A 55049-nucleotide genomic window follows, 5' to 3' on the forward strand; every position below is an offset into this window, starting at 1 on the left:
ATGTACGCGCCGTGCCAAGTTGCAAATGCCGTCTCAGGGTCCTATTGTGTCTGACCTGTGTGACCGTCCGATACTAGTTCTGTCTGATGTAGAAATTTCCACTGGTGGATATGGAGCTGGTCTGATATGCGTGATTTAGGTTGGAGACTTCATAAGATGGCAGGAGAGCCGAACTTGTGGTTCAGCTGTGTTCATCCAACTCAGGTTCAACCTTTACTTTGAGGCCAGGAGCCATTCTTTCTCTTCTCTGTTGGTCTTTTGACGACCTTTTTATTCGCCAGATTTTATTATACACCGCAGCTGGACTGTACTACGTTTCTCTTGAACTTTCTCTGCCACGTGGTTGTATCGATAATCCGCGACTCTTAGGCTATCAAAATGAAGTTCCTCACCTCTATCCTGCTTCTCATTTCATCCTCCTCGGTCCTGGCAATTCCCACAGGGATGCCACTAATCAGGACCAACGGGAACACATCACCATCTACCTGCACAGGAGGAGGCGGTGGTATAACAAACAACGCCGGCCAAGGCTCGTCAAACTCCACAACAGGTGGCGGCAATGGTGGAGGAGCCTCAGGGAACATCAACCCAAGCCTGGTCCCAGACTTTGGCGTGGCTCAGAATGCCAATGCCAACGCGAGGCAGCAAGGGTCGTGCGACGGCTTCAATGCGGCCAGTCAGTCGGTCGTCAACATCCCGTGCTCATGCCCGCCATCCCGGGCGGCGTTTCTCGCCGCGCTGGATAAGAACGTTGCCGCAGGCAGCGTGCAGGGCGACAAGGTCGAGTTCAACAACGACGCCAGCGACCAGAGCGCCGCGACCAACAAGCAGCGGGCGACAGCTATGCTGGTCACACTGCAGAACCTGAATGGTGCTGGTGTCGGCTGCCCTGCCGCGAGTGCGCCTAACTTTGCGGTCATGCAGAAGACCGGGGTGCTCGCGTCGAAGGCATTTGTGCAGTAGACTACATTCATTGCTGAGGAGTTCAAATCTCATCAAATTGGAGACGAGATTATGAAGGGTTTCTTTGGAGTCTGGGGCTGTGGATTAGAAAATCTGAGACCTCGGGAGTTCAGATGTCGGGCGTCTGTGTATGGCTTGGGCACCAAGATCTTTTTCAACTGTTTATATATACCAAGGTCAATTAAATAAGACCGTCTATGAGAACAAACATTTGGTCTTGTTGCATTCATCTGCAGGTAGGTAGATGGTCATAGGGGTCCTCATGTCTTCCCAAGGGTTGCCCATTTTTCGCTGTACAGGTGTGTGGGCCGCGCCACTCTAAGGCCCTTATTTTTACCCCCCCCCACCTTCCCCCCCCAAAAAGACTCTTTCCGGCAGTCCAGGTTTTCAAGGCCTCGGAATGGGCCAGGCACTTGGTCGTTGATATGATCTTGACGCGCTCTTTCCTTAAGAGTTAAGGCTAACCCGGTGTTGACATGACGCTCGAGACCAGCGAGCCTCGCTCCTCCCCAGAGTCAAGCAAGAGGCCCGCTATCTTGGTTCAAATTCAGTAAGCCCCATGCTTCCCTACGGCACCTACCTACCTAGCTACCTAGGTACCTACCTAGGTACTTAGGTAGGTTCATACGTAGGTAGGTAGGTTCATACGTAGGTAGGTGGGTGATTTTCAGAAGTCCCTTTAATCTTTTCATCCAGACCAACAACTTTCATCATTGTTCTCCGCATCGTTGCAGTAAAGATACATCCCACAGAACACATCAATTGGAATTCTGACGCATAATATTTTCGGCACTTCGAAGCTATCAACACTACCGACATCATGGATTCAAGTTCTGGGACTTTCACGTGCATTTGTGGACGGTCCTTCGCGGCTCACACCTCGCTTCGTCAACATTGTCAAGATAAAAAGACCGCGCCGGACCACAAGGCGGTCCTTGATATCCAGCGGGTCCCATGTAAAGTGTCCAGTGTCAGATCCCCAATACTGAGTTTCAGTCCCGTCTTCTTGCTCCCAGACTGTGAATTGACGGCTTTCGTTTCACCTACATGGTATTGACCACGTCAAAAAAGCAGGACCTTCTACAAATCCTCCACGCCAAAGACAAATGGATGGCTGATGGTACTGGAGATTTTATCAACATCGTCGATACGAGGAGCGCATCGCTCAGGCTATCGGGTTCAGATCAATTCATCTCGTTCGTCAATGGATGTGACCTGATATGCAGCTACAACTGGTTGACGAAGGAGTCAAGAATCCTTGCTCCAGGTTTAGATCCCCAATCTAGCAAGCAATTGACTAATCGAGACTGATGAGGGTACATAGGTGAACCGCCTGCCCTCAAAGGTACTTCAGGTACTGAGCCGCCTTTCCTGCAACTTACGAATCCGGAATTTCCTGCGACGCTCAAGGAAGACCGAGGTTTTTATATCGTTGATTAGAACGCGGCCAAAAATCCCGGTCACTCTTTCGAAGCTGTATTTGAAGCTGCAGATCGTATGCAACAGACGTTGGCAGTCCCTTTCCATGGGACTCAAGTAGACGTCCTTGTTGACGGAAAGAGCTTGTCCTGTTTATATCAGTTCTGCACTGGATGCCCCAGCAGCACGTTCCGTCTCGATTTGCATCTCGTCGAAAACACCTTGATCATCGAGAATTCGTTGAAGTCGCCTTCCGTGTTTCGGGGTGCCGGCCGTGCGACCTCAAACTGGACCAAGAGTTTCCAAAAAGCCGTGGCAGAGATGCCTCAGGCTTATCAGCACACCTCGTGTCATCACCGTGTCATCCAGTACGGCTTTTGGGGACTGAAACTGGTCGTCCGTCATGAAGTCGAAGGCGCTCTAGTTGACCCGACATCCAGCGGTGCGGGGACGAGACGTAAAAGTGTTGTAAAGTTTCGGATCGGCTCGCCCGATTTGGGGATACTAAGACTGGGTCAGTACTACGACATGTGGTTTGCGCGGACACGATACATAGTCGTGGCCCAACATGAGCAGGGGACTTTCGACCGACCTCGTGTCCTGGATATGCAAGATGAGATCCTCGAGTGGGAGAACAACTACAAAAACATGCTGCTTCGAACAGCCGTGCTGCTTCGACAGCTTCGGGACATCGTGCGCGGGACAACAAACAAGGCCTGTGTGGTGATCTGTCTGAGACCTGGCTACCGCGCCAAATTGCTGATTCACGAGGCTACCTCTGGGAGCCAGCCACTACCGGACACCATGGTTAAGAAGTTTTGGCACAAACAAAAAAGTTGAAGCTGTCTCTGTATTGTTACACGTCTTATAGGATAAGTCCGTGGGAAGATAGGACACAGCGACGGGTGCGTGTTTGTCCACCACTGGCGGAAAAGCTTGGCAAGTTGGAACAGGACGGTGCGCCGCCATGTCATAGTTCTGTTTTGACTGAAAGACATGTCACAAGCGACAGAGATTGATGTAGCGATTCAGAAGAAGGCTCTTGTCACATCGGTTAAGCCACTATGTGAGATGTTTCAGCTCATCCTATCCGTGCCTTTGTTTCTACTGAGTGCCGATGTTGGCTTGTAGGGAGCATCTCAACTGGGATGGCTCTCCTTTGGCAATCGAAAGCTGCCACATTTCAAACGTTCATAATCTATACAAGATTAGGGGGACGAGTTACATACAAAGTCCCAACCTCTAGATCGTACTTGCGACGTTTCATGGTCCAACAGCAAGGCGTCCTTCTGCATCAAACCTTGCACTTTCATTCACTACAGCAGCAGTTCTGCGTTCTTCGGTATATACTATCAACCGCAGCCCGGAACCGAGATTGCATTCATTCCAATTGTACCAAATGTGGGAGTAATTTAAGAACGGTGAAAGGAACGAGACGAGTCGCAGCAATGGAGAGTAGATAACATCCTGTACACATCTGAGGTAATCAATCAAAATCCTTGTGAGGTTATCGCGGCTAGTACCGGGTCAACCCCAACGAACCAGGCGCGCCTAAGAGTTCACAGGGAGATTTTTGTCCCACCCTGGTCCCTGTAAAAGCTGCCCATCAAAGGCGTTGACGACCTGCGGGTAGGGATGTGCCTTACTACTGGATTGAGGTGGGATGATTTCAGTGCGGAGAAAGATGGCGAGAGGAGTGCAGAGCGGCAGTCTGGCTGTCTGGATCGTCATCCACGGCTTGGATGGTGAGACCAAGAAGATGTGGGGTGACGTGTGTTGGGCTTCCCCATAGACAAGCAACCGCCAAGGCGTCCCCATGAAATAGGCCACCGTCTTTCTCCGCAGGGCGCCGCAGCGTTAATAATTAGGGCGCGATCAAGTGCAAGATAGCGGCCGGATATGCTTGGCTGGATTCGGCTAGAATGGACCCTTGCTACCTACGGAGTAAATATTTTTGAGTCAGATTTTGACCCGGGTCGGCCGGCCTTGTTATCAGTTCCGAGTCGCAACTTTCTCTACCTATTACTAAGGTACTCACTCACTCAGTGTACCAGGAACTGCACTGGAGGCGCACCTTGAATTTTCTTCTTATAACATATCTGCTCACCGCTACTACCTCAAGTGCTCGAACAAGTGCTCAAGACGACGCTGCTGCAGGAGCCTGCCACGATGGACGAGACCACTCCGTTGCTGCCAGACGCAGCGACTGCCCCCATTCCCAGAGACGACCAATTACACAGAGTGCCGAGCAAGCACGACTTTGTCGATTTTGATCCGAATGGCGACGATGAAAATCCGCTGGACTGGCCTCAGAGTTACAAATGGATGATTGTGACATTACTGGCATTAATGGCCTTCACAGTGTAAGGAAGAAGAAATTTCATCCACCGAAATTTGCCACATTCCGGCACGTGCTGATACACCAAAACAGAACCTTCACGTGTATCGGCGTGGTGCCAATAGCGCAAACCATCGTGGACGATCTCGAACACGGACACGCCTCCAGTTCTGCGAGCGTGCTGCTCGTGACGATCTGGGAACTTGGTGAGGCCGCCGGCCCCTTATTCATCGCTCCACTCTCTGAGCTTTATGGGCGTTACCCGGTCATCAACATCGCCAACACGCTCTTCACGGCATTCACGGTGCTCGCTGCGCTCAGCCCGACCACAGGCATCTTGATCTTCGCACGAGCTCTCACTGGCGTCGCAGTCGCCACCAACGTCCTCAGCCCGGCTATTGTCGGCGATATCTTCGTCTCCGAAAAGCGTGGCGGAGCCATGAGCCTGATCCAGCTCGCGCCGCTTATAGGGGGAGCCGCTGGGCCAGCCATCGCCGGTGCTGTGGCTCAGACACTGGGCTGGAGGAAGACGCTCTGGATGAGCGCTGTCCTTGCGGGCGCCTGCGAGGTGGCCTTTCTGATTTGTTTCCGCGAAACGTACAGGGTGGAGATCCTGAAGCGGAAGGCTGCCCGGCTCAGGAGAGAGACCGGCAACTCTGCGCTCAGGTCTGAGTTCGATGCTGAGGAGGGCGGGCACAGCTGGAAGCTCATCGGGGAATCTGTATTGCGCCCTTTCGTTGTGCTCAAGAGCAGCTTTGCCCTGCAAATTCTGGCACTATTCGGCTCGTTCACTTTCACCTACTTCTACATCATGTCGACAAGTCTGCCGCCAATTTTGCAGCAGTATTACGACTTCACACCAGCAGCCACAGGCTCTGCTTTTCTCGCATTTTCGATTGGATCCACCGCATCTGTTCTGATGTGCAATGTGTATCTTGACAAGGTCTACATCAAATTGCGCAACATGCATCAAGGAGTTGGACAGCCAGAATATCGCTTGCCATTCATTATCCTGGGTAGCATTCTCTTCCCCATTCCTGTTCTCATGTATGGCTGGGCGACTCAATTGCATTTGCACGTTTCGGTCCTGCTCGGCGCCGTGGTGCTGCTGGGAAGCTTCCTGATGCTTTCATTCCTGCCACTGATGGCATACGTCGTTGATGCGTTTGGAGTCTACTCAGCCTCTGCAGTATCTGCTGTCATTGTCACGAGATGTCTCATGGGGACTTTCGTGCCGCTGGCTACCGAGCCTCTCGTGTCGAAGTTTGGGTACGGCTGGGGCTTCACTATCTTCGCAGCGATAAGTGCTGCTACGATTCCGATTCCTTTGGCGATGTTCAGATATGGATACAAGTGGCGTCAACAATCCAAGTACACGAGAGATTGAACCCAAGATGATAATGGCTGTCACAGACAACAGAATGTCATGCCATTCAGGGCATGCAAGATGGGATTCGAAGTGCGGAGACTATGATGATGAGGCCTCAAAAGCCATTTGCTTTTTTGTGGGTGCATAGCCAGCCCTTTGGGTTTCAAAAGTGTTTATAGTTTTTAGCATATATAATTAGAGCGTGCTTTTCTGAAGTATTATAATGGCTTCAACAAGATGAGTTCTTCAACCAGCAGTCCTTGGGTTTGACTCAGCTCACACGGTAGAGTCCTGATACTCGATACACCTCACGCACCAGGCCGTTCGGCAGTATCATCCACATGCTTGCCACAGTTCATCGAATATTTTTGCAACGATGACCAGTTCGAGCCTTTACCATGCCACGAACTGAAATCCACACAGGCGGGCTACTCCGAAATTCTGGCAAGAGTCAATCAGAGTGATGCAGGTCAAATGCCGAGACACCTTTGCAGTAGCTGCCCAAGTGGTTTCGTCTAGCTGATTTCGCTCTTAACTATTTTGTATGTGACTGAAGTTGTGTGCGGCGCCTTCATAGGAACATACAATTTAGATGCTGATAGGGCTGTAAAAGAATGTGATCGCCGTTGCAATAGACTTTGGAGAAAAGAAAAAAAAGGCACACACCAGAAGAGAAGAAGGTTTTGATAATATTCTGGTTTCGTTACTATTCCATACACATCGGAAGCCATACACGGTGCCTCCATACAGTGGTAAACGCTCAAAGTTCCAGTTTGAAAGTTATGCCTTCAAGGTCTCATTCCTTTCCAAAATCTCGACAAACAATTGTATCTTCTTAGTCTTCGTCGCCGGCCCCTTGATGTTCATTAGCCTGAACAAAAAAGGAAACCGCTTCGTGCGCCCAAGGGTTTCCCAAAAAGCTTTTGCCCGGACATTCGCATCGAGTGCCGCCTGGAACTCCTCGTCAGGCTCCGCGGTCTTCATTCGATACGCAGCATCCCACCTCCCATCTGCTTTCGCCCGGTTGACCTCGGCCAGCCCACCCTCACGCATCCGGCCCTCGCCCATCAACCTCTCTACAACCTCCCGATTCACCTGCGACCAGCGGCTACGTGCCCGTCGCGGCGTGAAGCATCTCTCCTGGTAGTCGTCGTCGTGGCCCCGTGCAGTGCTGTCCACCCAGCCGAAGCAGAGGGCTGCGTCTCTTGCGGCGGTGTATTCGATTCCCGGAGCGGAGGACTTGGACTTGCGGAGGAGGAGGCGGACGCCATCATCGGGCGGGTCGTTGGCGAGGAAGTCTTCCCATTCCTTGAGTGTAAATGGCCCGACCAGGACCTTGTCCGCAAGGGCTACCATGCCGCGAGTTTGGAAAGGGCTGAGAGCACGAAGCCGTTCCCCCCTTGGCCACGCGGGGCAGCGCGGCACGCCGTAGCTAGGGTTGCTGTGTTTGCGAGTAGGTTTTAAAAGAGCCCTTGACAGCCAGATAAACATTTGAGTCAGCTCAGACCAAGCTGACGGGATCGATCTTGTGCAGGAGTGACTTGTAAGTGGGTGCAGATGCCTGAAGGGTACCGCAGTCTGCCCTTGTCTTGGATTGACGTCGGGACCGTACTACTGCTAGTAGCACTTAGAAGTAGCACCGGTCCGTTCAATGCTTGCAGCGGGGTTTCAACCCTCGAGGATCAGCTCGACGTTGAAGAAGAAAAAGTAGCCTCAACGTGTGTATACCCAGCTTTTTATTACGGAGACATTCTTCCACGATGTTATCACATAATACAAATAGTTCATTAAAATATCGTGCTGTGGTCATGGACGGGTCGGGGATTGCATTGCTTTAGCTAGGTAGATGCCACCAGTTCGGTGTCGAAACTAGCACTGACGTGCCAAGAAGACAGAATCACACGAGCGTTAATTACCAAAGCTTTTGAAGTTTGATATCATTCCTCCTACATGGTTGAACCAAGCATGAATAACAAGCCAAGGCACTAAGAGGCCAAGCACTTGCTTTACGGCCTCCATCGGAAGCCGGGATGCTTCCAGTCCAGATCCGACGTCTCTTCCGGAGAGTAGCCCGCCAGCTCTTCCTCAATGCTCCGGCTCTCCCGCTTCTTGTTGTCACGCTTCATCCAGAATAGGGTCAAGGTTGCGGTGATCAGGATGGTGCTTCCAGTAGCGAGGTTGAGCCCGTTTCCAATGTGGTAGTTGGGTGCATCCCAGCTCAGGAAGGACCAGGTGGCGACGAGTCCGCCGATATTGCCAAACATGACTGTTGTGAGGAAACATCAGTGGGTTGCTCAAACAGGGCGAATGTGCTTAAACGAGCCAGAGCGGCCGACGAATGGGAGACTTACCATTTGTTCCAATGGCCGCGCTTCGTGCCGTGTCACTCACGACGTTGGCGCTGACTTGCGCATTGGTGAGGGAACCGAGCATGAAGGCGGATGCAGTGATGATGAAAGTGGCGCCGTAGCGGACCTGGGGGTTTTCACTGGCAAGGAACATGATGTAGCCGACCATGATGAAGGGAGCCGCGCCCATGATGAAGACTTGGCGCCTGTCAATCTTGGAGCTGATGAGCGGCAGAAGCAGCGTGAAGAAGGCGCCCACGATATAAGGGGGCACAGTGTAAAGCTGCTGTTTGATGACGGTCTCCTTGGGGTAAATGGTCCTGACGATTGTTGGGAGGAAGAAAGCCAGGCCTTGGACAGTGACGTTGTTGAGCAAGAAGATAAAGGAAGTCGAAAGAGTAATTGGATTGAAGATTCCACGGAAGATCTTCGTTTTGTCGATCTTGTCAAGGACTTGTGTTTGCCCAACACGCTCAGACTTGACGCGGGCGATAGCTAATTCCTTCTCCTCTTGGCTGAGCCAGCGAGCGGTCTCAGGCCTATCGGTGAGAGTAAAGAAGGAGATGAGCGCGAGGCCGACTGTAATGATACCCTCGATTCCGAAAATCATTCGCCATGTGTGAAGACTGCCAAAGCCTGGCAGCTTCAGGATCGCCGACGCGAGGAGGCCACCAAATGCACCTGCTAGAGGTGCCATAACAATGTCTGGGTAGTTCACAAGTCAGTAAGAAGTCCCCTTCGGTGATCCCTAGGAGTGTCTGGGTTCGTACACATTGCCAGGCGGAAAGCAAGCTCGCTCCGTCGGTACCATCGAGACATATAATAGGCAATGCCGGGTAGCATTCCAGCCTCAAAAACCCCAAGGACGAAACGCACGCCAGAGGCCTGTGCCTCGGTGTGGACGAATGCAGTGCCGATTGATGATATGCCGAAGCCCAGGGAGGTCAGGGGAATGAACCAGCCGGGACCCATCCATTTGCAAAGGATGTTTGCTGGGATCTCAAAGATAATGTAGCTGATGTAGAAGATGGAGAGAAGTGCGTTATAACCGTTGCCCACAAGTTTCAAGTCCTTTTCGAGTCCTGCAAGACGGGCGTTTCCTAATCTCATATTAGTGCTTCCACCACATATATGAAGCTTCTTCAGATGGTACAACGACGACATACCGATGTTGGCACGATCGATGAAGCAGAAAAGATACAACAAAGCCACAGTCGGGACGATCATCAGGTCAATCTTGCGGCGAAGCTTGGTCTCAGCCGCTGGGTCCAACTGGACTAGGGATTGGCCATATCTGCGGAACAGGAAATCAGTAAATGACGCGTGGTGAATAGAGACAGCCAGCGTACTTGTCTGTAGCATATTGACCCTGCCCAGCAGCAGTCCCAACCCCCGTCCCCGTGTCCTGATGAACATAGGACACACCTTCGTCCTTGTCAGAGCTCACCATGGCGTTGTTGTCGGAAGTGCTACCGGTGCTTTGAGATGCACGTGTGGCGGTAAGAGGATGCTCGGAAACAAGGAGCCACCAGCAAGATTAAGAGGACAGACAACGTTTTAAGGGTACCGTCCTCGAACGAAGAAACTCTCGAAGGGATGGAGGAGCAGTGCAAGAGCCGGAAACCTAAATAGGTGGAGAGGCGTGGGGCAAACGGCCCTTTTCTGCATCACAGGGCAAAGCTGGGAGTCAACCTCTGTGCATGGATGTTGACGGGGGCCTCGTCGGATGTCGCACCACTGCGACCCATCTGTCTATCTCAGGGTGCAGGGCAATCCAACAGCAAGGGCAGCTGGGTTTCTGCCACGCGTTGTCTAGCCCCTTTTACGGCGGTTGTGGCCTATCAGTTGCATCCTTGGCATCGCCGTCCATGACGGTGTGGGAAGGCCTGGAAGGCAGACCGTGGCAGCTACGTGGGCCCTTTTCCGTACAGGCGGTAGTCTAGTTCCCACCAGGTGACAGCTTTGGGATGGTCCCCGGTCCCACTGGGCGTCCTATGCCTATTGTGTTGACGGCATTTGATTGCGGTTATCCACCGTGGACGCCATAGTGCCTTGCTCTCCAGGCTTCCCCGCATTCCTCCCCGGATTTCCCGCCCCAGAATTTTGGAGACTTTTCGGACAAGCCAAGATCTCTAGTGCCCATCTCTGTCTCCGGTTCACGATAGGATCCACGCAAAGATGATGTTGGCATGTTGGCATGTTGGCATGTCTCTCTAGGAAGGTGAGTGTTGCCCGCATATCATCGACTATACTTAAACACCTGGGCACGCCCGCATCATGCAAGATAGCGAACGGCCACCAAAAAAGATCATCTGCGGGTTGCAACGCCATGACTTGGCCTGGCACTTTTTAAAACCCACTCTGCATGTACCCAAGTACAGGGGTGACAGATCATAATGAGGAAGTTTCCTTACCCACCCGCCATAACACTTGCAAATAATTTGCCTTATTTGGCCCCTCCTCTGCAGTGCATGTGCAGGCTGCCAGGCTGGAGTGTGACTCTCAAGAGACGCCAGTTTTGTGGATAATTGCTTAGCACAAGCTTGCGTCTACGGGAGCCGAGACCACTCCCGAAACTCAGCTCCCAAGCAACAAGACCTGTGCCACAGCTGGTCGTCTATCTTGGCATGCAACCATCAAAGCCAGTAGTGCCTGCTCAGAGGCTGGCCCTGGCGCACCCCGGCAAACCCGAGGCTTTACCAATCCATGGGTGACCTTTCCCTCGGTCCAGTGTTCTATTTGACTTCATGCCATCATGACAGGGCTGAAATTAGCCGCCGTGTCGTTCAAATCACAAAACTTCAGCTGCATTCACATAGTAGTAGTCTGAATCTGTTCGTATTCCTGGCGCGTCACCCTCAAACAGGTAGCTACTGATCAACTATTGTGTTGTTTTAGTACGATGGAATGTGGTGCATTTAGATGGGGAAGACATGCGGCAAAGACCTACTCAAGTGCTGCATGTGTATGGAGCGCGTTCAACATTGTTGAGAACATAAGGCGAGCCGATTTTAATTAAAAACAGCTACCTGAAAACTTACGAAACCAGTGAAATGCTTCGCGAGGAACATACATTTGATCACGTCTTTTGAGATATGGGTTGCCATAAGCGATGATTGCTAGCTAGTGTTGGTGCACTGGTCCTCCAATGCTACGCAAACCAACTGCGTGTTGTATGCCCGGTCTCATCCAACCGATGACCCGGCCGAGGCCGGGCCCGAGGCTATTCGGCACGTCGGCTTATTTCTTAGGTATTACATGTAGAGACCACGACTTACCCGCAACATCGCTGCCTCCCTGCGTGCACCTCCCTGCGTGCAGTATGCAGACGGATCAGGAATGTGCTTTTGACATGATCGACAGGAGCTTCAGGATGGCACCACATTTAGCAAATGCAGTCTTTTTGGCCGACCAACTCGCCACCTTAATGGCTGTTGATAACAAGGAGACCATGAACTGCCAGTTGACGTGTAAAGTTTCGTGCAGTCTGAAGGCAATCTTGAACATGAGAATTAGACTCTAATTATGAGTACCCTGCATTGATGGACAGGAGCTAGCATCCTTGTTGAGGCGGGGCCGAATCACCTTCAAATATCACCATTACACTGCACTAATGGATTCCATTCTCCTGATACGCGTATGCCACATCTTGGTGGTATGGGGACACGACGGCCCTGTGGCTTGCAGATGCTCATGTCACATGCTCGGGGGTCAATTGTCACCTTCTGGTTGTGGTTGAAATCGAACATCATGATCGGTAGAGGTATGCAGGAATGCCTAAATACTTAGCCCTGGCTCAACGTTCAACCTGAACTTGACGGCCGGTTGTCCTTCTCACAGTTGTATTCGTAACATCGTTGCACCAATGCCGCGTCATCATCCGAATCCCTTCCGCGCTCACCACCTGAGCACGGCCTCCGAGTCAGTCGTACATGTATTCAGATGTCAAGAAATCAGATGACGGGAGAGGCAGGCTCATAGATATAGCACACAACCTTTCCGCGAAGGTCAGCCATAGATATAGGGCAGTACAACTCAGATTATCTACATTGGTCTCTGCGAAAATGGGGTTTGAAGTATGTTCTAATCGCAGCCGACTGGCCACTCTCACGCCAGCCCAAACAGTGGCACCTGGTACCTGCTTGAATCGGTCAAAGCACACATTACAGCTTTGACCTATCTGCCGAGTAATCACTGACTCAGATCAAGTGGAGTATCCCACAGACGTAGAAGATCTCTTCCAGCTGGCGATACGGATGGCCTTTAGCTGGTCCAGAGAAATAGCCACGATTCTGTAATTTTCAAATAACCTAGTAGTCATTACCCCTGATAGTTACGTGCCCAGAGACATTTTTACTATAATTTTGTGGATCGAAATACCACAAATTGCCCCGGGTGTGCAAAGAGCTTGACTGCATTCCTGTTTCACATGTCCTCTCGAATGCATTCATTTTGCGGCTGTCAGGCAAAATGCTTCCTTAATTGACTCAGAAGGGAATGGATCTATTGAAGGGAGGAGGAGGAAGAGAATCAAGTGGAGATTCTCGATTCAATGAGATAAGTGACATCGAAGCAAATTTGAGTTGTGACATGTTCATTGTTCCGGCGCCAGTCAGTCGGTAGGAAGTACCTACTTTCGTATTTATGTACATATAGTTTTGACCCTCGCAAGAAAAAAGATGAAACAAGAATAACACAGGAACGGAAAGCGTATCAGAGAGAATATCAGCCAGCATAAATATTTTATTTTGAAGATTAAAGTACACCATTGCGAATAATGACAGCCGAGACAAAGTAGGTACCTAGGTCAGCAGTCTTACATGTACAAGGGCTGCTGCCTGCCGCGGAAAACCAACACACCTGGGCAGAGTACAATTTCGACGACCTGTAAACGCTGCATCATGATCTGGGCCATCTCTCGACCTCCGGGAGCCTACATCGCTTCACGAGAAATCGGGAACAGCCACATGCCATGGTCTTGGAGTTGGATGGGGTAGACCACCTGCGCCGGGGCCCAATGTCACCATCCCGTCGGACCCGAAGCCCGTTGCTACGCTCGCTGCTATGCAGCACCCTGCTCTTCAGCGCCCAACCGTCGATGTGCGATTCCATTGATCGGGAGAGGGAAGCTGCTGCAACACCGACGACGGTCCCGGACTTTGTTACCCGTTATGGTAAGTTTATGTCTACGTCCATGCCATCCGGTGCCCAACAGCATGACTCGAGCCAGCCTCAAAGCCCATGCTGACCATTTTGATAGCACCACTCGTCTGGCTGCACTCAGACGACCCATTCAGGCCGTCAGACCTGCTCCAACATGTGCGCCACACTTCGCCCATGGTCAATGGCACGCCCGTGGATGGGCTGCCTGAGATGGACCTGGACAACTTGGCCCTGCTCAATGATAGGGGGCTCGACGGATTCCCGGTCGCGCTGACGGCTGATCCCGAAGATGTCACGGAGTTGCCGCCATGGATTCAAGGGGAAGCGCCTGACGAGTCGGGCACGCTTCGAAACGCGACTGCCTGTGTTGTGGTCGTCGTGGAGTCTGAAGGAGACCCAAACGACGTGGCCGCGTTCTACTTCTACTTCTACTCCTATAACCGCGGCGCCAATATTACTCGGGTGCTGGAACCAATAAGAGGCATGATAGAGAAAGAAACCGAATCCGGCACCTACTTTGGTGACCACGTTGGAGACTGGTAATCGCTGTTTTTCTTTCCATTCTGACTCGGTACCGGAAACCGTTGACTTGCTGATAGTCTACATCAAGGGAGCATAACATGATTCGGTTTCGGGATGGGAAACCCACTGGCATCTACTTCAGCCAGCACTCTGATGGGGCTGCATATCAATGGGACGATGTTGCTCTGTCAAAAGAAGACGACCGGGTGAGTTCGACGGGGACGTATTCAGTGGAGACCAGGACAATGACTCTGACATCACGGTCTAGCCACTTGTCTACAGTGCATGGGGCTCCCATGCGAACTATATTTCAGAAGGGTAGGTGACAATCCATTGTTACTGACCTGAATGATTCGGGCTGACCCCTCCTATTCCAGAACTCATGTCCACGATGCGGTGATACAGGACTATTGTGATGCAGGCCAGCGATGGGACCCCGTCTCCTCGGCATACTTCTATCGCTTTGATGCCGTCACTTCCGAGCTGGCCCAGGTCTTCCCACCTGGAGCACCACAAGGATCGAACTTCACGTCAGCAATCTACTTCTCCGGGCTCTGGGGCGACACCATGTACCCGGACAGCGACCCTCGCCAAAAGATCATCCGCCGCTTCGGCCTGAGACGCTACGTCTCCGGCCCGACTGGCCCGATGTCGAAGCAGCTCGTGAGAAAGGCCCTGTTTCCCGATCACCGGGAGCCGAAGTCCTGGCTGCAGTGGGGCGTCGGCCTCGTCATGGCTCTCTATCCATGCTGTCTGCGTGGTTGGAGAATTTGGGTATCAGGCGCAATGCTTATTGCTGTCTTGGTCTCGATCGTGGTCGGCATCATAGTCGCTGTAAGGCGGTACAGGTCAAGGAAGAAGGGCTACGAAAAGGTCAATACTGGCGCAGATGTACCGCTGAATGACCTGCGCTATCGAGACGAAGCCACCGTGCATGGTCGAACTTCTCAGGAGGACCACGATAAGCTGTCATAGGGCGTAAACCTCGTGCTTGGTAGATTCAAGATGGCTTTTGATGATTGAAGGCATGATGCTAGATTGCTTGATTTTCCGGGAGTAAGGAGCTTGGGAGAAATGTGAGTCTGGCCCGGGTTATATAGTTATAGAGTACTACTGAGGTGATAGAAGGCGATGCTGTCTAAGATAGATACGCGCATCATGGTTAGTCAAGCTGAGCCACTGATGGCAGGATGGGCACCGTGGTGTGGTCCTTCGTGGAGTCGATTTGAGGGACATATATCGAGTCCCATCAAGTCCATTTCGAGCCCATACAAGGACTACCTGCTGAATATGAGAAGCGTAGTCCTGGAGTAAGCGGACTCGAACATTATACGACTGCTTCTAGGTAATCAAAACCTTGTGCGTCTCTCAGAATTTAGTGGCAACCTTGGAAGCCCTTGTGAGTGTGTGAAAAGCCCCCGCCCGGAGCCGGGGAACTAGGGACTGGTAATACAGCTTGTCGCCAGTCCTTTCGTCCTCTTCTAGCGTACGTGAAACAATTCAAGTTGGCCTATGTGGGTTTTGGTACGCCTCTAGCTCTTGGCTTACAATACGAGGCTCGTACCATTTCAAATCAGCTTGAGGCTAATGTGACCATGCCAGCTTGATCCAGGTTGTCCAAATGCGATTATAGAGATTGAAGACACCACTGATATTATGAATTCGAGTTGAAAGCAGGCCGCTGAGTGTTCATCGTGGATCGCAGGTGACTTATGAAATTATGGACGACCCTAGTGCCCAACGCAATCGTCATTGTAGAGACTCTGCTTGGTACCTAGGTAGCCTCAGTACTGCCTTCCACAGTACGCAGTTATGAAGACGTCAACATTACAGTACCTAGGCACTCTTATCGGCACCTTGACCTCCAGGACAGAAGGCAACCCTTGGTAAGTCGTGGATCGGGTGTATTACTTAATAAGTAGCCTGTGGATGAGCCCCTGGGAGGATACCCAGGCGCATGGTACCCTTCGTTGCACATCAGGATCGAGGGGCTGCCATTCTGGGAGACACGCGATCTCCGTCCTACAGCTTAAATATCTTCTGCAGCTCAAATAAAGCCTCCCTTGCCCAAAAGCTCCAACTGAGACGTGGTGTGCAATTTGAAGAGTTAAGCGAAAAACCATTTCGCCGTGCTTAGAGATTGCATTTGACGCTTTTGATGAGAAAGAAGCCAGCAAATTGATAATTTCCGTTCTGGTCGTGTGGAGACAGCTCAAGTGCTTCAAATTTGCGTAAAGCTGAGGTTCGGAATGACGAGGTGATTCATGGAGGCTGGGGACCTACCTGCCCGTTGAGGTTAGAGAATGCCTGAGGGCGAGGATCTTCGGCAAATGGCACGCCTTAATCACACCGGCACCGATGTCGTGCTTATCAAACGGCCCACAGCTCCGGTGTCCAAGCTCTACCACGTCAACTCTATTTCCATCCCCCTCCCTAACAACCATCTGCAGACTGCAGGTCAGTGAAAAAGCCCGAGGTATCGGGCATCGGTTGTGAGCCTGGAACATTCAATCCACGGAAGGAAACATGGATGCGGAAAAGAACGGGTTGCCGCCGTACAGCGCTGTCGCTGGTTCGCCGGAGCAGCCATGGCTCCAGCAGGGCCGACGGCATGTGCGACGCTCGCGTGCAGTGCGGCTGATGGCGCTGTCATTCCTGGCCTTCATCGTGTACGCCCAGTGGAGGCAGATTCCGGCTTCTCCAAACGGCGACAGCCAGGGCGTGTCGCTCAATGGCCTGTCCATATCGAAGCTTCAGGCCGACCTTGCTGTCTGCTCGAAGCTGCGCACGAAACCCAGCGACCCAATCGGCCTGGGCCGTGAGCGTAACGCCAGATATATTGATGGCCACAAGCCCACGCTCATACGCAACGCCAAAGTCTGGGTTGGTGAACCAGTCGAGGGCACGTCTCCCGAGGCCGCACGGGCTGGACAAGGCTGGGAGTGGATCGATGCCGACGTCTTCTTGGAACATGGCCTCATCAAGGAGGTCGGAAAGGATATTGCTCTTGCAAACCTGCCCAAGGATACCATCACCTGGGATGCAAAGGGACGACAGCTCACTGCCGGTGTTATCGATATGCACAGCCATTCTGGAGTCGACTCCCTACCAGAACTGAGAGGAAACAGCGATGTCAATGAGATGTCTTCGGATATTACGCCCTACGTCCGCTCAATCGATGGGATTCAGCCTACGGACCACCAAATCCAAGTCATCAAGTCCGGCGGCGTGACAACTAGCCTGGTCCTCCCTGGATCCGGAAATAACATCGGCGGCGAGGCATATGTGATCAAGCATGCAGTAGGCAAGCCCGACGGCCGCGAGGAGATCAGCGCCGAGGACATGCTCGCAGACCCAGACAGGAATTGGAGATACATGAAGATGGCCTGCGGCGAGAATGCCAAGCGCGTCTATGGAAAGGTTGGGGAAAGGGGTCCGGTCAGCAGGCTGGGTGAGTCCTGGGAGTTCCGACACGCCTTCGAGCAGGCGGCGAAGGTCAACCGTGAGCAGGACGACTGGTGCAACGCTGCGGATGCCCTGGGCGTGGAGAACATGCACTCCTACCTCCCACAGGATCTGAAGTGGGAATCCCTGGCGGCTGCGTTGAGGGGACAGGTGCACATCAACACCCACTGCTACACCATTCCAGACCTGGAGGCAATGGTGGATCACACAAATGAGTTTCAGTTCCCCGTGCGAGCTTTCCATCACGCGCATCAGACGTTCCTCGTGCCCGAGGTGAGATTTCCCTAGCTGGTAAATTGCTACTATTTGAGCACTTGGAGCTGACGCCAGAGCAGATTCTCAAACGCACGTGGGGAGGCCGACCTCCTGCGTCAGCCATCTTCGCCACCAATATGTACTACAAGGCGGAGGCTTACATCGGATCCGAGTACGCTGGGAAAGTTCTGTACGAGGAAGGTCTCACGCCGGTCTATGTCAGCGACAACCCGGTCTTGAATGCCCAGCACGTCATCTTCGAGGCGGCCAAAGGCTACAAATTCGGTCTGCCTTACCATGCTGCCCTGGCTGGTGTAACGAGTGAGCCTGCCGATCTTCTCGGTCTCGGGAAGAGGCTTGGAAAGATCAAGCCTGGGTACGACGCCGACGTTGTGGTCTGGGACAGCGATCCGTTGAGTGTCGGAGCGACTCCTGTCCAGGTCTGGATTGACGGGACTAGCCAGTGGGACGACCCAGTCGAGCTGAAGAAGCCCGTTACTGCGCCTCTCGTGCCCGACTCGGCCCTCAACAAGACGAACGAGGAGACGGCGCAGCTCAAAGATGTCCTCTTCACCGGTGTATCCAAGGTGCTTCTCTCTGGCTACGACAAGGTTGCCAGCTCTGAAGAGACATTCACCGTCGCCGTATCTGGAGGTAAGATCACCTGCTTCGGGCCTTGCGAAGCCGAACTGCACTCCGCCACCACCGCAGGCACCAAGGTGATCCACCTCAAGAACGGCTACCTGACCGATAGCTTCATCGCGTTCGGGTCAACAATCGGCCTCAACGAGATCGATGCCGAGTCGAGCACGGACGACGGTGACAACTCGGACGTATTCAGCCGCGCCGCGGACGGGCTGGCCCTCGACAACAAGAAGCTCAAGGTCGCGCACGAGTTCGGCGTCACGCGGGCCATCACGGCGCCCAAGTTCGCAGGCGGGTCCAACGTTGCGCGGCAGGGCGTGAGCGTGGGCTTTTCCACGGGCGCCAGGACCGCCCTGGACGAGGGCGCCGTGTGGGCCGACGACGTTGCGGTGCACTACACGCTCAGCCTGGCCGCCAAGAGGGGCAAGACTCCGTCCATCTCAAGCGCCGTCGGGGCGTTCCGCCGTAAGCTACTTGATGCCCTCAACTCCACCGAAGAGGCCAAGGACTCGTACTCGGAGGAGGCGTACCTGAAGAAGGTTGTCGCGGGCGACCTGCCACTCGTGGTCACCGTCCACAGCGCGGACGCCATCGCGTCAATCCTGAAGGTGAAGCAGGTGGTCGAGAAGGAGGGCGCCAAGCTCCGGCTGTCCATCATCGGCGGCGCTGAGTCCTGGATTCTCGCCCACGATCTGGCTGCCGCCGGCGTCGGCGTCGTGCTTGCTCCTGCGGATAGCTACGCCAGCGAGTGGGACCAGCGCCGTGCGCTCTCTGGCGCGCCCTTGACTAACGGTACGGCCATTGACAAGCTGATTGATGCTGGCGTGGTCACTGCCATTGGGCTGGAGGAGGACTGGATCATCCGTGATCTTGCTCTGTTGGCAGGCCGGGCTTATAGGAATGGCGAAGGGCGGCTTAGTGAGAAGGATGCCCTGGCACTCATTTCAACGAATGTGTATAAGATGCTGGGTATCGAGGTGCCAAAGGCGAAGCAGGGCCATTTCATAGTGTCTGAAGGCAGTCCACTCGAAATAGGATCCAGGGTCAAGGCTGTTGGTGGTGGGCTTGGGAGGGTCTCTGTGTTTGAGTAGTGTGGCGGTGACCGGGCAAGAATAGTGTGCGCTTTTGATCATCACAAGAGAATTTGAAATCCATATTATCTGATCGTCGACTCCCGTGGTGAACTTCCCCCGTGGAAGCGTTTAGTCTACCTAGGTGAGCAGCGCGAAATACCTGGTGCTCAGCAAGGCACATTCCGAGCATATTGATGTCCGCGAGACTTGCCAATTGGCCGTTCTGCTCTGAGTACTGAGGTAAACCAAGTCGCCATGACTGGCCAGGCAGCGCTTTAAGACCGCACGTGATGGTCCTATGTGCTCTCTACAGTAATGGATAGCGTCAGATATGCTCAGACGACCCGGAGGGTCGGTGTTGGCACTTGTCCGATTCACTGTCTCAGAAAAACGAAGCAGAGCCCCCCCCTAGTAAAAGTACCCCTATCAAAAATTTTAAAGGTTTATTAAAAAAGTAGTCTTTTTTATATAACTTTCTTAATATTTAACTTTAAAATATATAAAAAATATATTTATAATTCTTATAAATATCTTTATTAGGTTGAATTTTTAAAATAATTTTTATATAAAGTTTATATATTATTAGGATTATAGACTAATTACTTATAAGACTACCTAATAGGTCCGTGCATCTTCTTATCTTATTAACTTAAGTAGTCTCTATACCTCTTATAATAAAAGTAGAGTAATAAATATTCTAAAAATATAGCTATATAGAAATTTTAGTAAGGATTATAAATATTTTTTTTTATATTTTTAAGTTAAGTATTAAGAAAGTTATATAAAAAGACTACTTTTTTAATAAACCTTTAAAAATTTTGACAGGGGTAATTTTACAGGGGGGGGCTCTGCTTCGTTTTTCTGAGACAGCAGTCCGACGGCGTTGCAGCGAGCCAATCGCTCTCGGTCGGGCAGTTTCAACTCGGTCCCGAACCATCGGATTCGGATACACGTCTGAACGAAACCAACCAGAATCGTTCGCGACGGAGCTTTGTCAGTCTGCTTAAGAGCGAGGGCCCGAACGGCTTGACCAACAGTATCCAGAGAACCATGTTTGATAATCCAGCTGCCTGCACTTTAAAGAAATCGGTCCTGCAACACAACCAGCGCCCTGGAAAACTTTGGTCCTTAATGAACACAATTTTATTCTTTTCTTCGAAAAACTCTCGAGACTTTCTGCCCCACAGTCCCGCGTCGAACATCTAGCAAAATGGGTTCAATATGCCCGATGCAAAACGGAGGTGGCTTCCGCGGCCCCCCTATCCCTTTGGTTGTCGTCCCTGTGGTCTATCAGTTGATGCGATCGAACCCAGATCTGAAAGTCACCAAGTACGTGAAGGATCTGATGTGCAAAGGTGGCCCAGTCAGTGTTGCCGAGAATGCTCATTATATAATCCAATGTATGCATATTCCGTCCTCTTAACGCATGAATGTGAGGCGGTTCCATAGCTGTTCTCAAACAACTAACCTATACTAGATATGCTCTCCAAGCTCCCGTCCAATGTCATCTACTGGTTCGGCACCAAGGTGCTGCAGCTGAAGCCTGAGATCGCCATGCAGACGACGGAATTCCTGAAGTCAAGGACAGAACTAGGGCCTCCAACAGAGCACAGCCTGGCACAGAGCGATATTGAAAGACTTGCAACTTCAGAGGCTCTAACCATCCCGTCAGACGTAGAGCGACGTCTTGCAAAGCTCGAGATGGACTACCAGATGCTGCAGGAGCAGCACACGGACTCACTCAAGCTGTTGGCCTACAAGACGGAGGAGGTTATAGAACTGCCAAGAGAGCTTCCGCCACCAACGCCAGCCGAGTCACCAGCCCCCTTCCCCCCTGGTCCAAAGGAGCCGGGCCAGCTAGAAGCACCTGTCGAGCTGCCTTGGTCTTGTAGGCCAGCTGCAGGCGACCTTGAGACTCAGGCACTACTGCAAGAGATTGGGCTCCGGCTTGGGAGGGTTGTCCTGGAATGGGCTGGCGATATGATGAAGCAGAGCCTGATGTCTGGCGGGTCTACGAAGTTCCCGAGCGACTCCAAGCTGGGGGGAGCACGTGAAGATCTTGGCAGCCGACTCGCAAACTCGCTTACGACCTGAGCATATTGGGTGATTCTCTGGAAGACACGGAAATCCCGAAACATTGCTGATCCGAGGCGATGATTTCCGCCCGGTGACAGCAGACAGCAGAGAGAGCTGAGCTTCTTGCCTGAGTGATCGACGACGCGACAGCAAGCGACAATTTCACAGATCAACCAATTATGCTTGGAGCAACAAAAAAAACCAAGCCGATGCAGACGAAGGTTGTAACACAGCTGATGGAAATGTCAAGTCAGATCAAGTCTACTGTTGAGAGAGAGGACGAAAACGACCCTGGGGCCGACATAGCACCGGAGGCGGGCCGCCGAAGTAGCCTAGGGTAGACGGCCGGCCGGCCGCTCGAGGGTGGAACAAGCCGCACTCTGGATAATGGGAGCAGCATCGGAATGGGCTGAATGGCTGAATGGATGGGGCGGCCAATATAACTTAAACCCTGAATCAAATGGCACCCGCTCGTGCAACCTGCACCCAGGCTGCCAGGTGGGATCGGCCAAGGACGAACCAGTCATTCTCAGGATCCGAGAGGGGACAGGGAGGGGTCTAAAAATAGACAGCCCTTGCTCAGATGGGAGGGGGAGAGGGGATCCTCTAGTTCGGACCGAGCCTATATTGCCGGGCCGCCCGGGGCGAATCGATACGAAGAGATGGACGATCAGATGAACGGGACTGGCTGGCAGCTGGGGGTGTGGGATGGATAGAGGTTATTGTGTTGTGTTATATTGTATCACCACCTTTTTTCTCTTTCTTTCTTCTTGTTCAAATCTTTCAAATTATCTGTTTACGACAGGAACATGCGGTGACAGAAAGAGGATGGGCAAAGTGATACGTAGGATTTGTTGGTTGGCCTAGACGTAATGTGTGCCGGGGTGACGACATGTCAGTGGCTCTGGAGGTAACCTTGTACACGCACACTTCTCCATTCGGGTGTGCTGCCGACGGGATCGTTTGCTGCAATCTCTCAAGCCAGCCAAGCGCGCCCCAACCATGGGAGAATTGGAGGGGGATGGGGGACGGGGAACGCGATCCCAAAGTCATTGTAACGGATATCTATGTCTCTTTGGTCTCTTGATACCAGTGTCAGGCCTGTTGCACTGCAGCCGCAGGGAATCAGGAGGCCCTAAAATAGGGTGGCAACCACTGGGCGGACCAGTCTACTGCGGCACTAGTGCACGCGTACTTTAGCTAGGTACCTAGGTACTTGCTTAAGTACTTAAGCACGCAGCAGGCAGGATCGAGGAACCGGAGGAGGAGGAGGAGGAGGATCATGGTAGAGGGCAACTCGCACCCCACCCACACCACAGGTACCTAGGTACCTGCCCACCCAGCTTGGGGCAGGAGGGCAACAGAACGGCTGGCTCCTTCTGGCTCACATGGCATTGGCACCGGGGCAGGGGTTGGGTTGGGCAGCTCCAACGGCCCCCAACCCAACAAGGCAAGAAGGGTGCTAACGGTCACCGGCTAACGGTGCTTACATGTCATGCCCCCCAGCCTGCAGCAGTCTTCCCGCCTGCAGGCCCCGTCACATAAGATGGCAAGCTCACTTTCTGGAGCCCTGGCCGCAAAAATAAAGATGACGATGTCTCGGCCCTGATCCTCTCGCCAAAGACTGACTGTGCGCAAAACAACCTGACGACCTGACAACCCGCCGCCGCCGCTGGAGCAGCCCGCGATGCCGCCAGACGAGACCATGTCTTCCTCGACACGTCCTCCAGGCCCGACTGCCTCTCCAGGATTCCAGACTACCCGCAAAAGGGAATCCTTCGCCTCCCCCTGGCCCACCCCACCAATGAGGCGTTGCATGCGGGCCCAGCGCAGGCTCGAGGACTGCCATGTGGCCCAGTCCTCGCAACAAAATATCTCCCGCCGGTCCGCCGACCTGCGCTTCGCCCTCTACGCCCCGGACTCGCCCCGGCCCATGTCCTCCTCCAGCCGGCACTCTGATGACCCAGGACGTGCCAATCGTGATCGTGATGGTGACGGCGACGGCGACGGTCCCCCACACGCTCCCCCAGACCGCCACCGCCCTCCCCCGACCAGAGACAGACAGCGACACCGCCTGACCATGGAACGCAGGCCCACCTCCATCATCGGATCTGCCTGTCTGGCCCTCGAGTCCACCGTTGCCAAGACTGTCGCCGACGTCACAAACTTTGTCCGCCACTGCCGCCCCGCCAGGGCCGACCTCACCCCCATCACCAGGGAGCTGTCCGAGCTCCAGATGGTCCTGGAGCTGCTCAACGACTTCGGACAGTATGGCCAGTACGCCCAGCACCGAGGGCACGGGGGGCTCAGGCAGCAGGATGCCATCCCCCCAGAGCTACAGGCTCACCTCCGGCCCATCCTCAGCAACTGCATCACCATAGTTCTTCGCATCGACGGCGTGCTTCGCCGTCATGACCAGAGTGAGGCTGATGGTGCCGCCAAGTGGACCGCACAGGGCAAGGCCGAGATGGCAGAGCTGCGGCCCTCGCTGGAAACTCATCGTGGCGCGTTGGGCCATATCTCTGATCTCATATCCATATCCATATCTATCTCGAGACGGTCCAGGGATGGCGACTCCAGGAGCCCGCAGGGACCAGAGCTTCAGGTCGAGGATGTAATCGAGGACCTCCAGGAGGTGAGGTCCTCCATACTAGTCAGCGACAGCAACGCAACCCTGGCCCGGCAGCACTTCGCCCTGCAGATTCACCTTGGTCAGATAATCGCCTATGCGCAGACCCTCGGCGAACCAGATGCGTGGGACGAGGCGGTAAAGAGAATCGATGGCGCCGAGGAGGACAGACAGACGGCGCCCTCAGAACCAACCTCGGAGCCAGCATCTCCGGTCTTGTCCATAAGAGAGAGGCCATCACGCGATCGCCTCGTCGAGAGCCTGCGCCCGAGACCTAAATCATACTCACCAGCACTGTCCAGCGCGACCATCGGCGCAGCGAGGTCAACCAACCACACCACCACACTTAGCATTCCTAACAGGAATGCATTCATAGTATCGCCGCTTACCACAGGGGGGCTTTCTATCAACACCTTTGGGGGCTCAAATCGAGAACAGGGCTCCATATCACCAATGACATACAAAGCACCATCCAATCAGGACACCATGACGAGCGCTTCGAGCCCTGCCAAGGGAGAGCCGGAACCCATCTCGCCAATGAGTTTCGGAAAACCCACATCGGTGGAGGAACCAGAAGAAGCACTCGCATCCATAGAAACGCCGCCGACCGATCCGGGAGTGTTCGACATAGAACACAAGGCCATTCCCTCTGAGTTGCTTAGGTCAGGGGTGAATGAGAACGGGATAGGAATTATACCGAGCAGGGTGAGCACAGCAGCTTCCAGCTACAGGGAGGAGGAAATCACAGAGGAGGCTCTGGCATTCGCCCAGGTGCCCGTGCACGTGATGGGGCGGTTATCAGTAAACTTGGTTGGGCATGTGTACACCAACACATCAGGCCGGAGCGTGTCGGATGGGACGAGTTTCGACAGGTCCATCTCGACATTTGAGACGGAGGGCGAGATGGAAGAGGCCGAGGGCGAAGGGTATGCAGCGTCGACCGGAACGAGCGACACCGGCAGCCTCCGGGATGGGCACCTCCAATTCTCCCAAATTGACGTGACACAAGTGACACCACCAGCCACCCATGAAGCACACCCCGGCGAGCAGGTCTTGCCGCAGCAGGCGGCCGGACATGCACCGATGCAGGTGCTGCAACAACCTCCTCCCCCGCGCGAGCTTCGCCAACAGGCCTCCATGTCCACCGTGAACACCGCCAACACCGCCAACACCATGAACACACAGACCTTCCTGCAGGGCAAGCCACTGCCGCGGACGCCGCTCGTGTACATACCGCAATATCCAGGGCCCTTTATCCGGAAGAAGGTGGTGGTGGTAGGCAACTTCAGCTGCGGCAAGACGTGCTTGATCACGCGCATGTCCAGAGGCCACTATCCGAGGGGCGACAGCGACCGCAGCGGCGTGACAGAGACTCTCAAGGTGTCGGTCGATGAGGACCCGGTCGAGCTCTCGCTGTGGGATATCCGCGGCATAGACTACGACCCGTCGTGGCTCAGCAACGCGCAGGTGGCGCTGATCTGCTTTAGTGTCAACATCGCGTCTACTGACGCGAAGGGGAAGCATCTCGGTCGGGTAAGTTGAAAATGCGCCCCCAGTTGCCCGAGTGGATGAATATGTATATCCCGAGGTTCAAGTGCACCGCTAATCAAGTTTTGGACAAACACAGTGGGTGACAGAGGTCAACCGCAACTGCCCCGGCGCGGCCATCATCCTCGTCGGCCTCAAAAGTGACATCCGATGGCACGCAAAGACGATCGAGAAGCTGCGCAAGCACGGCAAGACGCTGGTGACACAGGAGCAAGGCGAGCAGCTCCGCGACAGCATCGGCGCCATCCGGTACCTCGAGTGCTCCGCGCGCACAGGTGATGGCGTGCTCGAGCTCCTCGAGGAGGTTACCAGGCTCTCGCTCATGGTCAACAATGAGGGCTTGAAGAAGGGCCACCGCCGGCCGCTATCACGGATCGGCAAATTCCTCGGCCTGGGGAGCCGAGGCGGCTGACCGGACGGCCATCCCAGTGTTGGCCCGACCAGTGAGCCAAGATAACGGGTGGTGGTAACTGAGGGGCAGGGGATCCCCTTCCGCATAATACATGGATATCTTTCAGATTCCCCTTGGGATTTTATTTTGGCGCCAACAAGCATTGGCACTGCAGGTTTGCAATACTTCATTCATCATGACACGCCTGGCGTTTATGAATAGGGAACTGGGCACAATCGGGCTGTACGTAGCATGGAAAGGGATCTCGACTTGTGTGCATATATTGCTTCTCATTCTTGTTGAGTTGCACGTGGGAGTTTGCGGGACGCTCGGCCCAGGCCTCGGGGTTGCCTGGTATCGGCAGAAACATGATAGTTTATGACAGATATAAACTTTCCATGCCGATCAATTACCATGCATCAGACTGTTGTGATGGTGATAAGTCTTTCAAGAACAACTCGAGACGTCAACTGATGGACATCCTTAAGAACCAGCCAAGCTTTCTGAGGAGGAATGGGTCAACGATATCCCTGTCATCCGTGGATATATTGAATACGGTTCATAAGATCAGGGGACTTACAAAAGAAAGGACCCTGGACTTGCCGTACTCGACCAGGACGGCAGATGGACTTATGTATATGTACCTGATGGACTCGGGAGACTCGATGGATGATGGCTGTGGCCCAAGCTTCCCGATCAGCCTTTCTATGGTGCAGCCTTTCCGCCCCCTATACATAGGTGGCCAGCCCGTTCCCCATGCGCACGACGAGTGCCGTGCCGGACAGTGCCTCTGCAACCATAATGTCGCTGCCTCAGCCTCATCCACAGCCGGGACCACGACCGGCACCACGTGCGACAAGAAGGCACATTTTGGGACAGAGGTGCCTAGGAGGGCCCTTCGCTATCCCCTCCTGGCCTATGGCATCCTGGCATTCGCGTGCCACGTGCCACTGCATCCAGGCCTGCGGGTCGTGCCTGAGGGACCCGCGCGAGCGGCGGGAGGTCGTCGCCTTCCTGGAGGACATGGAGCAGCTATCGGGGTGGAGGTGCAAGTACGTGATCAAGAGGCTCAGGGAGGAATGGTCAGAGGACTATGTCGGGCATTGATCGGCTCGAGAACCACCCGGCATGATTGCCATTGTGGCTTCTGGTCACCGCCACCAAGTCCTGGAGATATCCGCCAGGGACAGAAGTCCGGGCCAAGCAGTGATATCGTCAACCCGCACACACCCAACGCCCTATTTACTGGTATCTGACCTGCACAAGTGCCCACCTGCGTGCGACTCGGGTCTGTGCTGACAGCCGCAGCATCATTGGGTCTTGGGTCTGCGAGGCTGCGACTGGGGAAGACGGCCAAACTTGCCCTCCACCCTCATGGGCCCCGCACCCGGTTGTCTGGCGCGAGACATGCCTACTTAAGTATTCTGGCGAGAGGGGCAATTCTCTCCGCGGGACCCTCCTTCTCCGCATTCTTGGGGAAGCTTGACGGCACACGCCCTGCGGGGTAGTATAAAATGGTCCACAGCTTGGAGACGACAGGGGATAGGCATGGCGTACTATTTCCAAATGTGGCCGTCTTAACAAGCCAGAACTCGCCGATATTGTTTGTACTGCTCTGATTGAGTAAGTACCTAGTTTATTACACGCACTCGGGGATAGTGCTGGTGCCGGCGCCTGGCACACTGCCAACCTGAAGCATTGGCATACTTAAGTACGAGGACACATGACATGGGGAACAAGAATATAAAACCACTCATAAGCTGGTCGTGGCAGGAGGATGTCTAGGGCCAAGGGTCTGACAACTGGAGCTTTGAATAGGTTTCCGATTCTGGTCTATGGAAGCCATCATTTTGAGTTATATACACCGGCTTTTCTCATGGAGGGAATGTACAGAACGTATACGTACCGAGGCAGATCAAGAGAGCATACGCTTTTGAAGCTGTGAGGCACTGCTCCTTGGTGTCGCCTGTTGTATGCGGTGGCGCATTAGCAAGGTGGAAGTCGTGATTGGGGTGCCACGAGGCTGATGTACCACACTTCAGATGCCTACAGAGGCAAGACACATCCTCATATTAGCTTGTTTGATTAGAGTACTTAGTATGTCTGATGGGATGGAAGACAGTGTGACAGCGTGGCATGTATAGCTTGAGGTATTATGTATCTGCTCTAAAGTTCTTCTCTCTATCCGAACCGAGACCCGACACGAGAGAGAACAGGCCTTCTCGTTGGATTGCTTACCTCGATCGGCATCCCTGGGGAAGTGCAACGTATGTCTGGGTCAATCTCGCCGTCCCACAGCCTCGCGGGTATTACTTTCTTGTTTGGGAGAAGGGACTCACATCACACCCCGGCCTTCTCTTCTTTTTCTCCGACTGAGGCCCACGCGGAGGCATCTTAGAAAGTGTGCGCTCACCCACCATGGCCAGAGACAGAGAAGCAAGGGGGATGGGAAAGGCCAAGCCCAAGCTCGGCGAGTGACGGTGGGCTCACTGGTTTATAGCTGTGTTGGGCAGAGAGGGAAAGAATCCCGCGCTGCCGCTTGTCAGGGCGCAGGGTTGCTTCTGGCTTGTGGGGGTGGGGAAGCCCCTATTTGTCACCCTACTGAACCCCCAAAAGTCTTCTTTGCTCTTAGAATAGCCTCCTCCTGAGTCCCGACCTACCCGGCTTTATCGGTGTGTGGACAGGCGGGAAGCTTGTGAAAGGCAGAAGGGGTCGCCACAGCCCAGATGAGGTGAACGTGGTGTGTCTACTGTGTCAAGCATTTGCGTCAATAGCCTAGATAGATCCGTGCCATCTGCGTGTCTCAAATTATACCGAATCTACCAAAGCAGGGCACCATCTCCATGGAACCGTTGGGAGCTTCGTACCCGTTACACCAACGACCCGATGGCTAACATCACCGGGCGCCGGAGAGGAAGATGAAGGATGACCACAGATCGTGAATATTTATTGAGACGATGCCCATGCTGCGTAGTGCCCGTTGTGAATGTGCTTTTCTGGCAAGATTCCTTCTCTTCTCGTTCCAGCCCCATCATCATCCCAAGGAGTCCCTGTTGATTCCAAGAGGCTCTGCTTAGACGTGTAGTTCCTCATCAGCCACAAGCTTCTAACCTCGGACCTTATACCTCATGACACATCGGCCATATGCCCTCTCTCAGCTTCTTTCCTTGAACAAGAAGACACGCCCAGATCCCACCATCGTCATGGGGGCCCCTTAGGCCGCCGCCCTGCTGTTGTTGCTCTTCTCCAAGTTCATTGAATACCCTTTTGTAGTAGAGCACATCCGAGATCCTGAAGGTAAGGAAGATCAGAGTCCCTGGACAGGAAAATAGCAATCACGAGCTGACAGTCCCGCTCAGGCCTGTGAGGGCCTCCAACTTCAGCCCTCTTACCGGCATGTCTAATGTCCCCTTCACGATCCTGGCGCACTCGGGCGACCGGTCAAGGCGCCTGGCAGTGCTGCACAAGGACCGACCCATCCTGCGGTCCGGACCCAATACCCTCTCGTCCGGCCCCGGATGAGCTCAGCATCGACTACTGCATGTCGACCAAGTTCCTCGCACTCGATGCCATCGCTGCCATCGGGTTAAGCGACCGCCTCGGCTCCCTGGACCAGGGCACCGACCGCGTCGTCACCCAGCGCAAGGACGGCACCACGCACGAGACCAACCTGCGCGGGTGCCTGTAACCCACCACCCGCATGCAGTCCCTCCTTATCTGGTCCTAACAGGACCGCCAATGTGATTCCCTTCTACCGGTGCATGGATGATTCCTCGCGTGGCTGGGACAACATGACCCTGGGCCGCGGCAACAAGCGTCTTGAGTGGTACCGCGCCGGCTAGAAGCTGCACGAGTCGGGTTCGCCCGACCTGCTCGAGTGGGGTGAGATCCTGGCCAAGGTCAACATCATGATGAACGCCGGTAGCGTCACCACCGTCATCGTCATCGCCAACGTCACCTGCCAGCTTCTCGAGAACCCCGAGTGCCTGCGCCGCCTCCGCGAGGAGCTCGACGCAGTCCTCGACCCGGTGGTCGCCCCTTACGACAAGGTCAAGCACCTCCCCTGCCTGCGCGCCTGCTTCGACGAGTCCCTGGGTCTCGTCCCGCCCACGCCCCGCGCCCTGCCCCGCGCCACACCGCCAGAGTGCTCCATGATCATGGGCCAGTGGATCGTCGCAAGCACCACCGTAAGCATCTCTGCCATGGTCGCCCACCGCGACGAGAGCGTCTCCTATGAGCCTTAAAAGCACATTCCCGACCGCTGGCTGGGAGAGAAGGGCAAGGATTTTCAGCCTTAATTCGAAACGTTCAGCGCAGGAGCTAGGGTAAGCCATACTGTCCTCGTTCCATAGCCCAGACATAGCGCTATCATGTTTGTATGGAGCTGTTGCTTCCTGATATTCGGATAGCCGACTCTGGATGCTTTAGGGTTGCATTGGTCGTAACATCTCGTACCTGGAGCAGACCGTCTGTGTGGCAAGCATAATACACAAATATGAGATGACCATGGCGCCTGGATTCGAGATGCAGAGACAGAAGACGATGAACCACATCCTGGGGCCGACGCCTGTGAAGAGGTGGAGGAGGCAACTTGATGGGTGATAGACTAGTGTCAGGCGCTTCAGGAGTTCAAGATGTCAGAATCATCTGGGTTCTTTCGAGTTTGATAGAATCGAGTTATTACCTAAATGTGTTTCCCGTGCCCTTGAGAGATGCAAAAGAGTCCAGCAAGGTGAAACCAACGCCTCGCAATGCTCTCTCTTAGTCCCAGTACCGAATAACACCATCTGCTCCTGCTGAAACCAGCTTGGATGTCTCCTGGGGGTGCCACTTCACACAAGTGACAGGATCCTTCGTCTCGATCTTGTGGTACATCTTGCACGTCTTCCAGTCCCAGAAGACAAGGTATCCCGCCGTGTCACCGCTGGCAATGAACTGTCCGTCGGGACTGATGTCGATGTCGATTGCCGTTCCCGCGTTGTTGTGCCCTCGGTAGCTCTTCTTGCGGTTCTGGCGGAATTTGTCGTTCGCGTTATACACAACAATCTGGTTGTCGGAAGATTGGTATGCAACGTATTTTCCAGAAGGATGCAGGGCAGACCGCGTCATCGGGTACATGTATGTCTCGGCGATGTACTTGATGGGGACTGGGATGTTGTAGTCCCACGCTCGCAGGGACTTGTCGTCCGACGTCGTCATAAAACGGTCACCGTCTTGTGTGAAGGTGATGGTGTTGATAGCTGCCAAGTGATGGTCGTACTCCTGGACAGTCTCGTTGCCCGCACGCGTGTCGAACTGAACGATCTTCTTGTCGGACATGCCAGCCAGAAACTCGTGGCCGTGTTCGGCTGTCGGGTTGAAAACCAGGCAGTGTGGGGTTTTGCCCGTGCTAAATTTGCTGATGCACTTTCCAGTCTCGGTGTCCCAGAGCTTCATCTGCCTGTCATACGACCCGGACAAGAACCTCGTGCCATCGTTGTTGAAAGACAGATCTGATATGGCCTTGGAGTGGCCAGAGAATGTCCGCAGCAGCTCCTTCTGGTGGTAGACGTCCCAGATCTTGATTGTCGTGTCCGCCGAGCCAGACAGCAACAGGTGACCACTGTGTGGGAAGAACCGCAGCGATGTGACGGCCTTGGTGTGGTTCTTCCATGTGTGCACGATCTTCTTAGGAATGTAGTTCGTTATGCTGCCCGGTTCCTTCCGCAGATCGATGTCCAAATCTTGTGGAACGTGCATGTACGTCCGGCCCTGGTAATCGTACTCGCTCTCGCCGTGGAACGTCGTGGTCTCGTCGCCCAGCTCCTCGACTGCTTTCCGCCTTGCCAATGCCTCTGTGGGTGCGGCAACCACAGCGCCACTCTGAACCACATCATCCCCGTCCTCGTCCTCGTAGACGATCTCGTATTCCTCATCGCTGCCCAGTTGCGCCTCCTCGTCGACCTCCTCATACTCGGTTCTCTTGTACTTTGCCCAGGGCCCCTTGTACTCGCCATCGCCCTCCGCAATAAGCGCGCTGCCCTTACCCTCCCTCTTTGCTCGGATGGCAGCAGCCTCCTCCTTGATCTGCTTGCCGCTCTTGTCTTCCCTCTCTGGACCCTCGCCGCGTTCTACCGCGCGATGTTTGGCTCGAAAGGCATGCTCGCTCAGATATGTCTCGGTCGCATATCCTGTCAGTACGTTCTTGCGCTTGAGAGAAGGGTGGGCGGCCTCGTCGCGAAAGGGGTTGGCAGGCCCAACTTTAGGTCGCGCGAGGTCTTCGCCAGTGTAGGGAACGACTGCATGGTCCGGCTCGGCTTCTTGTCGGACGATGAGGGCGTCTTGAGGCGCCATGTTTGGCGGATATGCGCCAAAGTCGGCCATACTGATGTTTTCAGGACTTCGGATTTTCAGGTTGGAAATTTGGTCTCGTTGGTCAGAACGTGGAGGCGCTTGTGACGCCGTGCAAGAGTAAGGACCAAGAACTTGTTTGCATTCACATTCGGATAGCCACTATCAGGGTCCCTGCTTATTTACCCTAAGTGCTCTGCAATTCCTAGAAAGTGGCAGCCGCGGCAGGCAGGCAGGCCTGCTCTCAGTGCACCCCAGTGCCCAGGTCCCGCTTGGGTCGCGCTACCTAACACTTAAGGTTGTTAGTATTGCTCCTTACCGCAAGACTTTGGGATCTACCTCCAGACAACCTTGGAATTTTCTAATTAGGTAACTTCTGATGGGTGAACCTTTCATAAAAGACCGTCGGATGAATAAACCTCCTATATGAAACATTATATGAGTACACCTACTATTGGATCACCTATAGAACAGGTTCCCAGGGGATGGCATTATAAAATTGAGCAGCCTCAATTATCTCCATCTGCGGGACGATCTCATGTGGAAATACCTTGTAGAAGGTAGGTAATAAGCCACGAGGGGCAGTGTGCTGCGAAACCTGTACGCCAGCGGACAAGAAAGGTAACGATGAAGCAAAACCGCCGTGAAGAAATCATCCCGGCTACAATTTGCTGTTATGGTCCCCATTCCCAATAACAGAAGCAGATACACGAATTAGTACAACATGCTCAGTTGTAAAAAACGACGAATATGAGTATGCGCTAGGCAGGTTACTTTGTCCATGTTTGGATCTTTGCACGCTGTGCTCAACGGAGAGTCCGCGAGAATCCCCATGTTGTGTCCAAGACGAGCGTAATCCAGCTCGAGTCCAATCTGCAGCGGAGTCTCCCAAGGGCCCTAACAACTATGAAAATGTGGCACTGGACAGCATGATCACCAGTAATCACCGAGGTTTTGAGTAGATATCGTGATAATCATCCGTAACTGCATTTGCTTCCGTATAATCCATTGATTCCTCTCCGCCACGCCGATTATTACACGACCGTACACGAGTGATCATCGCGACATTGACACATTGTATCGTATCTACCATTCATGCCCCCATCAACTCATCAGCCAACGGCGCCTTGATGAGAGGTCATGCGCTGCCGCCGTCTTCCTTCCCCGGAACCAACACAACCCCCAACCATCATCCCCTCTGCATTTGCTGATCCAACTAGGGATATCCACGTCCTCATTGGCACCTGTCTGGTCTAGTGGTCCGCTTCCCCATTCGCACCGGAACTGGGCCACTAAGCAGTCGCCTCGTAGCGGTGTAAGGGCATTTCCCCTCTTCCCTCGTGAGCTGCACTGTGGCCCCCATCCTCTTCACAGGGTCTCGCCCAAGAGCCTTGAAGCAAGCCGGGCTCTTGGGCCATGGCTATACATGAGAGATCGCTCCAGGGGCGTCTCTTAATTGGCCTCGTCCTTAATGAGGGCAACGATCATCTTGTACAAGTAGAAGAAGAACATGAGCAGGTGGAAGCCGAGCTTGATGAATGACTCCTTCTTATGAACGTTCAGCTTCCTGAAGATCTCGGTTGCGTCCAGCAGGTGCGTGTTCTCGATGATCCTAGAGCACATCATGTCAGCCACTCGTTCACCACGCGACTCGAGCTCCGGAGCTCAAGGCGCATCCATCCCCGTGCCTGTTGGTGGGTGACGTACTTCTTGGCGTTCCAGGCCAGCAGTGGGAGGTTGACTATCAGAGGAATCCAGTATCCGTTGATCAGGAACAAGAAAGTCAAGAATCCGTGCACGGCTGCTTCTGGGATGATGTAGGTGTTCAGGCGGTTGCAGAGGTCGATAGGGTTGATGTAGTCACTGCAGACAGGTCGCGTTAGCTTGATCATGGCACGCAGGACCAGCACTGGCCGGGCCTATTGCTGGCGTGGGGTTGGCCAGGAGGGACAGGGAGTGGGCTTCGTACCATTCGAGATCGCTGTACATGATGGTGAAGAAGACCTGGAGGAACAAGTTGACGGCGTTTATGAGCACCGAAAACAGAAAGAGCCACGCCTCGCCAGACATCTTGACGGTTGGATTGGAGCTATATGCCTAATTGAGCGGTACGACACGGGGTCTCTGGAGCTGCGGCTGCCGGGGGGTTGGACTCGAAGCGACGCGAGGTGCAATGGTGTTGCGTATGTAAGGATATGGGACACAGATCTGGATATCCCGCAGCAGAGGTGGGCAGGCAAGGTGGAGAACCGGCCGAGTGCGAGCTTATCACGGGCGGGCAGACAAGACGGGCGGACAGGCGCAGGATTTTTCTCGGATGTCAACAACGGTTAAATCGCAGCCTCGATAGGAGGCAATACAACAGGACGGCGCAGGTGGAAGGGTTATAGGTGGCGGCGGTCCCGATGCGAATGTCTGTCCTCGAGGTTTGGGTTTTTGCAGACTGTCCGAAGCGGCGGTGGCAGGTCGAGGAAGGGGAGGGCGAGGGCGAGGTAAGTCGAGGTCGGTAAGGCGCGAATGCGGCGGGATGATGTCGCTGGCCCTCCCACACTAAGCTACACTGGGAACTGTCGACGCAAAATTGCTGCCTTTCCAAGGTTCAGAGCTTGCCCGCCGCCAATGTTTGGGGTGGGCAGGGGGAGGGGGGAGGGGGGGAGGGGGCCGTCACTCGGGCGATCCCTCTGGCCCCGACAGCCAATTGCAGAGCTCCGAGGATTGGATAGCTCGGGCCCGCTGGGGGCAGAGCTGGGCCAGCATGTGGCGCGAGCTCTGCTCCGCCAGGCCTGCTGTGCCACCTGGGTCGCCAACAGGCAGTCATGGCAGTCTGGCTCAGGACCGCCACCAGATAAGGTGTGGCCCCAGCCATGGCAGACCATATATTGGATGGGCCACGGGGGCTGCCTAGGCGTCCAAGATGGCAGCGCACCTTGGTTTAGCAGTGCACTCATCAATTCAACATTGTACAGGCGGATGAGCCGTTGCCAGGAGACTACGGCGGACGAGCTGTCTCACATGGGCGACCACAGCATTGCAGGAGTGGCACTTGTGCAGATTGTCGAGAGAATCGGGCCTGCAGAAAACCCACAGATTGCCCATGTTGCCCCGGCTACATATGCTTTGCACATTGATCAACGCTCCTAAGCCGCCACGCATTAAACAATCATGTCAACTACAACCCCCCACACGTCCGCACGTCTACTCGGCGCCATTTGTCGGCTTTTCGGGGACCGGTATAGGGCCACCAGGAGAGTTCGGAAGACGTGCGGTCAGTACCTCCACACCATCCTCAGTAACAAGCAAGGTGTGCTCTAGACGGATACATCAGCCATGTGTGATCTCCACAGGACCTGCGGCAATGGTGGAGCAGGGTGGGGAGAGAGCGAGAAAACTTACCGAACTGGGCCGTCTTCTTTCCGTCAATGGTCGTGCTGGTCCAGTTGTCCGGCCAGGTGATATCCCGGTATTTGCCCAGCGCAATCATGGGCTCAATGGTGAAGGTCTGGCCAGGCTTACACTCGCCAACCGCCTTGTTCTTGGCGTAGTGAGGGATGTTTGGCGGGCAGTGGAAGATCGTGTTGATGCCGTGGCCGACATAGGTCCGGATAACGCTGGTGTTCTTGGTCTTGGCATGCTTCTCGATCGCGTTACCAAAGTCACGGTACAGCGTGCCCGGCTTCACGAGCTTGATGGCCTCATCCAGACACTCCCTGGCAGCCTCCACGACGCGCACGGTGTCGGGGTCAGCCCTGGCCCGGTCGCCCACGTAGTATGTCTCGTTCAGGTCACCGTGGTAGCCCTCATGGTAGAGCGTGACGTCCAGGTTGACAATGTCGCCGTCCATAAGAATGCGCTGGTCGGGAATACCGTGACAGATGACCTCGTTGATGGACGTGCAAACAGACTTGGGGAAGTGGTTGTAGTTCAGGGGCGATGGGTAGGACTGGGTCCACCGTCAGTATCTGTGTTGCTCACGCCCTCCAGCCGAGTCCTTCATCTGGCCACACGAGCAGTACTCACGTTGCGCTTGATGCACTCCTCGTGTACGATCCTGTCGATCTCGTCGGTGGAAATGCCAGGTCGGACCGCAGCAGCGGCAATGTCGAGGACTTCCCGCGCCAGCCGGCAGACCTTGCGCATCGCATCCTGGGCCTTCTTGTCTAGGATCTCGACCTTGTTACGGTTCACGAGGGACCGTCCTGCCTTGGGAATGCCATCGGCGGCGTAGTCGGGGTGGGGGATCGTCTTTGGGATTTCACGTCGCGGCGAGAGAGGGTACACGGGCCGGAGAGGGCCGGTGTAGGAAAAGTTCGGGAAGGGGTTGTAGTAGCCGGTCTCTGGGTCAGGTTTAGATACAAATTTTGGCGGGATATTCAAGGTGTTTTGGATTATACTGTTTTCTTGCTTGTGCATTGACTTGTGGGTGCCCTGGACAGAGAGAATGGTTAGCCACGAGTGCTGCCTGCTGCCGGCTGCCGCCCACGTCGCGGGGCTGAGAGGACGTCCGTTGTCTCCCGGCCCAGAGATGAACTAACCCAGCTCTTCTTGAAGCAGTCCTGGGAGCAGAAGAAGCTGTCCTTGATCCCCAGTTTCAGGCACGTCGGGCACTGGAGCGACCCGGCATCGTTGTCGCAGTCGACGCCGAGGCACTTGCGCTTGGACGGGGGCTCGTCGGTCATGGTGGGCAAACGGTTCGCGGGAGTGGAGGGAATGCAACAGACTCGAGTCTGGGAATCCAGCGAGGGTGGATTTATATTGCTGTTATGGCAAGCCGTCACAGAAGATCCAGCCGCAGAAATTATGGGTTTGGACAAGTAGCAACCACTTTTTGCGCCTCACTGCCTCGCGGTCAGTCACCCTGCAGTCGCTAAACCCGCGCTCACTGAAAATGTAAGTGGGCTGGCTACATAAGTGGGCGAGCAGGCCAGAATCAGAGCATGTCGGGGACAGGGGTGGCAGGGATTGCACCTGAACCCACCCACCACCCGCGCCTTGCGGTCGCCCGAGGACCCTGCGCCTGCAACCCAAAGGGTAGGAGGGACAAAGGCCCAGGAAAGCTTCGCCTAACCCTGAGATTAGGAGCCGGGCGGGTCGGAGGCAGGGAGGCAGACCCCGGCAGTAGCCGTGCCTCGATCGGCCGAGAGCACTGCGACATCATAGAGACCACGATGCTATCGGCCGGCCCTGGAGGCATCGACTCTGCTTAATGTATGTTCTGACAAGCGTGGGTGGACTGGAAGGTTGACAGGAGGACCGTCAGTGCATCACTTCTTCCGCTTCCGACCCTGCTGAGATCTGGCGGGTGCTCTTCAGAGATGTGCTGAAGTTATTCGCAGAGAGAAAAGTTGCTGCTGCTGCTTGTGGTCTTGGTCGTTCCGTACCCTGAAGTTCCGCCCTTCCGACATCCGAAAATCTCCTGACCATAAGAGCTTCATAGACTTTCACCGAGCAAGACATTTGGGCAGTCATATGTGATCTCCCTGTCACCAGGCCCTTTTTATTTTTCCCTTCTTTTTTTAGTAAAATACGCAATCCATCATGTCGTCAACAAAGGTTGTCGTGGTGGGAGCCGGTCCCGTCGGCTCACTAGCAGCTCTGTATGCTGCACAAAGAGGCCATGAGGTTGAGATCTACGAGCTCAGAAATGGTATGGAATGCCCCAGATGATTTATGCACATTCTTTTTTTTTTCTCCCAGCCCTACTCCCGTGTGCATTAGGTTCCAGCAGTCACTGTGAGGCCGGAGGTAGAAGCTGCCAGCGAGGCCTTTGTGAACTTTTGCTCGGGACTGCCTCGGGTCTTGACTCACAGCTAACGATGATGCATAGACTTGAGAGACCCCTCGACAGTGCCACTGAACTTCACAAAATCCATCAACCTGGCTCTCTCGGTACGTGGCATAACTGCCATGCAAAATGCAGAGCCAAACACCCCAGAAGGAGAGCGCAAACTGTTGGACCATGTCCTGGCCGCTACGATTCCCATGAGAGGACGCATGATCCACGGCAGGAAAGCAAGCGGCGAGTTGTACGAGGAGGCACAGGACTATGATGTACACGGACGGGTAAGCACCCGCAAACACCATTTCCTCGTGGCGGATCTTGAAGCTGACAGCACTCCAAGACAATTTTCGCCGTAGATCGTGGCGGCCTCAACAAGCGCCTCCTCGACGTGCTCGAGAGCATGCCCAACGTAAAGTTCTTCTTCAACCACAAGCTCACAGGCGCGGATTTCCGCAAGCAAAAGGCATGGTTCGAGCACAAGGATGGCTCCTCCGAGGGCCGGCCAACGGAGATCGAGATCTCATTCGACTTCATGATTGGGGCCGACGGCGCTCACTCCTCGGTGCGGTACCACATGATGAAGTACACGCGAATGGACTACGAGCAGCGGTACATCGACGCCCAGTGGTGCGAGTTCCAGATCCAGCCCCGGGAGCACTTTGATGCCACCAACCCGATGAGCCAGTTCCGCATCAGTCCGAATCACCTGCACATCTGGCCCGGGAAGGAGTTCATGTTCATTGCCATCCCGTCCGAGGATGGCACATTCACCTGCACGCTGTTCGCCCCAGCAGAGAAGTATGCATACCTCGAGTCAGACCCTGAAAACGTCCCGGCCTTCTTCGACAAGTACTTCCCCGGCGTGACCGAACTCATCCCTGCCGCCGACCTGGTCGACAGCTTCAAGCGGAACCCTCACCTGCCCCTAATCACCATCAAGTGCAAGCCCCACCACTTCTCGTCGTCGGTCGTGCTGGTCGGCGACGCCGCGCACGCCATGGTGCCCTTCTACGGACAGGGCATGAACGCCGGCCTGGAGGACGTGCAAACACTCTTCACATTCCTGGACAAGCACGCTGGTGGCGACAGGGCCAGAGCTTTGGACGAGTACACAGCCCACAGAGTACCAGACGCGCACAGCATCAACGACCTGGCGCTGCAAAACTACGTCGAGATGCGCGCCAGCGTCTTGAGCCCGACGTACAGGCTGAGAAAGTTCCTGGAAGAGAGTCTTAGCAAGTACCTGCCCGGCCTGGGCTGGCAGACAAAGTACAGCCGGGTGTCGTTCAGCAACGAGAGGTACTCGGAGGTCATCGCAAGGAGTGACTACCAGGGCAAGATTTTGATGAGGGTTTTTGGGGCCACGGTTGGAGTCCCCTTGCTTGCTGGTGGCGCGATGCTGTGGTTTAGGTACAGACGGGTTGCAGAGGCCTCAGTCAAGGCCGCAGGCGAATGGCTGGTCAACATCCTGAGCCGGTGATTCCATTCATCTCCATGAACCCTACATTCTTCGGGAGAAGTTATTTGTAAAGAGAATTTGTACGAGATAGGTTGTTGAGAAGCCTAATCTGACGATACCGAAATCGCCTCGCGAAATGACAGTTTACCGGGGATTTTATCGATGGTCTTGGGTAGGTTGTCTCGTCCCACACACAGAGTTAATGTGTGAGATCTTCGATTACTCGCACCACCTTCCACATCCTCAAGATCCGCCTGCTTTGAGGTTTCCGTCGACCCGGCTCTAATGTGTCCCGCCACCGACCCTGTTGCGCCTTCGTGATCTTCGTCTCCGTATACAACTCGAGCAGATCCGGTACAAAAAGTACAAGACCACCCCAATGATACAGCCCACAACGAACCCCCCTCCAAATTGAACCCCGAACGACTGGTTCCCAATCGCACTCCATGTGTCCGCACCCGAGTCGTCGTCAGCATCTGAGCCACTGTCGTTGGCTGGGTCTGTTGTAGACGGATCCCCCGTCATGCTGCCGAATTTCGTGTCATCGCTTAAGGCAATCGTCTGAGGATAGCCGAGTGTGGTCAGGATATTCGGAATTATGATCAGGAGGACATAGAGGAGCTCTTGTGGCACAAGCGTCATCGTCCGATATTGTCAAGACAGCCCCGGGCTCCCAAATTCCCCAGGAAGTTGAATTTGAGCGCGTCAATATGATCCAGATCAGCTAGGGCTCATGCATCCGAAATGCTCGTTCAAAAAAGCTGATTCATGTCGGTTCGACTTGTTGATGTCTCTGCGAGTCGCTCACGACGATCTGCGCGACGCAAGATCACAGGTTGCCATGAAGTGATGCCGCTCGGATCTGGGAGCTTCGTGGTAGCGTGTATCCGGTGCGAACTATCGGCACTCTCGCACCGAGCGGCGCTTGGAGAAGACTTGCTTCGCTCGTAGCCCGTGTAGAATTTTAGAATCGAGCCAGATAGTCCGCGGCTCCGGCAACGATTGACCGTTCCTTGGTCTTCGCTTAGCAAACGTAAAGTATGGACTAGGGTCTAGCTTTATCGGAGACAGGCGAGGTGAACGTCGGGGTTTTGTTGAGATGCACACGAGAACTTCGTCACACTGCTGATTTGGAGGTCGAGAAATGGAGACTGTTGTACACGACAGGCAGCCTCGACTTTTTTCTTCTTCTCTTCCCCTGTCCGGAAAAAAGTTTCTGTCTGACTGTGCATTGCAGGTATAAAAAAGCGTCCCCAACGGCAATTGTAGGGCTAGTACTGTTGTGTGGCCGCAACTCGCCGGCATCTGTCAGACAAACCTTGTGAAACAGTTTCGCGTCGGTGTGACTCAACCTCCGTCTGACACCTGAACCATCGCACAATAGGGAACAGCCGGTGGGCTGTGAACCTCACTGAGTAGTTTGAAGTACTAGAAGACCTTTATTTACCGGCACTAGTAAATAGCGAAGTAAAAGTTTAATCATTAATTCTAAAATTACTAATTCTCAATTTAAACTTGTTCATCAATAGTATAATAGATACCCTAGCTAAGACATTATAATAACTAATTCACAACTTGTTTATTTATTCCTAGCAGTTTTCAAACCCATCCCGTCACGACTATCCGTATCTAATACTGAAGTGATCTCCCCTAGCCAGCCTGATATAAAGCCAAAGCGTAGATGTGAGGGTTAACAGCGCTCAGGTTGAAAGGAGTGACATATAAGTCCTCATCAGTCAATGCCAGGAACATGGTACCGTTAATAGCTGGGTCGCCCTCGAAGGTGGAGACATTGGGCTGGATAGTGTAGGCCGAGTTGCCATTGAGGTTCAACAGGGGGGAGTAGGTCACGTTAAGCTGCGAAGCCCAGAGCGCGAACTTGGGCGCGCCGGCCGAGGTCGAGGTGACGTAGCTGTTATTGGGTCCAACGGCCTGCCCGGGTTCATCCCACTGAAGGAAGACCTGGCGACCAGGGTATGACAGTGGCTGGGTGCGATTGTGAGTGATGGCCGGGGAGCAGTTCTCGCCAACAACATCCGAGTCGGCACAGAGCTCCTCGGGCTCGATGTCATCGGTGTTCAGGGTATTGGCGTAGTCGCCGAGAGTCTCGTTCCAGACATCAGCACCGTTGATTCGGGCGGCGTTGGGCTGATTCAGGATGTGGAGGGCCGGAAAATTCTGCCATATAAGCTGCTGAGTGCCCTCGGGACAGGACGAGATGTAAGGCGCGAGCAGTGTCCAAGCCCAGGACTGAGGAATACCAACCTCGAACCAGACGGGCATGGGGAATTGACCGTTAAACTGTCGGAAGATCATCTGCTGACGGGCTTCAGTGGTGATGGACTGCAACAGGATCTGCCCGACCTCACGCGAGTCGAGGTGGTTGAGAAAACCGTAGACGCCGGACTCGCCCCATCGAGTCAGCTTCTGAGAGAAGTCGACGTACTCGCGCACGTTCATCGATGGGTAGTTGTACGTGCATTGCTTAGGTGCGTTGTCACCAAGCATGTTGGTTAGGATAGTAGCATGGCCAACTTCCTGCTCAGCCATATACTGCAGCAAATATCGGTCCTCAGCGGTCAGGCCGGCAGCCTCAAAGTCCTCATCGGAATAAGTGGCGAGACCGTAGTGAAACAAATCCAGCTCAATCCATTCCTGATACAGGCCGACGGCGATGGACTGGTAGTCGAAATCAGACTGAACCCGGTAAACGGGCTGAGACCCGTCGGTGCCCAGCCCACCAGCAGGTGTGTACGGCGCCGGTTGGTCGGCGTGGAGGTATCCATCTGCAGGGTAGTCGTACTTTGCTGGGTTTGGTGGTAAAGCCGGGATGGAGGAAGCAAGGACGTTTGTAGACTGGGCTCCGGTGGTTGTTGGCGAGGGACCAGTGTACGGGCCGTGACTTGTAACATTGGTATGAGGGATAGCTGGTACCGTCATGGCCGCGGCCGACGTGATTGTCGTTGCTGGGGTAGAGACCACGCGCTCTTCAATGACGGGCGCGGCAAACACCGGGCGTGTAATGGCGAGAATACTGCCCACTGCTAAGAACCCAGCCATGATTGTGACGGTTACGATGAATGAAGGATCCAGAACCTGTCTGTCATCGAACACGGCAGAAGAACTGATTCAATATATACACTATTACACTTCTGGAAGGAATATCCACGTCCTCGAGCTCAACCTCTCTATGACGAGGTGCCATCGGGCTGTGGGGTGCGAGCTCATCGACATCTTGAGCCAGGCATGCATCGGTCCATGTACCTAAGTAGGTGATTCCATGGCTCTGGTCAACTTCTGCTTGGAAATCAGGTACAGGCTTCAGAGATTCAAAGGCGCACAAGGATCTTCTCAAGATGTGATCGACAGGATGTTAAAGATGCTCTGTGGAGTAGGTACACGTGCAGGTGACAGTCACACTGCGTGTTGTTCCGTAGCACTTACGTCGTTGACTTTCAAACCACAAAAGTCCTACCCTGTCCATGCAACCTGTGACTGTGACCTTTGTGTTCGGACACAGCTTGACGTAGGGCTCTCATGATTCCAAAGTGGCAATCGTAGTACCACCATTTATCCCTTGGTATTCTCGTGGCAGTACACGCACAAATATCCGATTTTGAGAAAGCCGCATTGTCATCGACTTGCTTGATCCTGATGGACAAGAAGAAGCACGTGGGGAAAGGTGGGTCACATCAACATTGGAAGTTATCTTTGCCGTCAAGGATGCAAAATGTGGAGTTTGCCGAGGTGCCACAAGACCACACGCTACAACAAAACAGTTGCAATGTGTGGTACAGCAAGTCAGTGCGACGAATAGGATGGCTGTGAACAAGTGACATCTACTATTACCTTTGCATTACCGTAAAGAGTCGACCAAAAAGTTCGTAATTGCCTTGACTGTGCCAGAACACCTCTCGGCGATCTCGGATAACTCAGCATTCGCTTATGTAGATGCGCGGGAAAACCTCGTATTCAATGACGGGTACATAGACGATCTCCCGTGCCACTGGCAGTGGCGGTTGGAAGTGGGGGGAAATCTGGGTTTTAGTAAATCACATCAACGCAAAATACCACATGGCAGTTGCATTTAGTGGCGTGTTTCTTGCCGACTTGCAAATCTGGCAGGGAGAAGTCCCTGTTCCTAAAAACACATAACCTACATAAAAGCCTAAGTAACTAGGTACCTAATACGAAATCAGGCAGCTCTAAGCAGAATTATACAAAGGGTGTACAGAGAGAGGCTCCTAGAAACTGTGGCGGCATAGATGCAAGATCCTGGCGAGGTGATGACTGTTATCCCCGGCACCCCGGCACCACACCTTGAGCCTCATGCTTGCTTTAAGGCTTTTCAGGATTAGTCCACAGCACTATAGCAGTTTGGGCCCATATAAATCTGGACTCCCTCCATACTAGCACCCCTGTCCGGAGGTTTTGCTCCACACCTGCATGAGAAGGAAATGGAATCCAAATCGACAGCCAAGATGATCATCGGACGAACCGGCCTCGATGAATTGATTGTCAACGCATACTGACGTCTCCCTGACAGCCGAGCGCTACCAAGCACTGACAGAGTACGCTTCGGTAATTTGCATCGTACTTCTAAGTTGTTCGCCTTACCTTAAGGAGCATTTTCACGCCCGCTGCACGTGCCGATGCAACGCAATGAGGGCCTCTCCGTTGACATGGTGGCCTGACCGAGAAACGTGTACTCGTTAATTGAATCTTCTTCGCTATCTCAGCAAACATTTGAAAATCATTAAAGTAGTTTCGTTCTCAAGTCGTATATATCCCAAAGGCAAGGACTGACTTGAAAAACTGATAGGTGAATTCCGTAGCTACAGTAAATGACGCACGTCTGCGAGCAGCCAAGCGCAAGACTCATGCCAATCACATACCTGTTTGAGTAGGTACATTATACTTGAAGCTAGCTACCATGGATTTCATCTCCCCAAGATTCCAGGATATAAATTTTAGGAATTACTTGAGTGATGCCGTTTCTATGACTTAGCGCATAGCGTGGTTCAAATATTTGAGTGTCCCCAGAGACCGCAAGAGATGAAACTTGAGGCTATCACCACCATCGCAGGAGACAAGACCGTTGAAAATTTGACTGCTCGAATAAGAACCTGGTCAAGTTTCGCGCATATTAGCTTCAACAATGTCTTGCGGATGTGGACTCCGGGAGCGGTGATTTGTTTCCAAACCTGTCTTGACATGAAGGTCGTGCTGTTTATTTGCCTGTCCCGACAAGGAGATCCACGCCATTTTTTCCGACCCTCATCAATGCTTCAGGGTACAGGTTGCGGAGCATATACCCTTTGAAGATATCCGCTCCTCAGCCTCACCTGGGCAGGGTTTGGCTCTACCAACCCTACAATCATAGACCTAAGCGAGATGAGTTTCAAGGGCTCTAAATATGGACTCCAACGTGCTGCTTTTAGCTGCCATCAAGCAAACCTACGAGGCGAGCATTCCGGCGATGTGATCAATATTCGCAAATCTTTCAAGTCAATACTTGAGGGAAATAGACAGGATGTAAATTTCGGGCTCCACACAATCGGAGTCGGCCCCAATCCAAGTTATGAAATTGTGTGGGCACACCGTCCCGAGTCAGGGGATTCTTTTTCACGATGGCACCATGATCTATTTGTAACCATCTCTCATACAGATACGAGTCGACAGTTAGAAACAGGGACCAGCTGTGTAAAAAGGGAGACTGCAACGGACTTCAGCGAAGCTTGGAACCTGGACGCCGAAATTTGCCACCATGGCAGGCCAAACACCCACGCGACAGCAATGTGCCTGGCGACCAGCAGCGACCGGAGCTTCCGAGCTCAATTATTGCACTTGCAGTTCAGCCGCTTTGCAATATGAGTAACTAGGCGCGCGCATCTCGTCCTGGATCTTATCATCTTGTCGCAGAACGGCATTCGGACTTGCACTTGAGCACAACCCGCCGAGATGGCAACCACCGAGGCCGGGGTTCTAGTCACGATATGGATCCTCTTTGCTCTCTCCACGACGTTCCTTGGCCTGCGCCTGTGGTGTCGTCACCACTATACTGCGGGTGTCTGGTGGGATGACTTCATCCTCATCGGCGGCTGGGGCTGCGTCGTCGCCGCCAATATATCCGCATCCATCTACGTCGCCGCTCATCCCGCCGATGGCAATTTCAGCCTTCTGTTCGCCAAGGTTGCGGCTGCAATCGCCTGCGCGCTGACCAAGACCGCTTTCTGCACCACAATTTTGAGGCTGCTGAGCCCGGCACACCACCCTGCGTGGAGATGGTTTGCCTGGTACCTCATGGTATCTTTCGACTTGGCGACTATCCTGCTAGTCATCCGGCAGTGGGCTAGGCAGTGTGTGTTCGAGTATGAAGACGGCGATGTGCGGTTGACGAACCCATTGGGCAGAGGTCAATGTTGGCCAAATGAGGTTGTGACTGGAATTGCAGATTTCCACATGGCTTATTCCGCGGCCACAGAGTGAGTGCACCCGGTTCTGGTGAAAATGTCCAGATATATTGCCTCGTCATGTGCTAAGCATTGACTGTAATTTCCAGCTTCATCCTATCCCTTATTCCCTTGCATCTCATTTGCCGCCTCCGGCTTAGTCGAACAGAGAAAGTAGGAGCGGCCACGGCTATGGGCTGTGGAATACTGTAAGGCTACCTACTTAGGTGGTTACCACCCATGACATGGTAATCTCTCTGTACTAAGCTCAAGTGCTGATAGTGATCCAACAGAGTGTCCATCGTTCCACTGTGCAAGCTGATTGTCTCGCAGCGAATGCGAGGCACTCCAGGATTCACAAGTAAGTTCATGTTCATACCAATGACGGCAAGTCTCGAATTTAACATTATTTAGAATGGTTCATTGTGTCAATGTGCCTCGACATCATCGAGCCGCTTTTGACCATCGTTGCGCAATCTATACCCATTCTCCGCGTGCTCCTCCGTGACAGAGCCACAGGCCGCGAAAGCTCAAGATATGTTACCATTCTGGAGGAAGAGAGCTCGAGTTGCGTGAGCAAGCTCAAGTCACCCGCTGAGCGATACACCTCAAGTCTAGCCAGTAAATCCCGCCTTAACTACCCGCAACTGGAGACAAGGCCAGTAGGCTACGATGAGACATGGGAGCAAATACCGAGTCCTGCAAGCCAGAACTTCCGACGCCGTAGTGTCGTGGCCCTGCATGAGATGGAACCCCCAGTCAGACCATATCCGGCCGTGTCAATTATTCTTGACACTCAATTCGGTGATCTGAAAGAGGAATGGGTAGGTTGAGACTCCGCGGCACATGAGGGTCCAACGGACTTTCAATGATTTCAATCAAAGAACGCTGCTTTACAAATCCATGATGCGTAGAACCCTATCTGAGCAAATTTGCGTATGTCGCTGGACTTCTGGCGAAGCATAGGGGCTCTGTGCCTTGTTCTGCCAATCCGAATTGGTCTCAGTGACCGATTCTTTCTTCAAACAACTCTAGAGCTTTGTGCCTCTCGCCACTTGACAAAGCCCCCGAGAAGTTTCTGTTCTTTCTGGTCCGGGTGAGAACCGATCATCTACTGCGTGTTAGATGGAAAGCGTCTGCTCTCGCCGGAAACAGGAGGATAAGACACGTCCTGGCGTGCAGCCCCGACTCTTGATCGGCCCAGGGGCATCTTGCCCAAAGTGAATATGCAGCCGCCATTTTCCACACTTTCGTTAGCTTTAGCAGTATCCCGACAGAGGTGAGAGAATGCAAGACAAGCACCATCTCACCAGCAGCTCCGGCGCCGACGTCGCTTGGCCTCGCTGCACAGCCTTGACGATGCCCTTGTCCTCCACCTTCCGCACCGCCACAAAACCCTCCAGTATGTCTCCTAAAGGTAAGCCAAGTTGTCGTATGCTCAGTCTGAGACTGTAGCAGGCGTCGAGACCAGTCGTGGGAATTCTCTGGCCCCCAGATAGCGCTAGACCGCCAATAGGATCGCACTCGACAACATTGATCGCTATAAATTAAATGTTAGGCAACACTTCTGCCCAGTGTTTGAATAACTTGCTCGGTCAAGGATAGGTAGCTTTGGGAACATTTGCCAGAAGTCTGAAATTCGTAACAGCCGCCTCACCATCAAGGCCTGCGATTGAAGCAACAGAGATGCATGCTGGCCATGCAGTCAGTGTTGCCGAGTTCTAAGCGCCGCAAGTCGAATTTGTTGAGGAGATAGGCTCCAGCTACATTATACCTTTTATTTAACTGTTTGGCTTTTTCTCAAGTCCAAAAGTACACATCTTATGTCTCATATCTTGTAAATGAAGTAAATATTTACGTAATGTAAGGGTTTCATTTCTAATTCATAACTATATCACACAAAATAAAAGTAAACTATCTTAACCGAAGCCTTATTCTGAAATCCTGGCCCTCTTTAACAGAAGAAAACCCCAGAACCGGTTTGCCCAAGTCGACTTCTGGCAAGCCCGGCTGCCCGACCATCTCGAAGTCGAATCGCCTAAGAAGCGTCGTAATGAATATCAACGTGGCATGCTTCGCGGCATGACGTCCAGTACAAAGGGTCTTTCCACCACCGAACAGTCGCCAGCTCGGGCTACACGTCAGCACCTTGGTCTTCTCGCCTGCGAACCTGCCAGGTCGGAAGCTCCTGCTGCCCTCACCGTAGACAGAGGCATCAAAGTGGTTTCGTTTTTAATCCCCATACATATAAAATGTATGTGGCACCTTCATATAAAGGTAAAGGCTCAAGACCCAGCGTTTAAAAAAGATATAGTGCCAATAACAGTGCAGAGAGAATACAGTAAAGTTCTTGCGAAACCAGTCAATTAGGAGCTTTAACAATGCAACACACCTTCCTGAATGCCCAGCCGGCTGCCATGTAAGATATGCAGGAGAGGCTTATGTGCTGTGATACTGGACTAAACTCCAGACATATCGATTTTAGTTTAGCTATATAAATTATTAATAGGAGAGGGGACTTATAATATAAAAATATAATATTATTTAGTATCCCTTCTAAGTATAAGGTTAAAAGATTTATAATTATAATTTTATAATTAGTTTTTTATTTAATTATATTATATTATTATAACTTTATTTAGTTTTATTTAAGCTTTTTTTAAGTTTTTTTAACTTTAATATTTTTAAGGGAGTTAAAGCTTTATATTTTTTAATTTTAAGTTTAAAATTCTTATAAATCTTAATATATTTTAAATTAAGTTTATAATCCTTTAATTCTTTTAGAAATATATTAACTATTTTAAATATTAATAACTTCTTTTAAAGTAAAAGTTTATCTTTATATAGTTATAAATTTAATTATTAATAGTTATTTCTTTTTCTATTTATAATAGAGTTATTAGAATTATAAATTTAAATAATAGAGTATAGTTACCTTACTTAATTATCTTTTAGTTTAGTTAAGGAATTACTTTTAAGTAGTTTTACTTATAGAGCTAATAGATAGGTATTTATTTATAGAGTAGAGCTAGAACTTATATATATTCCTAATTAGGGGAATAGTAGCTTTATCTTTATTTATTTTAGCTAACTTGTATTTAAAAAGCCTAAGTTATATAGTAATATTATATATAGTATTTAATAGTATTAAGATTAAGTAGCGTATAGTTTATAATAGCTTTAACCTTTAATAGACTAGGTATAGCTTAGTATATTAATATAGAAAGGTATCTTTTAATAATAAATAGTATTATAGATAATTATAAAGTTATTATAAAAGTTTTATATAGTAAACTTAATTAAGTTAATCTTTAAAAGATATATTATATTTTATCTCTTTAAAACTTTAATTATTTACTTTTAACTTAATAATAGAATTAAAAAATATAAATAGTTTATATTATTTAATATTATATTAAATACTTTATTTAAGGAACTTAACTTTAATTAATTATAATTCTTATAATTATAATAGTTATAAGGTTTATATTTTAATTTTAATATAATTATAATTAATAATTTAATATATAATTATTATTTTTAATTAATCTTAATTTAATATATTAATATTTTATATCTTTATAAGATTAATTACTTCCACTATTCTTAATAACTTTATAAAGTTATAATTTATTATAATAGTTTAAAAGTTATTGTTTATATAAAATTAAAGATTTATAATATTAATAACTATATATTTAATATTAATATAAGAGACTTTTAATAATAGTGAAAAGTTAGACCTACTTACTCTTTTAAAGGAAATTTTTAATTTTATACTCTTTAATAAAGTTTCTTAAAAAATTCGCTAAGTTTAATTAGGTATTAATATAAGTTTTTAATAAAGGTTAAAGTTACTTTAATCTTTAAGTTTATTAAATTTTAAAAATTTAAAAGTATATAAAGTTATATAAAAATATATTAAAATAGAAGGTATTTTATAAAAGTAAGGTACTTATAAAATAAGTTAAACTTACTTAATTTAGTAAAATAAAATTTAACTAATTAATTAAAATATTTCGACTTTAAAAATTTTATTAGCTATTATTAATAAGAGTTAATAAGTAGTTTAAGTTTTATATATAATTAGTAAAAATAATTTAAGTATTTAAATATTAAGTTTAATAAAATAATAAAACATTTAAATTAAATAAAGTTATAAAAGTTAATACTTATTTATTTAATAATTATATTTATTTATTTAAATTTCTTTAATTATTTATTTAATATAATAATTTATATATAAAGTTATATAAAAATATATATTTAATTAAAATTCTTTAAATTTTTAATACTTTTAATATAATTTATTTTAAACTTTTAATACTTTTATTTTTATTTTTAAGATTTTTATCTTTACTTTTAAAACCTTTTAATTTTAATTTTAATTTTAATTTTTAAATATTAATTATTTATTTAAATATTAATTACTTATTTAAATATTAATTATTTATTTAAATATTAATTAAATATTTAAATATTAATTAAATATTAAAAATTAAAAAATATATTTTTAACTTTTAATATATTTTTAAAACTTTCAACTTTTAATATTTAATTAATATTTAAATACTTAATTAATACTTAAATAAAAGTTAATATTTACAAATTTAAAAATTTAAAAATAATATTAAAAGGATATTAAAAATATTAAAAAAGTTTAAAAAAAGTTTATATTAAAAATATTAAAAGTTTAAAAAATATAAAGTTTTAAATATTAACTTAAAAGATATTTATAAATATAAAAGAGTTATTTAAAAAAAATTAATATTAAGTAAGTAGTTAATAAAAATTAAATAAATAGATATAATTATTAAATAAGTGGATATTAGCTTAACTAAAAGGTGTAGATGTGTGCCTGTGTGAACGCGGAAGTGGGGTAGGGACCATGGGGCGGGGACATTAATGGCCGGTTGTGTTATACACCCAAGTATATTAATCTGGTTTCCAGCACAATGGAGGCTGGCATTCTTTACCAATCTTACCTTCACACCCACATCCCAAAATGACAGATGCCAGTGGTTCCCGCATCCGTGTCGCCATCATCGGCGGTGGACTTGCTGGAACGACCGTCGCGAATGCCCTGATCCAGATTCCACACCTTGAGGTTCAGGTCTATGAATCAGCGCCCACCTTCTCAGAACGCGGAGCAGCTGTTGGTTTCGACTCGCATGCATTGGGAGTCCTGGAACTCATACTGCCCGGTCAAAAAGATGAAATCTTGAAGAAAGCGAAGGCAGTTGCGCTGAACTCGGTCCGCAATGTCATGGTAAGCATCCATCTCCGCCATCTTGAGACCGTCACCAGGACTAATGCGACGTCGGCGGAAGGGTTCAGGACCGAGCGCCGGCCAGATCGTCGCTGACCTAGATGGCGAGGATTCCGGTGTGATCGTCCACCGTGCTTCTTTGCTCCGCGAACTCGTGGCACGCTTACCCAAGGAAGCCTTGCACACTGATAAGAAGCTTGCTAAGTTGGATCTCAAGCACGGTACTGGTGCGATCCAGGTGACTTTCTACGACGGCACAACCAGCGAATCCGACGTCGTCATAGGCGCGGATGGCATATTCAGTACGGTGCGCTCGCACGTCCTCCAGGATAGCACCAACGACTTCGCCGCGTCGCCTGCAGGGTTCTGGGATTCCAGGATCCTTGTACCGTTCGAGAAGGCAAAAGCTATTCTAGGCGCGGAAAAGTTCGAGGTTGACCGGCAGTGCGGTTACATTGGAGACGGTGCTTTTGTCATGCACGATGTTCTGGAGGACCGGACTGTAGTGCAGTGCATCATCTCTGCCATCGAGCGCGAGCCGACGCGCGATAGGAAACGGGCCTTGACAAGAGAGAGCCTAACAAAGACTCTGGGTGCGTGGCTTGATGGCCCGATCGGAAAGGAAATTATAGAGGTAAAGTTATATTCACCCCAGACCCGATGCTGTGCTTACCTAGCGAGTAGCTTTCTCTTGAACAGCAGGACCTACATGGCTATTCTCAGTGGGAACATAAAGCAACTCCAACGTATTCTCACGGTAATACATGTTTGATCGGCGACGCAGCTCATGCTATGACTCCATGGCAAGGTTCAGGGGCAGCTATGGCATTCGAAGACGTGGCCGTTCTTCAAGAGCTTTTGAGAAACACCGGCTCTCCAGCTGACATCTGTGCGGCATTGAAGGCCTATGATATGGTTCGACGACCACGCTGCCAGAGAGTCATCAACTCCAGCAGGGAGACTGGCATCATCCTCTGTGGGAAGGACGCGAAGGCAGATTTGGATCCACAAAAAATAGGTGAGGCTTTGGCGCACATGTGGGATTTCATCATGGGCTTGGATATGAGAGCACACCGGGCCGATGCTTTGAAGACATTCAGGGAGATGGACAGGGCTTAGGAGACAACAAGCCTGTCACGAAACATATTGCTCCTTGTAATGCATCACACTATACCAAGATCTCAGGATGTTGTGAAGGTATTGCTACTGAAGCTAGTGTTTGGCTATTTGGGCTCTAATTAATAGCATGCCAAACGCGCCATCATGTCGCTATCATTAATACATTCTGCTTGCCCCTGCTGCTTTTGCTTCTCTTTGTCCTTCCAAGCGCACGGAATGAACAAGCTCAGCAGTGTTGGTCTGGATTGTGGCGGGGCACGGCGATCTGTGGACAGCCTGCCGTAAGACAAGCTGGATTGAGCGTTCCGCGGCGCATTGCATTAGTGCTGACAGGCAGATGTGCCTTGTTACAACGTCTCAGTCCTTTGATAACCAATAGAATAAGCACCTGGGGCATGTTGTGTGATTTGGGGGCTGTCGCACAATATTTGAATCGTGGGGGCTGTCACACAATCAACAGGCACCAGCATCTCCGAGGTCGACATCAGGCTGCAATCGGAAGATCGCAGGAAAATCTCCACTTTCGCCGTTGAATAGAAGTTCGACCCGTGGGTATCAGTTCCTCTTACCCACTGCTGGCGCAGTGGGGGCTACAGGGGGCAAGGGACGGCCTGCCCCCCGGCAATATGTATATTTGAAGCTTCTGATACGACTTTACTTCTTGTGTAGCCGAGTGACGACTTGGTCTAATTCACATGATGATGCTGAATGGCATCAGATCTAATTCACATAAATATTTATAGAATATGAAGCGACTGTTCAGAGACTGTGTTTAAGTGACGCTCTTTGATACGGCCAGGTAGACCTGACCACCACCCAGGAGACCAGCCCGCGGTCGAGGCCTAGAACGGAGTAGTCGTATTACAATGTGAGGAACTCAAGAATAATGCTATATGTAGATTGCATGACGAGGCTACAATCCACGCCGTATATATGACACTCTCTGGAGAAGCTTAATCAACCCTTTCGTGAGGAGTAACATGTGCTATTCCTATGTGTCCCTCTTTGCCTTCCAATATCCATTCATGTGGAGTTCTTGAGATGGCCCACTCCTCAATAGAACTCCACTTAGCGCAGACTGATCGTGAGTTGGATTTGGTGGCCGGTTGTGGTGCATTAGGATCATCCCACGCGAACGAGTATAAGCCAGTGTTTCCATGACACATGATAGTAAGTCGAAGCGTTTCGAGGCAGTGATCTGTAACTCATCAGTTCCGAAATATCAAGCAAGATTAAGGTGTAAATTGCATACATACCCAAATGCCCATGAAGATAAAGGTCTTGTGCTAACGTCAGGTTGGGGTAATACTTGTCGCGAAACAAATAAAACCTGAGTTGTCGCTGGGACCTGTTAGCTTATCTTCCCAGAAACGCTGAATAGGTGACATGCCAAACAATGTAGCTCGTGATATACCCCGATCGTAGCGGCATATCCACCTCCTTTGACCGCGGCTAGATTCTCGAGTGACTCCCCGCCGCGACGAAGCTCCTCGTAACTGGCATTGAAGTAAAGAGCTTCCGATCCGAGTCAGTTGCGGTTGCAGCACGGTCATGATGTTATTACATACGCCTGATCAAAGCTCCCCATGCATGTTCCAGCTCCTCTCTGGGTGGCCCAGAATATTTGCTAAACTTTCTGTGGTCCGTAGCATGTTCTGCGTTGATCTCATACTCGACGGAGGACTGGATTGGTGCTAAAATCCTCGTCAGAAGGTGGCGAAATCATCTTGTCACCTGAAGGAGACCTACACCAGCTTTTATATCTTTGCAATATTTTAATGGCATCTGCATCGACGTAGCTCCAGCTCCGAGTCCAAAGAAAGATAACCAAGAGGTGAAGCAGGATCATGTAGACACGAGTCAATGAGAGAATGCCATGGGACTTGACTCTTTGCGCTGCCGGGAGGAATCTGTCCTCGCATACTTTGAAGGGAGCTTCTTCTTCGTCTTCCTCGGGCGTGCTCCTCAGAGGGAGGAATGGGAAATTTGACTTGATGGGCATTTTGGATCTGTTGAGAAGTCTAAGTGCGATGTTCAATGGATGGGCTTGCAATGAGGACATGTGTGTACTATACAGCTTCGACTAACAGACAGGAGCAGGCCTCGCTCGGGGACAGGACGCGAAGATGTTTAGGAAAAAGGGGAAGGAAGAATAAAGGGGAAAGCGTCCGACCCGGTCCTAGATCTGTCAGTAAGGCTTACAGCGGGACCCGATCGTCATGATCATATCCTGATAAGGGAGGGGTAGCATTGACGACCCAACATCCCGGAGGGACATCTTGCGCTCGCCGAGCAAAGGCCGTGGCACCGCAGCCTTTTCTTGGATACCTAGATATATAATGTATCACTTCTAACACCCTGCCTACGTTTCTGGAGTAGTCCTGAGTTTCTCCAATTTTCCTTAGACTTCGACCTTCTCACTTCAGTGATAAAATCG

The 55049-nt window shown here is 51.5% G+C and overlaps 16 protein-coding genes across 16 annotated transcripts; 9 read left to right on the forward strand and 7 right to left on the reverse strand.

Moving 5' to 3' along the window:
* Positions 1-288: 288 nt before the first annotated feature.
* KVR01_006544 (uncharacterized protein) lies at positions 289-1027 on the forward strand. Its single transcript, XM_044785205.1, has one exon. The coding sequence runs from the start codon at positions 379-381 to the stop codon at positions 961-963; it is 585 nt and encodes a 194-aa protein (XP_044643975.1). The 5' UTR covers positions 289-378; the 3' UTR covers positions 964-1027.
* A 3359-nt stretch (positions 1028-4386) lies between these two features.
* On the forward strand, positions 4387-6323 carry KVR01_006512 (uncharacterized protein). The gene is made up of 2 exons (XM_044782062.1): positions 4387-4745; positions 4814-6323. The coding sequence occupies exons 1-2, from the start codon at positions 4552-4554 to the stop codon at positions 6105-6107; spliced, it is 1488 nt and encodes a 495-aa protein (XP_044643943.1). The 5' UTR covers positions 4387-4551; the 3' UTR covers positions 6108-6323.
* A 546-nt stretch (positions 6324-6869) lies between these two features.
* KVR01_006844 (uncharacterized protein) lies at positions 6870-7445 on the reverse strand (the record flags this gene model as incomplete). The annotated part of the gene is made up of 2 exons (XM_044788936.1): positions 6870-6960; positions 7093-7445. 2 exons carry the CDS (start codon positions 7443-7445, stop codon positions 6870-6872), a joined length of 444 nt encoding a protein of 147 aa, XP_044644275.1.
* A 650-nt stretch (positions 7446-8095) lies between these two features.
* KVR01_006753 (uncharacterized protein) lies at positions 8096-9887 on the reverse strand (the record flags this gene model as incomplete). The annotated part of the gene is made up of 5 exons (XM_044792675.1): positions 8096-8355; positions 8441-9142; positions 9208-9537; positions 9604-9731; positions 9787-9887. The coding sequence occupies 5 exons, from the start codon at positions 9885-9887 to the stop codon at positions 8096-8098; spliced, it is 1521 nt and encodes a 506-aa protein (XP_044644184.1).
* Positions 9888-13354: 3467 nt separating this feature from the next.
* Positions 13355-15281, forward strand: KVR01_006536 (uncharacterized protein). Its single transcript, XM_044786736.1, has 5 exons — positions 13355-13611; positions 13698-14139; positions 14211-14328; positions 14391-14440; positions 14500-15281. The coding sequence occupies exons 1-5, from the start codon at positions 13410-13412 to the stop codon at positions 15095-15097; spliced, it is 1410 nt and encodes a 469-aa protein (XP_044643967.1). The 5' UTR covers positions 13355-13409; the 3' UTR covers positions 15098-15281.
* Positions 15282-16537: 1256 nt separating this feature from the next.
* Positions 16538-19651, forward strand: KVR01_006702 (uncharacterized protein). The gene is made up of 2 exons (XM_044794571.1): positions 16538-17860; positions 17923-19651. The coding sequence occupies exons 1-2, from the start codon at positions 16649-16651 to the stop codon at positions 19576-19578; spliced, it is 2868 nt and encodes a 955-aa protein (XP_044644133.1). The 5' UTR covers positions 16538-16648; the 3' UTR covers positions 19579-19651.
* A 1119-nt stretch (positions 19652-20770) lies between these two features.
* Positions 20771-21654, forward strand: KVR01_006900 (uncharacterized protein; the record flags this gene model as incomplete). The annotated part of the gene is made up of 2 exons (XM_044781240.1): positions 20771-20960; positions 21038-21654. 2 exons carry the CDS (start codon positions 20771-20773, stop codon positions 21652-21654), a joined length of 807 nt encoding a protein of 268 aa, XP_044644331.1.
* A 1273-nt stretch (positions 21655-22927) lies between these two features.
* Positions 22928-26747, forward strand: KVR01_006779 (uncharacterized protein). The gene is made up of 2 exons (XM_044787073.1): positions 22928-25798; positions 25893-26747. The coding sequence occupies exons 1-2, from the start codon at positions 23324-23326 to the stop codon at positions 26223-26225; spliced, it is 2808 nt and encodes a 935-aa protein (XP_044644210.1). The 5' UTR covers positions 22928-23323; the 3' UTR covers positions 26226-26747.
* Positions 26748-28970: 2223 nt separating this feature from the next.
* On the reverse strand, positions 28971-32782 carry KVR01_006884 (uncharacterized protein). The gene is made up of 3 exons (XM_044787466.1): positions 30889-32782; positions 30541-30823; positions 28971-30469 (listed from the first exon to the last, which is right to left on the reverse strand). The coding sequence occupies exon 1, from the start codon at positions 32565-32567 to the stop codon at positions 30966-30968; it is 1602 nt and encodes a 533-aa protein (XP_044644315.1). The 5' UTR covers positions 32568-32782; the 3' UTR covers positions 28971-30469; positions 30541-30823; positions 30889-30965.
* Positions 32783-33499: 717 nt separating this feature from the next.
* Positions 33500-35160, reverse strand: KVR01_007026 (uncharacterized protein). Its single transcript, XM_044794804.1, has 3 exons — positions 34504-35160; positions 34242-34397; positions 33500-34146 (listed from the first exon to the last, which is right to left on the reverse strand). The coding sequence occupies exons 1-3, from the start codon at positions 34602-34604 to the stop codon at positions 33987-33989; spliced, it is 417 nt and encodes a 138-aa protein (XP_044644457.1). The 5' UTR covers positions 34605-35160; the 3' UTR covers positions 33500-33986.
* A 569-nt stretch (positions 35161-35729) lies between these two features.
* On the reverse strand, positions 35730-37210 carry KVR01_006942 (methionine aminopeptidase MAP1; the record flags this gene model as incomplete). The annotated part of the gene is made up of 5 exons (XM_044788685.1): positions 35730-35842; positions 35928-36474; positions 36552-36868; positions 36926-36959; positions 37067-37210. The coding sequence occupies 5 exons, from the start codon at positions 37208-37210 to the stop codon at positions 35730-35732; spliced, it is 1155 nt and encodes a 384-aa protein (XP_044644373.1).
* Positions 37211-38069: 859 nt separating this feature from the next.
* On the forward strand, positions 38070-39793 carry KVR01_006624 (kynurenine 3-monooxygenase; the record flags this gene model as incomplete). The annotated part of the gene is made up of 3 exons (XM_044787330.1): positions 38070-38178; positions 38359-38594; positions 38654-39793. 3 exons carry the CDS (start codon positions 38070-38072, stop codon positions 39791-39793), a joined length of 1485 nt encoding a protein of 494 aa, XP_044644055.1.
* A 1629-nt stretch (positions 39794-41422) lies between these two features.
* On the reverse strand, positions 41423-42832 carry KVR01_006995 (uncharacterized protein; the record flags this gene model as incomplete). Its single annotated transcript, XM_044783192.1, has 1 exon — positions 41423-42832. One exon carries the CDS (start codon positions 42830-42832, stop codon positions 41423-41425), a length of 1410 nt encoding a protein of 469 aa, XP_044644426.1.
* A 2901-nt stretch (positions 42833-45733) lies between these two features.
* Positions 45734-48676, forward strand: KVR01_006715 (uncharacterized protein; the record flags this gene model as incomplete). Its single annotated transcript, XM_044793163.1, has 5 exons — positions 45734-46257; positions 46335-46433; positions 46518-46585; positions 46639-46886; positions 48587-48676. 5 exons carry the CDS (start codon positions 45734-45736, stop codon positions 48674-48676), a joined length of 1029 nt encoding a protein of 342 aa, XP_044644146.1.
* Positions 48677-51166: 2490 nt separating this feature from the next.
* Positions 51167-52751, forward strand: KVR01_007001 (uncharacterized protein). Its single transcript, XM_044781416.1, has 3 exons — positions 51167-51493; positions 51555-52127; positions 52178-52751. Exons 1-3 carry the CDS (start codon positions 51230-51232, stop codon positions 52610-52612), a joined length of 1272 nt encoding a protein of 423 aa, XP_044644432.1. The 5' UTR covers positions 51167-51229; the 3' UTR covers positions 52613-52751.
* Positions 52752-53565: 814 nt separating this feature from the next.
* On the reverse strand, positions 53566-54614 carry KVR01_007083 (uncharacterized protein; the record flags this gene model as incomplete). The annotated part of the gene is made up of 5 exons (XM_044786841.1): positions 53566-53810; positions 53869-53953; positions 54003-54127; positions 54181-54306; positions 54362-54614. The coding sequence occupies 5 exons, from the start codon at positions 54612-54614 to the stop codon at positions 53566-53568; spliced, it is 834 nt and encodes a 277-aa protein (XP_044644514.1).
* Between the last annotated feature and the right edge of the window lie 435 nt (positions 54615-55049).

The sequence above is a fragment of the Diaporthe batatas genome, assembly GCF_019321695.1.
Source record: "Diaporthe batatas strain CRI 302-4 chromosome Unknown Contig00007, whole genome shotgun sequence".
Classification (NCBI taxonomy): Eukaryota; Fungi; Ascomycota; class Sordariomycetes; order Diaporthales; family Diaporthaceae; genus Diaporthe; species Diaporthe batatas.

Bases quoted from the DNA above. Each gene is read 5' to 3' on its own strand.
- KVR01_006544 (XM_044785205.1), top strand. From the start codon at position 379: ATGAAGTTCCTCACCTCTATCCTGCTTCTCATTTCATCCTCCTCGGTC.
- KVR01_006512 (XM_044782062.1), top strand. From the start codon at position 4,552: ATGGACGAGACCACTCCGTTGCTGCCAGACGCAGCGACTGCCCCCATT. The intron at 4,746-4,813 runs GTAAGGAAGAAG...ACACCAAAACAG, and splicing joins GCATTAATGGCCTTCACAGT to AACCTTCACGTGTATCGGCG.
- KVR01_006536 (XM_044786736.1), top strand. From the start codon at position 13,410: ATGGTCTTGGAGTTGGATGGGGTAGACCACCTGCGCCGGGGCCCAATG. The intron at 13,612-13,697 runs GTAAGTTTATGT...CCATTTTGATAG, and splicing joins GGACTTTGTTACCCGTTATG to CACCACTCGTCTGGCTGCAC. The intron at 14,140-14,210 runs GTAATCGCTGTT...GTCTACATCAAG, and splicing joins GGTGACCACGTTGGAGACTG to GGAGCATAACATGATTCGGT.
- KVR01_006702 (XM_044794571.1), top strand. From the start codon at position 16,649: ATGGATGCGGAAAAGAACGGGTTGCCGCCGTACAGCGCTGTCGCTGGT. The intron at 17,861-17,922 runs GTGAGATTTCCC...ACGCCAGAGCAG, and splicing joins AGACGTTCCTCGTGCCCGAG to ATTCTCAAACGCACGTGGGG.
- KVR01_006779 (XM_044787073.1), top strand. From the start codon at position 23,324: ATGCCGCCAGACGAGACCATGTCTTCCTCGACACGTCCTCCAGGCCCG. The intron at 25,799-25,892 runs GTAAGTTGAAAA...GGACAAACACAG, and splicing joins AGGGGAAGCATCTCGGTCGG to TGGGTGACAGAGGTCAACCG.
- KVR01_006884 (XM_044787466.1), bottom strand. From the start codon at position 32,567: ATGGCCGACTTTGGCGCATATCCGCCAAACATGGCGCCTCAAGACGCC.
- KVR01_007026 (XM_044794804.1), bottom strand. From the start codon at position 34,604: ATGTCTGGCGAGGCGTGGCTCTTTCTGTTTTCGGTGCTCATAAACGCC. The intron at 34,398-34,503 runs GTACGAAGCCCA...ACCTGTCTGCAG, and splicing joins ATGTACAGCGATCTCGAATG to TGACTACATCAACCCTATCG. The intron at 34,147-34,241 runs GTACGTCACCCA...GATGTGCTCTAG, and splicing joins CTGGCCTGGAACGCCAAGAA to GATCATCGAGAACACGCACC.
- KVR01_007001 (XM_044781416.1), top strand. From the start codon at position 51,230: ATGACAGATGCCAGTGGTTCCCGCATCCGTGTCGCCATCATCGGCGGT. The intron at 51,494-51,554 runs GTAAGCATCCAT...CGTCGGCGGAAG, and splicing joins ACTCGGTCCGCAATGTCATG to GGTTCAGGACCGAGCGCCGG. The intron at 52,128-52,177 runs GTAAAGTTATAT...CCTAGCGAGTAG, and splicing joins TCGGAAAGGAAATTATAGAG to CTTTCTCTTGAACAGCAGGA.